Genomic DNA, 70,743 nt, shown 5'->3' with positions numbered 1-70,743 from the left:
CTCCAGCAACCACTGCCCTACCTTTCCTAGATGTGCTCACATCTGCCTCTGCAGCTCTGTGGCCTCTGAGGCTGGGTCATAAAAAGCAAAGTCGCTCTGCTTGGTTTTCCTGGCACATTGACTTCTGGAGCCCTGAGCGCTGTGCTGAGAGAAAGCTCAATCAGCCCGTAGAGAAAGACCCAACGGAGAGAACCTGAGAGTAGGAAGGGAGGGGAGAGAGGCCTGGCCAGCGCCCACTGTCCCAGATCCAGCCACTGACTACAACTGCAACTGCATGAAGACCCCAGGCCAGCCCACCCAGCTAAGCTCTTCCCAAATTCCTGACCCACAGGAACTATGAGAAATGATAACATGATTCTTGTTGCTCAAAGCTACTACATTTGGTGTTGCTTTGTTATACAGCAGGAGCAAATTAGGATCATATCTCATTGCAAATCCTGCTGGACAGATGTTTAACATAACCCAGAAGCCAAACGCTTCTGGTATCTCCTCCTGCCACCTGAATCCAGGCCACCATCATCTCCTGCCTGGATGGCTGCAATAGATTCCTGAATGGCCTCCCTGCCTCTGTCCTTGGCCCTGTAGTCTGTTCACCTACTCAGCAGCCAGATTGTGAGGCAGAGTGGATCCTGCTCTCCATCCAGATCAGGAGGTCATGGAGGCAGAGAGGCCTTCGCATGACCTGCCTCCATGACCTCCTGATCTCAGCTCCTCCACTCTCACCCACTGGCTCTGCTTCAGCCCCTGGGGCCTCTCAGCTGTGCCCCAAATTCACTAGCACACTCCTTCCTAAGAGCCATTGCCCTGAGGATGTCTTTTCCCCCAGGTGTCTGCCAGCTTTTTCCTTTGGCCTTCTGTTCTCAGCTCAAATGTCACCTGCCAGGCAGCACCCGTAGCTCAGTGGGTAGGGTGCTGGCCATATACACCGAGGCTGGCAGGTTTGAACCAGGCCTGGGCCAGCTAAAGCAATATGACAACTGCAACAACAACAAAACAATAGCCAGGCGCCTTTAGTCCCAGCTACTTGGGAGACTGAGGCAAGAAAATCACTTACGCCCAAGAGTTTGAGGGTGCTGTGAGCTGTGACGCCAAGGTCCTCTACCCAGGGTGACAGCTTGAGACTCTGTCTCAAAAAAAAAAAGTCACCTGCCAGTGGCCTCCCCACCCCTGCCTTATTTTCTCCATTGACTGTCCCATCTCCTCATGGGGCTGACTGTGGCTAGTCTGCCTTCTTCCAGTATTCCATGAGCTCTTTGCCAGCAGAGACTTTGTTTTTACTGCAGTAATCTCAGTGCCCAGAGCAGGGCTTGCCACACAGAGGGCTTCAAATGTCTGATGAATGAATGAATAAATGATTGAATAAGTGATGCCAGAACCTTTCCGCCTTCCTGAAGCCCTATGGCTTAGTGTGTTTTCTGTTGCCTATAACAGAATACCTGAAACTGAGTAATTTACAAAGAAAAGGAATTTATTTCTTACAGTTCTGAAGGCTGGGAAGCTCAAAGTCAAGGAGACACATCTGGTGGGGGCCTTCTTGCTGGCGGGGACTCTGTAGAGTCCCAAGTCAGCACAGGAATCACATGGCAAGTGGCTGAGCATGCTAACAGGCCAGCGCACATCTCTCTTCCTCTTCTCATAAAGCCACTAGTTCCCCTCCCGTGATAACCCATGAACCCGTCAATCCATGAGTGGATAAGCCCATTCTGAGGGCTCCTAGCTGTCAGCATGGCCACACTGGGGAGCCCTCTCAAGCTGCTTCAGTTGAGGAAATTGAGGCCTGGAAAAGGTAAACCACTTGCCAAAGGCCAACCAGTCACTCAGGCACTCACAAATATTGAGTAAAAGGTTCATAGCACTGAATCTTTTCTTAGTCTTTGAACACAGATCTCCTGGGTTCAAATTCCAGGGCTGCCACCTGCAAGCCAAGGAGACAAGTTACTTAACCTTTCTGCCTCAGTTTCCTCACATTTAACATGGGGATAATCCCCCACCCCAGAGGCAGGGAGAGCACCCCTGGCCCAAATGCCCCTTGCAAGGTGCCCAATCTATATCATCCTTTAAAGAAGATACCAAGATTGATTAAGCTTCAGGCCCTAGCCCCCTGCCCATGGGGTTGATTTCAGAGTTAAATGAGTTATTGCCCACAGAGTGGGGCCTGGCACATAGTGAGTGCTCAGTGCCATAGTGTTGAGGACCCACTGTGTGCCAGAGAGTCAGCCATGAACAAGACAGACCAAACTCATGTCCTGAAAGGGAGCAGACAATGAACAGGTCCACAAAAAGGCAGGTGGTGATGGGGGATGAAGAATAATGGGTGTGGTTGGGGCGATGCTCAGAGGGCCTGGAGGTGACGTCTGAGGAGGGACTGGTTAGAGAGCCATTCAGGCAGAGGGGCAGCGTGCACAAAGGCCCTGTGGTGGGATGCATTTGCCATGTTGGAGAAATGGCTGCAAGACCAGTGGGGACAGGAGCGAGGAGGCATAGCAGGAGATGTGGGCAGAAGAACCGGTGCTGGGTCCCCTGCCCCTGAAGGACTGGCTGGAGTACTGCCCGGCCACCCTCCCCCACCTTGTGACCTCAGTCCTGCTCAGTCCCAGCCCCCAGCACTCACTTCCTCTTGCAGCTGTGACCCAGGAAGGCAGGGACTACACCCCTTCCTTGATTGCATCTCCCCTCCCTCAGCTCCCCTCCCTGAAACCTCTGGAGGTAGCAGTGGACCCAGCAGCTGCCCCTCTCCCCTCACCCACCCATTGGCCCCGCAGTGTCAGACCTTCGAAACGTCCTCCTCTTTCTGTTCCCCAGCCTTCCCAGAAACCATGGGGGTTCCCCAAATGCATCAGACATTCCCCAGGCCTGGAACGCCTGTTCCATCCTCCTCCATCTGTCCAACTCCCAGCTGTCACCTCCTCCTAGAAGCCCCTGGGTTATGAGCAGAAAATGAGTTTTGTCCATCTCTACCCTAAGGCCTGGCCCAAGGTATGGCATCAAGAAGATCTTAGTGAATGGATGGATGGATGGACAGATAAAGAGCAAAGACTTTTGGTGAGCTCGAAAGACAGGGATGGCTGTGATAGATGAACCCATTCACCTTCACACACAAAGAGCCCATTCCCAAAATTCAGGAGTCTGGAGCAGGTCTGGTTCCATCCAATCTGCAGTGTGACCTTGGGAAGCTCTCAGCTTCTCCTCGCTTGTGAAAGCAGCAGCTAGAAGAGTTTAAGCGTCCTCAAAGCACAAGTCACAAATGTGAACTTGAGCCAGATGGCCTGAGGACAGTCCCATCATGGCGAACTGAGCTCCCAGAGATCCCTTGGGAAACACCTGCCCCACGCTCTTACAACATACACACTTCCTTAGAGAACGATGGCTGGAAATGGTATTGAGACTCCTGAGTCCCTAACTCAGGGCCTGAGGGAAATGGCCTCATTTAAACAGAGAAGAATCTTAGTAATCTCTGTGTCCAGAGCCTGTTGCATAGGTGAAGCTGAAATCCAGAAAGGATGAGTGACTTGGACAGGGTCACACAGCAATGTGAGAAGAGCCAGGCCCAGAACCCTGAAGAGTTTGTAGAAATCATCCCAGCTCTACTTTCCAAAATGAGCCAGGAACATATCTGTACCTACAGAGCCAAAAATACTCCCAGGGACTCCCTGGTAAGAGCATCTTTCTGGGGAGTCTGAAGGCAGAATTGCCCTTCCCAGGAACTGGGATAGAATTCCTTGTAATGATAAGGATACCTCGTAAGTCATCTTCTCATTCTGATCTTTCAATAGCCCTGTCAAATTGGTGACTACGGCTGGGCTCAGTGGCTCACATCTGTAATCCTAATAAATTGGGTTGGGAGGCCAAGGTGGGATGTTCATTTGAGGTCAGGAGTTCAAGACCAGCCTGAGCAACATAGCAAGACCCTTTCCCTGCAAAAAACAGAAAAATTAGCTGGGCATGGTGGGCACCTGTACTCCTAGGTACTTGGGAGGCTGAGGAAGGAGGACTGCTAGAATCCAGGAGATCAGGGCTGCAGTGAGCTTTATGAGCCAGCCACTGCACTCCAGCCTGGGTGACATTGTCTCAATAAAAGGAAAAACAAAACAAAACATATATATATATATGAGCAGGCCCCCATCTGACAAGATGGACCACTGAGGCACCCAAGGAAATGTGCGCAGAATCACAGAGGCAGCCCTTGTCTGGCACTTGGCTGCCATCTCCAAGCCCAGAACCTACCCTGACACCAGTTCCCCCTCCAAAATTCATGCACCTGGGCAGATCTAGTTACTGACCTCCACCCCAACCCTGAATTCCGGTTTTTCACTTTTAATGTCTTTTCCATAAAAGCAACAATACATGTTCACTTACGAAAATCCGAAAAATGGAGAAAAGTCAAAATAAGGAAGAAAAACTACCACCCACAGCCTCACCACCCAGAGACAATCATTGTTAAGGTTTGATGTATTTCCTTCCATAGTTTTTTGTTTGAGAACTTTTTTTAAAGTACAGCTGAGATCATACAGCATATTAAAAGCAAACAACAAAACGGTAGTATCCTGCCTTTCCTACTGGCCATTATATCACGGGCACTTTCCTGGTCTTTCTCTCTGTAACCTCGTTTCTTTTTCCTCTTCTCTGATCCTCATTTTTATTGGCTGCCTGACATTTTGTCAAGTGGAAGTTCCATGATTTATTTAGCCATTTCCTTATTGTTGGACATCTCAGTTATTTCCAGTTTTTCAAAGTTATAAATAATCTGTTTTGATCAATATCATTATACAGAAAGCTTTCCTTTTTCCATATATAGAGATTGCTCCTTGGCTGGAATGGAATTATTGGGTCAGTGAGCCCCTGTATGGTAGTCCGATCGCTTTCCAAGGGACCTGAGCAGATGAGCAAATAGAGGCCATGGAGGTGACGTTAACTGCCCATGGCCACTCAGCCAGTCAGCAGTGTCCATGATCCTTCTTCTGCACCTCATCTTCCATTATCATCTTCCCTCTCAGCATCATCCATTCATCCATTCCATTTAACAGAGAAGGTGTGCCAGGCACAGGTCTAGGCCCCAGAGGTACTACAGTGAACAGACAAGATCCCCTGCCCTTGAGGCATTGCTGCCAGCCTGAAGGCATGAAGGAAGGCACAGACAGGAGGAAAGGAAGGTGCATTCTCACCCACCTGGGCATTTGCTTATATGTAGTTTGTGGTGCTTATTTGCATATCGCCAGATCTGCATATCAACTGATTTGCATGTCACCTGGGCAGAAGTCAGCAGGCAGAGGGTGACATTTGGCATTTCTGAGGACAGGGTCTTGTTTTCCATGATCCAAAGCTTTTTTCCTAACATTTGGCCTTGCCTTAAAAATTGGGAGATTTTGGCTTGGCGCCCACAGCACAGTGGTTATGGTGCCAGCCACATATACCTAGGCTGGTTGGAAACCAGCTCAGGGCCAGCTAAGCAACAATGACAACTGCAACAAAAAATAGCCAGGCCTTGTGGAGGGCACCTGTAGTCCCAGCTACTTGGGAGGCTGAGGCAAGAGAATCACTTAAGCCCAAGAGTTGGAGGTTGCTGTGAGCTGTGATGCCACAGCACTCTCCCGAGGGTGACATATTGAGACTGTCTCAAAAAAAAAAAAAAAAAAAATTGGGGGGAGATTCACACGAGTCTGGAATTTTGTTTCTCCAGAACATTCTGCAGACTGCTACACTGGACCTGATTCCCAGAAGGCCCCTGAGGACTGGTGCTCAACCATGGCACCCCCTTTGCCCAGACCCCACCCGGCCACCTTGTCTGGCACACAGCACTCAGCCCCGTGGTCTTCCTTCCTGAGTCACTTATTCAGTCCATGGGCTTTTCACGACAGAGCTGGAGGGGCATTAGCGAGTGTATTTCTGAGACAAGTAACAAGTGAAGTCACTCCACTGAGGTGGCAAAGGCAGGACTGAACAGGGCAGCTGGGCTCCTGAGTCCAGGCTCTTATCGCACTGGCTGACAATCTAGCAGGAAAGCCGCTGGGACACAGAGGGCCTTTGGGTAGACAGACTGCTCTGCTCAGGCCAGGGGCATCTCGGAGGCCCAGGAAGCAGCACTGAGAACACGGGCCTGGGAACACTCAGAAGTCAGGTTGGAGATTTCCTATTTCTTTGATGGGTGCCCACCTCTGCCCAGAATGCCCCCCTCCCCGGCCTGGCCCTTCCTGTACCTGCCTAATGCTTACTCTTGCTCCACTGACAGCTGACGTGCCACAGCCTCCAGGGAGCCCTCGCTGACCAGGGGAGAGTTTGCAGATGGCTCCTGAGCCCTGGTCCAGCCCAGAGGCGATATGAGGCCTGGCTTGGTAGGAGAGACTGGAGTACCAGTGACATGCACATTCTTGAGTTCCCACAGCCCCCACGGGACACCTCAGCCACCTCCTGCTCCTCGTCTGTGAGGTGAGGAGGGGAAGGGAGAATGAGCAGTGACTGCAAGACGGGGGGACAGCCGGTGGCCCTACCAAGGGGACCCTTGGGAATTCCAATCCTGGGCACAGCCCCCAACATCACTCTCACCGCCATGTGGCCTCGGGTGCTCAGAAACGACTGTGCCTTGATTTCCTTACCTCATGAACAGACAGCAATGGAGTCCTTCCTTTCAGGTCACTGTGAGAGGGTGTTTTTCCTCTGCAGCCCCTTGGATCTCACTCCTGCCCCTGTCTCCATATTGGGGGATAGCCTGGGTCGACACCCCAGTCAGTGTTCACTCTGTTACTATGGACGAACAGGAGAGGACCACCCACAGGGTCACAGGCTCACAGCATGCCAGGGGCCTAGAGATCCCCAGCCCCACTCTCCCATTATACAGCTGAGAAAATTGAGTCCAGAGGAGGAGAACATGCCTTAAACAAGACCCGCCTACCCAGCTGCCATCCCCAGCTGTCCTTGAACCTGGGTTCACCCCCTCAAAAGGTGTCTGATAAGAAGGGACTAGTGATCCTTAGGTTCAGAACAGCCACCACCCAGCTCCTCACCCTTAAAGGGTCAGCATGTGCCTATCCTGGGACTAGCCAGGGCCTGCCGCCTGGGCGCTTGCCTCTCTGGAAGGGACCTTCCCCCAGAGACTGCCTCCCCTGGCCAACGAGGGAGGGGATGGTTTCCTGGCCTAAACAATGGGGTGGGAGGCCCCTCAGGCCCTGGCATGGGGAGGGACGTCTGATAGGGACACCATTCCCAATCAAGGAACCTGGGTAATGTGGAGACAGGGGCAGGAGGGAGGTCCAAGGGGCTGCAGAGGAAAAACACCCCGCAGGGCACGCTGAGTCCTGGTCTCTGGCCACAGCAGTGAGGTAGTGTCACTGGGAACACACCCTGATCTGTGACCCAGAGCCAGGGGCTCCACTTCACCGGGCCTCATTGCCTCACCTGTAAAATGGAGAATGGCAAGAACTTCTACCCTGTAGGATAGTCATAAAATCAAACCAAATCCTTCCCACAAAGGGCCTAACACTAAGCAGGTGGGGTCAGAATGCACACACAAGATGAAGCCAGGCAGTGGGGCGCAGTGGTTGCACACCCAAGACTCAGCTGCCACCTGCTTGGGTGATAATTCCATTCTGTTCGTATAGCCGTGTGGCCTTAGACAAGTTACTTTACCTCCCCGTGCTTTTGTTTCCTTGTCTGTAAAATAGAAATAATAATTATCCTAACCGGGGCGGCGCCTGTGGCTCAGTCGGTAAGGCGCCAGCCCCATATACCGAGGGTGACGGGTTCAAACCCGGCCCCGGCCAAACTGCAACCAAAAAATAGCCGGACGTTGTGGCGGGCGCCTGTAGTCCCAGCTACTCGGGAGGCTGAGGCAAGAGAATCGCTTAAGCCCAGGAGTTGGAGGTTGCTGTGAGCCGTGTGAGGCCACGGCACTCTACCGAGGGCCATAAAAGTGAGACCCTGTCTCTACAAAAAAAAAAAAAAAAAAATTATCCTAACCGATTTAATGTACAAGAAGTGCTTAAAGGCCGGATGCTCATACCTGTAATTCTAGCACTCTGGGAGGTCAAGGCGGGAGGATCCCTTGAGCTCAGAAGTTCGAGACCAGCCTGAGCAAGAGTGATACCTATCACTACTGAAAAATAGAAAAAATTATCCAGGCATCTGGCAAGTGCCTGTAATCCCACCTACTCGGGAGGCTGAGGCAGGAAGATCACTTGAACTCAGGAATTTGAGGTTGCTGTGAGCTATGAGGCCATAGCACTCTAGCCTGGGCAACAGAATGCGACCCTGTCTCAAAAAAAAAAAAAAGAAGAAGAAGAAGTGCTTAAAGGACACAGCTGAGCCCTTTCTAAGCACTCAAAGTATACATCACTGTGGCTGTCATCATTAGTGTCACCTTCATCCTTTTGGTGTCCGTTGCTTATTGCCACTGTAACAAATGAACATGAACTTGGTGGCTTAAGACAACACACATTTTTTTATCTTACAGTTTGGAGGTCCACGTGTCTGCAGGCTCTAGGGGACTACAGCTTCTAGAGGCCGCCAGGATTCCTTGACTTGTGGCCTCTTCCTTGTCTTCAAAGCTAACGCTAGCAGCACAGCTTCGTGAAATCTCGCTCACCTGACCTCTCCTCTCTGACTCTCTTCCCCTCCTTCTATTTTTTTTAACTTTTCATTTTGACACTTGATCTTAGACAAAAGGCTGAGAAGCGATTAATTTTTCACCTTGAAATCTTTTTTTTTTTTTGAGACAGAGTCTCACTTTGTTGCCCTCGGTAGAGTGCCGTGGCATCACAGCTCACAGCAACCTCCAGCTCTTGGGCTTAGGTGATTTAGGTGATTCTCTTGCCTCAGCCTCACGAGTAGCTGGGATTACAGGTGCCCACCTCAACACCCGGCTATTTTTGTTGTTGTTGTTGTTGTTGTTGTTGCAGTTCGGCTGGGGCCGGGTTTGAACCTGCCACCCTTGGTATATGGGGCTGGCGCCCTACTCACTGAGCCACAGGCACCACCCGAAATCGTTTTAAATGTATACAATAGTTGTGAAGACAGTTCAGAAGGTTCCTATCTACCTGTCACCCAACTTCCCCAAATGTTGACATCTTACATAACCGTGGTAGATTTTTCAAAATGAAGAAGTTAATGCTGATATAATCCTGTAAACTATAGACTTTATTCAGACATCACCAGCTTTTCCACGGTTGTCCTCTTCCTGTTCCAGGCTCAGTCAGGAATCCACATGGCATTTGGTCATCGAGTCTCCTTAGTCCCTTCTTGCGTGTGATGGCTCCTCAATCTTCCCTGATCTTGACACTTTCAAAGAGTGCAGGTTGGGTATTTCATTGAAGGTCCTTAAATTTGGATTTTTAAAAACAGGTTCATTAAGATACAACTCACATCATACAATTTACCTATATAATGTATATAATTTAATGGGTTTGGGTTTATTATATTATTAACTTTTTAAATTATGGTAAAATGTATATAATGTAACATTGGTCTTTTTAACCATTTTGAAGCATGCAGTTCCGTTTTCCCCTCTAATGACCCAGGGTAGCCTCCCCATCTCAAGATCTCTAACTTAATCATATCTGCAAAATCCCTTTACCATGTAAGATGACATATTCAGTTTCAGTGACATCTTTGGGGGGTCATTATTCTGTCTACCATGACTTCCTTCACACAACCAGCCCCCTCATGCCCATGATTACCTGCCCCTGGTGGACTTGGGCTCCCCAACTGCAGGGCGAGGCCAGTCTTGATCCCTGCTGTGTCCCCAGGGCCTAAACCAGGCCGGGACACCTGAAGACCAACATTCATTAGCACTTCCTTTAACCCGAGCACATAGCATGCTTGAAAAATGGTCAAATAGCAGCAGTTTCATCAGGTTCACTCTAATTTGCACTAAGCACAGTGGTGACAATTTACACAGAGGGCCTTGCTTCCTCTGCATAACAGTCTGTGAAGAATGAGCCACTCTCACACCCAAGGCCCAGGGAGGTGAATGAGGTTCCAATAGCCACACGGGTGGCACATTTGTAGGCAGGTGTCTACCCCCAGGTCCCCCACCATGGCAAGTTGGTGGGGAGTCACTGGGAAGTCATTTAAGAATTTGCTATTAAATTCCTGAAATACTGGGCGGCGCCTGTGGCTCAGTCAGTAAGGCACCGGCCCCATATACTGAGGGTGGCAGGTTCAAACCCAGCCCCGGCCAAACTGCAACCAAAAAAAAAAATAGCCGGGCGTTGTGGCGGGTGCCTGTAGTCCCAGCTACTCGGGAGGCTGAGGCAACAGAATCGCTTAAGCCCAGGAGTTGGAGGTTGCTGTGAGCTGTGTGAGCCCATGGCACTCTACCGAGGGCCATAAAGTGAGACTCTGTTTCTACAAAAAAAAAAAAAAATTCCTGAAATACACTCATACCAGTTGGTAACTAGTCTCAGCCCCAGGCTTCCACATGGCCCTCAGGCTGCTTGGACCACCAGAGCCCTTAGACTTCCTCATGAGCCAGTCCCAGCGGGGATGCCCGTCACCTGAGTAGACAGCACCCAGGCCCCTGGGTGGGGGTGAGAGAAGTCCTCCCCAATCTGGCCCCTAGCGATGCTCAGTGGGGTGAGTGAGTGAATGGTAGCTTAAAAACCCTGCAGCCCTAAGTCTCTGGCTCCTTCGTGCTCCCTTGCCGCTTCCAGCAAGCACTGGCACCTTGGTGCTATAGGCAGTGCCCCCCACTTCCCGGGCGCAGTGTGCAGAGGGACCAGAGGGCAGAACAAGAGGGCTTTGAGGCAGCCCTATCTCCGGAGGGAAGTGGGGGCGATAACGTAGCTTCTCACTTTCCCAGCCGGTCTCAGGGCAGAGATAACCCAGAGCAAATAGGGTACCAGAGTTCTGTGAGAGGAGGGCCACCCACCTGCCCCCCAGGTCTCCCACAATCCCTACTATCTCAGACTCCAGCCTGAAACCCGAGGAGCGGCTCGGAAGAGTGGCCCAAGACAGGCAATGATAAACCGGGCCAGAGCTGGTGGGACAGAGGCCGCCACTCCAGGGCACCCTGGAAAATGCCCCTCCCAAGTCTGGTTACCCTCCATACCTGCCCCAGGGGGCTCCCCCCTCACCCTGCGCTCCCAGTGCTACCCTAAGACACAGTCTCTGCCTCTCAGCCCCTTGCAGACCTGAAGGCCCTTCAAAAGCACTCAGTCCAAGGCCCGGGGCAGTAGCTCATGCCTGTAATCCTAGCACTCTGGGAGGCCGAGGCAAGTGGATTGCTTGAGCTCAGGAGTTCAAAACCAGCCTGAGCAAGAGCGAGACCCTCTCTACTAAAAATAGAAAAACTAGGCTTGGTGCCTATAGCTCAAGCAGCTAAGGTGCCAGTCACATACACCATAGTTGGCAGGTTCGAATCCAGACTGGACCTGCAAAACAACAATGACAACTACAACCAAAAAATAGCTGGGCACTGTGGCGGGCACCTGTAGGCCCAGTTACTTGGGAGGCTGAGGCAAGAGAATCTCTTGAGCTCAAGAGTTGGAGGTTGCGTGAGCTGTGACATCATGGCCCTCTATCTAGGGTGACAGAGTGAGACTCTGTCTCAAAAAAAAAAAAAAAAAAGGAAGCACTCAGTCTAGTCCTCTTGCTAACCAGTGAAGAGCTGAAATCAGAGAGGTCAGGGTCTTACCCAAGTCACACAGCAGGGTGAGGACTTGAACACAGATCCCCGGGCCGCTGCAAGTTCCTCTTTAGCACACCAGACTCATGTTCTCAAATACTGGTCAAATGTGGAAGGAGGCAGGCTAGGGGCTGGGGGCCCAGGTCTAAACTCTAAAGGGTGGACTGGAGAACAGAGGGAAGGAGGGCACACAGTGTGGGGGAGGACCCAAAGCTGGGGGCGGCTCTGCAGCTAACCCACTGTGATAACCCGGATCCAGGCCTGCTCCTCTCTGAGCCTTCCCAGGCTACTGAAGTGGGTAGTAATAGTTTTACCACAAGTGTTACACAGTGGACTAAATGACTTAATTTGTTAAGGGGCTCAGGACAGTGCCAGGCCCCTACAGACACTAGGCAGCTGCTACAGGTGCTGCTGTTGTCACACTGTCTCTCTTACATTGTGGGGGCAGGGCTGGGTGTGTTTGGCTCTCAGCCAGGTACCAGGCTCCTGGTGTCCACTCCTCCAGCAAGTTTCCTGAGGAGTGGCCGCACGGTGGTCAGTGCTTCCACCAGGAAAGCCTGGGGGCCATGGAAGCCCAGTGCTGGGAGCCAGATGTACAGCCAGTTAATGAATGAACGAGTGAGTGAATGAATGAATGAGCAAATGAGTTCATCTGCCCATCTTTCACTTGGAGGAAGGACGCTCGGCTCCCTTTTTAGCTCCATGCCCTGTCCCCACCCTGGCCCCAGGTGAAAGCAGCAGGTGGACACTGCGGAGGAGGCTCCCACCCAGGGACAACTGTGCTGCTTCCCACACACTGGCAGCCTGCTTGATGCCTACCACCAGCCCGAAAAAGGCCTTCTCTGTGGGCCTGGAGGCTCCCAATATTTGGGGCCCAAGAGTCTAAGCTGGCCCAAGGCCCCAAGCAGAGGCCCCTGCTCACAGCCAGCCCTGAAAGGCCAGTGGCTGGAGGATGGGTGACATCCAGAACCACCCAGGACCCAGTCCTGGCTTCATCACATTCACTTGCAGAATACAAGCAGTGGAATAAAGGCATTATTAGGTGGGGAAACTGAGGCCTAGCATAGGAAATGTCTTCCACAAGGTCACGGAGTGAGATAGTGGCGTACAGGAATAGGACTCAAGGCTCAGTTCTTCTAGCTCACAATGCTGGCGGTGGGGGCCCTTAAACCTTCTTGTCTCCCCATCATCCACACCCTCCACCCCCACGACTTTATAATGCCTGTAGACTCTCCTCCCCGGAGGTAGTGTCACAGTGTTGTAGTGTCCCCAGTCCTGGCTCTGCTGCCTCCCGTGAGCTCCTCTGGGCCTCAATTTCCTCACCATGGGTGTTGCTGATGACAGTTCTGATCTCATGGTGTGGGGGTAAGGATTAAATGAGAGGCCATCATTTGAACAGACATTTCTCCAAAAAGGATACGTGAATGGCTAATAGGCACTTGAAAAGATGGCTCAACATGATTGGCGGTGATTCAGGCGATGCAAATCGAAACCACGATGAGACGCCACCTCCCACCCGCTAGGGCAGCTATATCCAGAGCGACAGGAGCCAGCGTTGGTGAGGATGTGGAGAAATTAGAGTCCTCGTACGTTGCTGGCGGGAGCACGAAGTGATTCAGCCGCTTTGGGAAACAGTTTGGCAGTTCCTCAAAATGTGAAACATAGAGTTGCCATACGATCCAGCAATTCCCCTCCTAGATAGATATAAAGGAGAAATGAAAACATACGTCCTCACAGAGACTTGTACACGAATGCTCACAGCGTATTATTCTTAGTAGTCAAAAGATGGAAACATCCCCAAGCCGTCAGCTACGAGTGGACAAAGTGTGCTCTGTCCATTCAGTGGAATATTACTCAGCCATAAAAAGGAGTGAAGGGCTGGTATGTGTGACAACACCATGCTAACTGGAAGAAGCTGGTCACATAAGGCCACTTACCATATGATTCCATTTATATGAAATGTCCAGAACAAGCATGTCCCTAGAGACAGTAGATCAGGGCTTCGGGGGGCTGGAGGCGAGGGGAGTGGGAGTGACCACTGCTGCGTGCTGGGTTTCTTTTTGGGATGATGAAAATGTTCTAAAATGAGATTGTGGTGATGGTTATACGACTCTGTAAATATACTAAAAACCGTTGAATCATATACTTTAATGGGATGAACTTTCAACACAGTGCTGTAAAGAACAAGACAGTCCAAGTCAAGGCGTGTGCTTAGAAAGTAGGCGGCTGCCGAAGTGGGGGACGCGGTGGCTCTTCTTGCTATTTGCGTGATCATCTCCTTTGCGCCTCAAACCCACCCTGCAAGGCAGGCATTTGGCACATGAGGCAAGGTGAGGCTTAGAGAAGTGGGAATCTCCAACATCTCCCTGGGCTTCTGGACAGACAAGAGGGGGGGCTGAGTTGCCAGTGCAGCCCTCCCAGGGAGGTAGGCTGGGGCGCCTCAAGCAACATTTCTATATACCAGGCTTTGTAGGAGACTAGGGGGTGACTATAAGGGCTGTAAGGGTCTGACCCTCCTATTCTTCCCTACTCTAGGCCTCTGTTTTCCCATCCATCAAATGGACTCCATCGATGGTTTTCAAACTGTGCTCCAAGGCATCCGAGAGCTGAGAAGAGATTTCCGCTACCCTGGAGAGACAATGTCCCTAAAGTCCTCCTGGGACTCCATCCATGTCCCTGTCTCCCCTTCAGTCCTGGCCTACCCCTCCAAGGCAGGATGTGGCTGCCAAAGGTAGGTGGGGAAGAGGAAGGCGTGGGGGGTGTACACAGGAATCCACATCCCGGGGACCAGAAGATGGGAACTCCAGGTGCTTGTTGCCCAGCTTCCGGCTCCAGCCTAGGGAAGATGCCTCAGCTGCCACCTCCCGGGATGAAGCGCCTGGCTTGAAGCCCAGAGCCCTTCCCGGACATGGTACCGGCATTCAGCTTCCCTTCTGCTGGAGGAGACACTCTGGAGCCTCTTGCTCAGGGGCTGGATCGCCAGACCTGGGCGGTCCATGGCTCTGGCTACTGAGTCCCAGACACCCGAAGTACCCAGCAAGAGGGTAAAGCTGGGCTTGTGCTGAGTGCTGGGGCCCCTGTCCTTGGGGAGGTCACAGTGCCCCCACCATGTTTGCACGTGTCTAAGCCCAGTGTCAGAAACCTCCTGGGGAAAGACCTGGGAAGTGGGCAATAAGGAGTGGCAGGGCCTAAGGCCAGAGAGAGCATCTGGTCCCTTCCAAAGGGGAGCTGCCACTTGGCTCTAGCCAGCTGTTGAAGCCTGAAATCTGCATTTTAATGTGCAATCTCCAGATTTTGGAAAAGTTTTGTAAGCAAAACACATTCCTGTTTAGGTATAGCCCACAAGTTGCCAGTTGGCAACATAATTTCATGGATGGATAGGACATCCAACTTATACCCATCTTATGGATGAGAAAACTGAGCCACAGGAGGAAAAGCAGCATGAGCAAAGTCACCCAGGGGTAAGTAGCAGAGTCCAGACGCAAACCTAGGTCTCCCAATTCTAGACTCGAGCAAGGATGCTTCCAGGAAACTATTCCCTTGCTTAAAAAAGAACAAAAAAAAACAATAAAACAAAAACACCCTTCTGTCTACAGTCCAGCTGAATAACAGTGGATCCCCCACACCACAATACAAGGAAGCTCTCCACATGCTGATGCGCGCCATTCTCCAAGAAGAGAGTGCTGCAATTTACCGGCTATATTAATGGGGTGAAAGAATACAAACCTATTTTCACTCAGAGCAGGGGTGCAGGGCTACAATCCTAGTGCTCTGGGAGGCTGAGGCCAGAGGATCCCTTGAGCTCAGGAGTTCGACACCAGCCTGAACAAGAGTGAGACTCCCGCCTGTAGTAAAAACAGAAAAATTAGCCAGGCATAGTGCCAGGTGCCTGTATCCCAGCTACTCAGGCAGCTGAGACAGGAGGATCATTTGAACTAGGCTGACACCACTGTACTCTAGCCTAGACAACAGAGTGAGACTGTCTCAAAAAATAAAAAAAAGAAATGGGCTGGAGGATGGGGTGGGAAGGGAACTTGTCACTACATACCCTTTGATGTATTTTGATTGTTGAACGTCAACATATTAGTTCTCCAGCAAGTAAATGGTTGTTTGTTTATTTCAATTGTTCCCTTGTTTCATTCTCTGAGCCTGAGACATGAAGGGGCATTTGCAGGTGTCCCTGACGTCTGGGGCCAGCTCCCTGGGAGCTAGAGAGGATGGGGGAGGAGAGCTATTTCTGAATGAGGCTTAGTGGGCACCAACACCCCTTGAATTCCCACCCACCCATGTACATGATACATGTTCGGTCCTTACCACTATTCCGGAATGAGGCAGTTCCAAACCCATTGCACACATGAGAAAACTGAGTCACACAACCAGAGCTGTGGAAGCTGGCTCATACCGGGGACCAGGTCTTTGGTTCATCCCTGCTCTGTGCCAGGCCCTCCTGGGCCTCAGCTGAGCAGCGATAACCTGGGGTCTGTCACAGCCCAGCCCAGGCCCCAGTACACCGGCTCAGGCTCAGGTTCTTCCAGTCCCAGCCACACCCCCACACTCCTGCCTGGCCAGCTGGAAGGAGGGGGCAGCTGCATTCCTTCCGGAACGGCCCCATCCCAGGTTCAGTGACCATCTGGGCTCCAGGCAGAAGCACTTTCAGCCCTGGGCCTCCGGTCCAGCTGGGGCTGCAACAGTCCCCTGCAGAGCCTGAGCCTGGGAATCTCCCCATACATCCTGCCTGAGGTGGGATCTGCATGCACCTGGGAGCTCATGGTGTCCCCTTGAGCACTACCAGGAAGGAGCTAGCACTTCAATGACTCCACCGGTAAAGAGACCAGAGAGATTAGGCCATTAGCCTGAAGTCCCACAGCAAGCGGCTAGGAAGATCAGCACACTTGTGACCCAGAGTCACCTAGAGGAAATACACAAACATTCTCCCTGGGGAGGAGACACACCACATAGACAAAGCCCCTCCCTGTTTGCCCGAGGACTTGTCCCCTCCGGACATGTCACTGAATTGTGTGGGGAGTGACTACCTGCACCCCCCAGACTCCTCCTGAGGCAAGGGCAGTGTATATGTTCCCAGCTCCTTGAACTTGAAAATACGGAGATTATGCTGGATTATTTGGATGAGCCCAGTGTAATCACAAGGGTCCCTAGATGTGGAAGACAAGGGCAGAAGAGCAAGTGTCAGGGTCACAGAGACTCTGCCACTCTGCTGATTTTGAAGGGGAGGAAGGGGCTACAGGCTGAGGGACACAGAAGCTGAAGGAGCTGATAGGTGAGGAATTCCCCCTAGCACAGTGTTTTTCAACCCTTTTTATCTCACGGCACATTTGAACCTATAGTTAACTTCTGTGGCACACTTAAATTATGTTGCTAAAAAAAAAACAATAAAAAATGCTGACGCAGTGGCTCACAGCTGTAATCCTAGCACTATGGGAGACTGAGGCAGGTGGATTGCTGGAGCTCAGGAATTTGAGGCCAACCTGAGCAATAGTGAGACCCTGTCTCTAAACAAATAGCCAGGCATTGTGGCGGGTGCCTGTAGTCCAGATACTCAGTAGGCTGAAGCAAAAGGATCACTTGTGCCCAAGAGTTGGAGGTTGCTGTGAGCTATGATGCCAGAACACTCTACTGAGGGTGACAAATTGAGACTCTGTTTGAAAAAATATATATATAGGGGTGGCGCCTGTGGCTCAGTGAGTAGAGCACCGGCCCCATATGCCGAGGGTGGCGGGTTCAAACCCAGCCCCGGCCAAACTGCAACAACAACAAAAAATAGCCGGGTGTTGTGGCAGGCGCCTGTAGTCCCAGCTGCTCGGGAGGCTGAGGCAAAAGAATCGTGTAAGCCCAAGTGTTAGAGGTTGCTGTGAGCCGTGTGACCTCATGGCACTCTATCCGAGGGTGGTACAGTGAGACTCTGTCTCTACAAAAAAAAAAAAAAAAAAAGAAAGAAAAAAAAATAAATAAAATAAGAGTGAAAAAGGCCGGCATTGGGGCTCATGCCTGTAAAGCTAGCAACTCTGGGAGGCCAAGGCAGGTGAATCACCTGAGCTCAGGAGTTCCAGACCAGCCTGAGCAAGAGTGAGATCTTGTCTCTAAAAATAGCAGGGCATTTGTGGCGGCTGCCTGTAGTCTCAGCTACTTGGGAGGCTGAGACAAGAGGATCGGTCCAAGCTAGAAGTTTAAGGTTACTGTAAGTTAATGCCCACGGCAACAGAGTGAGACTTTATATCAAAACAAACAAACAACACTTAAAAAAAAAAAAAGAATATACTTACTATGTTTTGAACTTCTTTTGAAAATAATTTCATTAACGATCTTTAAAAATTTTTGCGGCACACCTAAAATCCTCTCATGGCACAGAAGTGTGCCAAGGCACATGGGTTGAAAATATTGCCCTAGAAGGAGGCAGCCCTGCCCACACCTTGACTTAGGCCCTGAGACTCATTTTAGACTTCTGACTTATAGAACCATAGATACATTTATATTGTTGTAAGCCACTAAGTTTGTGGTGGTGCATTATAGCAGCAATAGGGAACTAACATAGCTGTAGTGTGGACTTTTCAAGAATATTTTTCAGTCAGGCAAAGTGGCTCCTGCCTACAATCCTAGCACTCTGGGAGGCTGAGGCAAGTGGATTGCTTGAGCTCATGGGTTTGAGACCAGGCTGATCAAAAAGTGAGAACACCCTCTCTACTAAAAATAAAAAAAACTGAGGCAAGAGGATCGCTTGAGTCCAAGCGATCCCTTGCTGTGAACTGTGATGCCACAGCACTCTACCCAGGGCTACAGCTTGAAACTCTGTCTCAAAAAAATAAATAAATAAAAATAGCTGGACATTGTGGTGGGTGCCTGCTATTCGGGAAGCTGAGGCAAGAGGATCACTTGAGCCCAGGAGTATGAAGTTGCTGTGAGCTGTGACGCCACAGCACTCTACCAAGGGTGACATAGTGAGACTCTGTCTCAAAAAAAAAAAAGAATATTTTTCTCTGAATTTACATTATTTTTAAAGTTCCTAATAGCCAGGCATGGTGACTCACCAGTACCTTGGCAGGGCAAGGCAAGAGGATGGTCTGAGGCCAGGAGCTAAAGATCAGCCTGGGCAACATAGTTAGACCCCCATCGCCATAAAAATATATATATTTAAAAATATATGTTTTCCTCAAAAGTACTTATTACATGTGAACAGTATTCTAAACACTTTCCATATCCCAATTTCCTTAATCCTCACAACCAGTCTGTGAGGCTAAAACGATCTCTGCTTTGCAGATGAGGAACTGAGATACAGAGAGGTTTGGTCCTTACCCTAGGTCACCCAGCCAGTATGTGGCAAGGCTGGGACTCAAACCCAGAAGCTAGGCTCTTAACAACCCGCAAAGCTCACTCACTGCCTCTGTGTAGGTGAACATATGTGAAATACTCTGTGTCAAAGTGGGTTTTGTTTTGTTTTGTTTTGAGACAGTTTCACTCTGTTGCCTAGGCTTACAGTGCCATAGCCTCAGCCTAGCGCACAACAACCTCAAACTCCTGAGTGATCCTCCTGCCTCAGCCTCCCAAGTAGCTGGGACTATAGGTGCCTGCCACAATGCCCAGCTAGTTTTTCTATTTTTTTTTTTTTTTTTTTGTAGAGACAGAGTCTCACTGTACCGCCCTCAGGTAGAGTGCCGTGGCGTCACACGACTCACAGCAACCTCTTAACTCTTGGGCTTACGCGATTCTCTTGCCTCAGCTTCCCGAGTAGCTGGGACTACAGGCGCCCGCCACAACGCCCAGCTATTTTTTGGTTGCAGTTTGGCCAGGGCTGGGTTTGAACCCGCCACCCTCGGCATAGGGGGCTGGCGCCCTACTCACTGAGCCACAGGCGCTTTACTGGAGACATGTCTGTCTTGTTTAGGCAGGTGTCAAACTCCTCAGCCCAAGGGATCCTCCTGCCTGGGCCTCCCAGAGTGCTAGGTTTATAGTCGTGATCCACCATGCCCAGTTTGTTTGGGGGTGTTTTAAAGTAAGCTTCTTCCATTGGTGTGGGGTCCCTACCTGGCCAATGAAGATGGAAACTCCTCTTCCCCATCCCTCTGTGTGGAGGACGCCAACAGAGGACTGGCAGGCATCCAGGGCCATTTTTCCTCTTTCGCTATTACACACAGTGCCACGAGGGTGTCCACGAGCACACATGGGAGTGTTTCCTAAGATCTGCTTGGGCCATTCCTCACTGTGTGAACTTGGAGGCCCATCATGCCACCTCTCCGAGCCTCAATGTCTTCATCTGTTAAATGGAGCTACTGATGGTGGCGCCTGTGGCTCAGTGAGTAGGGTGTACCAGCCCCAGATACCGGAGGTGGAGTTTTCAAACCCGGCCCCGGCCAAAAACTGCAAAAAAAAAAATGGAGTTACTGATGATCCTCCTTCCTAATTTTCTTTTCTTTTCTTTCTTTTTTTTTTTTGTAGAGACAGAGTTTCACTTTATTGCCCTCAGTAGAGTGCCATATCATCACACAGCTCACAGCAACCTCCAACTCCTGGGCTTAGGCAATTCTCCTGCCTCAGCCTCCCGAGTAGCTGGGACCACAGGCGCCCACCACAACGCCCGGCTATTTTTTTGTTGCAGTTTGGCCGGGGCTGGGTTTGAACCCGCCACCCTCGGCATATGGGGCCGGCGCCCTGCTCACTGAGCCACAGGCGCCGCCCCTCCCTCCTAATTTTCTCCTGTGCCAAGCTGGTGCCCACTCCTCACCTCAGCAGTACCCTGGGCTCACAGTGCTGGCGCGAGACACAGCACGAGACCAGCCCTAATGCCCAGCTGTGACCAGCTTGTCCCAGTCTTGCCCGGCTTGCCCCATGGAGCTGAGCTCCAAGGAAGCTGCACACCTCCGGTTCACAGTCATGGTGCTTGACACAGGTCATCAGCGCCTCGGAGGTCAGGGCTCTGGGAGGGAGGGTCAGAGCAGCAGCATGGTGGGCCGAGCAGTGTACCTGGGATCAATCCCCAAATTGGCCACTTCATAGCTGGAGACTGTGAGTCAGTCACCATCCCATGCCTGGCCTTGACTTCCTCCCTGTAAAGGAGGACAACAATGACCCCTCCTGGGCCGTGATAGGACCCAGTGAGGGAGTACAATGTGAACAGAAATGGGAAAGACACACCTCCCGGCCCTTAGGAAACTCAGGTCTGGACACAAGTAAATAGGCCTTGACATTGCAGAGTGCGGGGCTCTGAGAGGCAGCTGGGGGGTCAGGGAGACTTCCTGAGGAAGGGGCACGTGGAACCCTTGGGGCGATTCAGCTAAACCAGGAAGTATCCTCCTGGGGCCAAGGTGATGACCAGAACAGGGCAGGAAGCCCGTAGGGACCTCCAGAGGGGCTTTCTGGGCGGAAGTGGAGGTGGGGCTGCTCAAGATGGAGAATGAGGTCAGGGCTTGGCTGACCTGGCAGGTGATTCCTCCTGGCTAGTTCCTGGCCTGCCTGTCGCCAGCCAGTGGTCAGGCCCCGGCTGCCTGATGCCCCCCGTGCTGACTCATGTCCGCCCGGCTGCCCTGGCTGGGGGGAGGGGGCGGACCCCACTCCACACTTGACCTTATCAGGCCTTGCTTGTGTCCAGCCGCCTGGACATGGGCAGGGCCTTGGGCCAGCAGGCAGCAGCTCCGTGCATCCCACTCCCTCCCTGCCCTGGTTGGGCAGGGCCTGCATGAGCTCATGGGAGCCTGAGGTGGCGAAGGGCGGGCAGGGTGGTGGCCCAAAAAAGGAGGAGGGAAATAGCCTGGCTGGGGTGCCCTGTGGGGCTTGCCCATCGGCCTTCTGCCACCGGGACAGGGCTGGACATGGGCTATTTCTGGCTCTTGAATGAGGAACGGTGGGCCCCAGATGTAGCAACTACTTCCCACACTCCCTCTGCAGCAGCCCGGCCTGGCACACAGGCATGCACTAGAACAAGGGCACACACATGTGGACACACTCACACACACACACACTCGTGCAATTGCATGAGCACACACTATGAACATGACTTTGCATGGAGGCATGCACACAAGCGTTTGCCCACACACGTACAGAGACACGCCCACTCTACCTACAGACCCTCCCTCAGACAGTCTAGCAGGTGTTGGTGTGTGTACAAACATGTGCACACACACTCTGCACAGGCAACCAACACACACAGAAGCCTGCACACAAGGGCCGCCCAGGTGCACACTTGGGGAGATCACTGGCTGGCTGAGGGTCACTCAGCTACGTAAGCACCCCAGGGTCCCCACTTTGTGCGTACACACACCGTGTCCTAGCTTTGGAGACTTCAACCATGTGCTGGCCCTGCTCTGATGCCCTCAAGGAGGTCCCAGTCTGGTGTCTGCGAAGAACACAGTGGGATCCTTGTTGGAGGGTGGCACAGAGGACACGCAGGGCTGGAGGTGCACAGACAGAGGATTGGCATCCAGCCCAGGGTGATCAGGGAAGGCTTCCTAGGGAAGGGAGTTCCCAAAGGAATGAACAAGGAAGGTTTTGCCTATTTCAATGAAGCCAGCCTGGAGTGGGTGACTTTCTGCTGCCTGGAAAAACAACAGGAATGGTACCGCCATTCACCATGCACTTATGTGGCACTGTCTTGTCCTCATAGCAACCTTATGAGGCAAATGCTATTACAGTCACCATCTGCAAAGGAAGAAGCTGAGGCAAAGACAGGTCTTGGCACATGCTGCTGAGTAGGACCCCAAAGCCCGAGTTCCTAATCCAGCCTTCATGCACCGGAGGTAACTTTATTGGTCATAGAGGGTGTTCCAGTTATCTCTTACCAGGTAGCAAATGATCCCAAAATGCAGTGGTTTAAAATAAGAGCAATCCAAGGGTCGGGCGCGGTGTCTTATGCCTGTAATCCCAGCATTCTGGGAGGAGGAGGCAGGTGGATTGCCTCAGCTCATAGGTTCAAGACCAGCCTGAGCAAGAGTGAGACACCGTCTCTAAAAATAGCTGGGTGTTGTGGCGGGCATTTGTAGTCCCAGCTACGTGGGAAGCTGACACAAGAGAATCACTTGAGCCCAAGAGTTTGAGGTTGTTGTGAGTTATGATGGTGTCATAGCACTCTACCCAAGGCAACAGAGCAAGACTTTGTCTCAAAAAAAAACAAAAAACTTTACCGAGAGCAACAAAGTGAGACTCTGTCTCAAAAATAAATAAATAAGAGCAATCCAATGATTTGTTTCACTCACAAATCTGCGAGTTCAGCAGGTTCAGCGGGGAAGACGCAATGTGTTCTGTGAGGCAGCAGGTGGGTCAACTTGAGTGGGGGCTGGATGATCCTTAGGTCTGCTAGGGCTGACAGGGCTACCTCTGGCTCCTCCCCACTGGAGCCTTTCCACAGGGCTGTTGAGCTTCCTCACAGCATGGTGACAGAGTTCCAAGAGCAAACATCCCAAGATGTGGAAGTGGAAGTCAAAGCTTCTTATGGCCTCAGCCCAGAACTTCTAACAGCATCACCACTGCATCTCATTGACCAAGTAGCCACAGAGCTCAGACTCAAGGGAAAGGAACATATATGCCCCACTGCTCGCTAAGGAGTGTCAAATAATTAGCAGGAGAGCACATTCTAAAACCTCCAGAATGAGGATGGAGGGGACCCCAAGGTAGGCAACCAATGTCTAGATCAGAAACTGCTGTCCTATTTCAGCCCCCAGAACTCCAGCCAGGCCAACAGGTCAGCCCCAGTGCAGGCAGCCCCCACCCCTGCTCTTTTGGTTCACATTTTCTTTTGCATCAAGTACAGAGGGGCCATTGTATGTGGCTAAGGGGACCAAATGGTCCGACACCTCAGCTGGAAAGGGATAGCCACAGTGAGCAAAGAAGCTAGGTGCCCAGGCAGGGGAGGCTTTCTGGGATGCTCCAGAGTTCCCGTCTCCTTGCCCACCCCAGAGGAATAGAGTCCCTGGCAGAGCTTGGAGATTGTTCTTCCTGGGTCCCACGTGAGACCCCAGGATAGATGTCTGTCCTCCTGAGGTCCCCTCTCTCAAAATTTCATGATTCCAGGCCAGGGATTGTGTCTCGTGCCTGCAACCCTAGTGCTTTGGGAGGCCAAAGCAAAAGGATTGCTTGAACCCAGGAGTTTAAGGCCACAGTGAGCTAGGTCATGCCTGGGTTACAGAGCAAGATTGTCTCTAAAAATAATAATAATAAAATAAAATTTCATGATTGTGGGGTTGGATCTCACACTGTAAGATCCAAATGTCTATGTCCATGCTTCTCTCCTTAAGATTTTAACTTTCCAAGATGTTTTGAGTCAATCTGGCAACACCAATAAAATTGCAGGTAGGCTTACTCTTTGAGCCACAATTCTCCTTTGAAGGAATCTTCTAGCTTCTAGAAATAATGAAGCATGTGCAAGCAAGATGATACAAAGATGTTTGCTGCAGCATTGAGTATAATCAAGGAAGCTGGGGACCCCTGCACACCTACCAACAAGGACCCCTTAAATGAGGGACGTGAGGCTCCCAGTGGACTGCTGTGGAGTCAGGACTAAGGACTCAGAGCCATCTTCCAGGTACACGTGAGGCAGAGGGGAGAGTCACGTACAGAACACATCAGCAATGTGACTATTAACATCTTAAAACCAAAAACCTCTGTACACAACACCCCAGAGAGAACGGGACACACAGCAGATTGAGAAGAGCTGTGGGGCTGGGAGGGTGGTGGCTTTCCGTGGCTGTTGTAACCCCTCTCACTAACCGGGTGACTTAAACAACAGACGTGTATTCTCAGAAATCTCAGCAGGACCCTGCCGCCTCTGAAAGATCTGGGGGAGATCTGTTTTGGCTTCTTCCAGCTTCTGGTGGCTCCTACTATCTGACTCTGACCTCGGCTGGCCTTCTCCTGTCCTGGGTCTCTGTTTCCAATCTCCCTCTTTTCTCTTATAAGGACACACTCCCTGGATTTGGGATCCACCCTAATCCAGTATGACCTCATTTTGAGATCCTTATTCTAATTACATCTGCAAAAACTCTTGTTCTAAATAAGTTCATGTTTGGAGATGCTGGACATAAATTTTGGGGATCCCTATTCAACCCACGTAAGATGGGCAGGTGAATGCACCTTCTCTGTTGTTCGATCTTGCTACAAGGAAAATGTGTCTGTGGATTTATGCATTATTTGTGTTATCAATTCATTTTAACTTAAAATAAATTCTAAAATCTAGAAGACAAGATGTCGTCAAAGCTCCTTTGTCTCTCGGGTTTTCTGGGAGGCCCAGAGTCCCCTCAGTGGGAGATTGCAATAGTCAACATGGCAGGACTGATGCTCACCTGGCCCTTGCCTGGCTGCCCAGGCTGGATGTTGTTTGGGGACCCTGGACGTCTAGGTAATGAGACTCGCACCTGCTCTGGGGTAAAAGCTGGGCACCCTGGGGCATGGCAGTGAGGGACAGAGAGGGGAAGAGGGTTCTACATGGCACCAACAACCCCCTCTCCCACTGTAGGATCCTCAGGGTCCTGGGCATTCACAGATTCCAAGCCCTCAATTTAGAAAACGGAAGCTGACAGAGAAGAAAGGGTTTGGCCCAGGTCACTTCCTGAATTAGGGGACATGTGGCCTGTCCTGCTGCTTCTCAGCAAGAGCCCCACCCCTACCCCATACCCACCAGAAGCAGCCCCACAGTTACACTCCAAGGAAATCAGACAGGGATGATCAGCCCTGTTTATAGAAGGGGGAAACCAAGGCTCAGGCTGGTGGGGCAGAGGGTGTCAGAGCCCAAGTTCGGTCTATCCTCCATCCAGGCAACAGACTGTCCTGCCAACACTGCTGGGTGCTGAGGACAGAGCCACACGGAGCTCCCAGTATGCTGTGCCCACACAGGCCCATCCAGCTGAGGCCAGGAGGAGCCCTCCTCACCCTGCCTGGCCCTGGGGGTCCTCCCTCCTGATAGCCTTGAGTCTGCTCCTTGCCCTGTCCCCTGCAGGCCCAGGGCCCAGGATGGAGCAGAGTTTGCTGATGATGATGACAATGACATCTCCGTGTCTGTGAGTCTGGTGGGCCTCGTCCATGTGCCTCCCTGCTCACACTGTGGGCTGGGAGACTGGAGTCCTGGGAAGAGGGTGTCCTGGTCACAGACACCTGATGCACTCAACCGAGCCTCATGGTTAATTAATTAATCATCAGCTGTTTGAAGATTAACGAAAGCAGACAGTGGGGAAAGGCTGAACTCACAATGGGGGCAGGAGAGGGGAGCTTACCCCTTCACCGGTGACCCCTAGACTCTGTGACACAGGGAGGGCATGTGAAGGAGGCTGTCTCTGTGTCCTCTTTCCCTCCCTGCCCTGGTTCCCCCAGCCCCTCCTGGTGTCTAAGGATGGGCTGAACTCACAGCAAGGGCTGTGGGGGTGGGGATGGTGCAAGATGGGGCAAGAAGAAAATTCCTCCAAGGAGAGTCCTGGGCTCAAGTGAGACCTCCCCCCAGGCACCACCTGGGCTGTGAGACTAACCCTGAACCTCAGTTGCCTCACCTGCATAGTGAGCTTGCACTGACAATGGGTGTTTTACGGAGGAGATAATGCCTGTCACATAGTAGGCGCTCAGGGCTTCCCCCTGGAGACCTGACAACTGAAGTTCTTGTATTGTGTGCTCCCCACATGGCAGAGCTGCTCTCTTCCGAGAATAACAGTCAAGTTCAAGTTTGATTCCAACCCCCGGGGGAAGGAAAGTGGCCTTTCTCTGGGCCAGGTGGGGAAGGTGAGTCAGCTTCTTCCCCTAGGCTGATTCACACCTGTGCAGGGTGTGAGCAAGCAGGAGGCAGACAGACAGACAGACGGACACGCTCCCTCCTTCACTCTGGAGCCGCCACAAGCTGGAATGGGGGGATTCTAATGAGCCAGCCCCCCAGAGGGGTGATGTGGTCCCAGAGAGGGGCAGGGATTGATGCTCTCACACAGCACATTGGGTGTGACACTGCCAGCCAAGCACCACGGCCCCAACCTCTTTCCCCAACTTTCCCAGCACTGTTAGGTGACAGAGCCCAGCCCTCCCTCCTGGCCAGCCCACCCAGCTGAGCCGGCTGCCTTCCCTTCCCCCAAGGGTGCCCACGGGGTCAGTGAGCATTGGGTGACTCAGGAGTGGGAAAGGCCCATGAAGTCATCCAGCTGCCCGGGCCGCTCAGGAGCAGTCTTGGCCCCTGGACTCACAGTCCAGGGAGTTCCCAGAAGGGGAGCCATTTGCTCCCCTGGCTGCTGGGTAGAAACTGCCCCCTGGCGTGGACAGACACTGATCTCAGGGGCTCCCAGACTTTGGTTTCCCCTGGCAACCCTAACTGCAGGAATCAGTGAACAGCCCCTGGCCCACCCCTCCCCATGGCCCCCTCCACAGAGGGTCAGAGGAGACTCCACAAACCAGGTGGTGGCACAGGGCCAGGGCTCGGCTGGACAGCATCAGGGAACATGACTGTGATTATTTTTATTCTCTGGGCATTCCACCTGAGCAGTCTAAGCTTTTATTACTGTGACCATCAGGAAAGCTACAGATAGTGTTGCCCAGGATCCAGGATTCCAGACACTGGAGCAACAGAGACAAGAGTTCAAATCCTGAAACTCCCCACCCATGAGGCTTGGAGCCCACCACAGCACCTCTCTGGGAGTCCTTGTTCTCATCTGTAGAATGGGCATATGAAAGCTGCCTGGTCTGGTGATTAAAGTTCAAAGCAAGTACACTTGTCAGTGTCATGGCAGGACATGGGAGGACTGAAAAAAGAAATCTTAGTGAGGGGATGAGGGGATGAGGGGACCACCCAAGCTGTAGCAACAGCAGGAGCTATTGGGCCCAGGAGGGCCCAGGACTCTGAAAGGCAGTGAGAGCTGGAGGCGGGAAGAAGACCAAGGAAGGAAAGATGTGCTGCAGCTGTGGGGGGCAGGTCGTGCCTCCTGCTAGCAACCCCACCACCCTCCCCCAGGAGGACCAGCAGGCAGGGTAGGGAGAATGGGGAAGGCACGTGAGGGCGGCCAGCCGAAAATAATCTAAATCCTGATGGAAACGCCTTCAGCATGGCCAGACTCTACTCTGCACCTGGGGACAGAGTGGTGGCCAAGATACCCCCAAGACCCCACTCCATGAGGAGAAAAAGAGGGAGAGTGAAGGAGGAGATTGAGCAGCAAGAGATGGTCTTTTTGTTTTGTGGGGGTTTTTTGAGACAGAGTCTTGCTCTGTTGCCCTGGGTAGAGTGCTATGACACCATCATAGCTCACAGCAACCTTAAACGCCTGGGCTCAAGTGATCCTCTTGCCTCAGCCTCCCAAGTAACTGGGACTACAAGTGCCCAGTTAATTTTTCTGTTTTTGGTACAGAAGGGGGTCTCACTTGCTCAGGCTGGTATTGAACTCCTGAGCTCAAGCAATCCACTTGCTTCAGCCTCCCAGAGGGCTAGGATTACAGGCTTGAGCCACCATGCCCCACGTGGCAAGAGACCCAGAACAAAGCAAGTCCTACAGGTGATCAGAGACGCAGATGGGGAAATCAAAGCCCCAGCAAGTCAGGGGCAAGGGCAAGCTCGATGCCCCAATCCCCATCTTTCTTCTAAGGCCTGGAGAGGTCACTCAGGCTCACAAGGGGGTGGGGACCCAGGAAGGCCAGGTCTGCCACTCCCTCCCTGGGCCATTCCAGGCTCTGAACGGCTGAGTGGCGGGGTGGGCAGGTTGCCAGTCTGGAGCACCGCAAGGCAGCTGAATGGGCACATTCCCAGACAGGCCGGGCACATTCCTGCCGGGGAGCCATTCTGCCACCCGCACCACCCCACCCTGCTGCCCCGCACACAGTGCCCATTGTCTGCACCAGACACTTTGAGCTGCCGCCCGCCTCTGGCGCTCCCCACACCTCCCATTTCCAGGTGGGGCTCCACAAGCCCAAGCTCCCGTTCCTGGTCCCTAGCCCTGAAGGGCAGATGCCATTATTCTTGGAACCAAGCAAGGATAGGTGGGGGGAAGTGACTTGCCCCAAGTCACACGAGCCAAATCTAAATCCCTGGAGCCTAGAACCTCAGTTAATTACTCTTCCCTGAAAACTCTTCCTGCACCCATGGGCCCTGGGCATCTTAGTGCAACAGCTCAGACCTAGACCCAGATGCTGCCCAGGGGTGAATAGCCCCAATATCACATATGGACCAGGAAGCTGACTCAGGGCAGCAAGGAGTGAGCCAAGGCCACCCAGCAAGGAAGCAACTGGGATGAGATCTAGCCGGCCCACGCTCTCCCCACCTCCTGCCAGGGAACAGCTCCAGAGAACATCAGGGGAGAAAGTGGTGTCCAAACAAAACCTCACAGTCAAGGGTGTCTGATATGCAAAGGTTTGGCTGGTCTGTTGAGGCTGGAACATGTGCTGTTTGTCCATTCATATCCATCAAGAGGCACTGGACCAGATGCTGGGAAACAGCGTGTCCCAGAGGCAGTGAAACCAGGGGACTGCCCCGCCTGAAATATCAACCCCATTCCCTTCCATTGCCCCTCCCCTGGTTTCTGTCTCTCCTTAGGCCTCACAGGTCCTGTTCTTTTTAATTTAGACAGTTTCACTCTGCTGCCCCAGGCTAGAGTGCCGTGTCTTCAGGCTAGCTCACAGCAATCTCAAACTCCTACAGTCTAGCAAGCCTCCTGTCTCAGCCTCCTGAGTATCTGAGACTATAGGCACCTACCATCACACCTGGCTATTTTTTCCATTTTTAGTAGAGACAGGGTCTTTCTCTTGCTAAGGCTGATCTCCAATTCCAGGCTTCAAGCAATCCTCCCACCTCAGCCTCCCTGAGTGCTGGGATTACAGGCATGAGCCACCATGCCCAGCCGTACATCACCCTGTTCTAACCCACCACCTCTACCATTCCTGAACATTCACTCTGCTGAGCCCCCTCCCTGAGCTTTTGCGCGCGCTCTTCCCTCTGGTGGCTGACACCCTTCCTCCAGAGAGCTTCATGGTCCTTCCCCCACTTCCTTTGGGACCCTGTTCCAACATCACCACCTGTTCAAACACGACCACCCTATAAAAATAGCAGCTCCATGTCCACCCAGCACCCACATCTCCCTAACCCTGTGCCCTTGTTCTTCCGAGCACCTCTCACTATCTGATTTATGATGCATTTACTTGTTCCTCTTGTTTGATGTCTGCCTAGCCCCACTAGAGTGAAAGGTGTATGAGAGCTGGGATTTTTATATTTTGCTGTATGAAGTAGAGGAGGGATGAGAAGACTCAAGACCAATGATAAGATATTTTTTTACTCAACATACCAGTAAAACCGGTCCAAGATCAAGACAGAGAACATTTCAGGCCCCCAAAGCTGCCCTCATTTTCCCTCTGGTCAGCAGCCCCATCCCCGAGAGTAACGGCTCCCTGGAGTACCCCCAGGGGCTTCGTCTGTCCTTCACCTCTGTGTCACTGGAGCCAAGGTGTGGCATGAGATGTGGCTGTGTTGCTGAAAGTAGCAACAATGACCAGTGGGTTTTTGTTGTTGTTGTTATTTTTGTTTTTTGAGACAGTCTTACTTTGTCGCCCTCAGTAGTGTGCCAAGGCATCACAGCCCAACCTCAAACACTTGGGCTCAAGTGATTCTCTTGCTTCAGCCTCCTGAGTAGCTGGGACTACAGGAGCCTGTCACGATGCCTGGCTATTTTTAGAGAACAGGGTCTCACTCTTGCTCAGGCAATCCATTCACCTCGGTCCCCCAGAGTGCTGGGATTACAGGCGTGAACCACCATGACTGGTGGGTCTTTAACTTAAGCAACAGGTACACAGTGCACAGTGGTGCTGGGGATGGGTAGGGGGATCCAGAGCTCACTGCACAGTGGTGTGGTAATGGCTAGGGGGATCCAGAGCTCAGTGCACAGTGGTGTGCGGATGGCTAGGGGGATCCAGAGCTCAGTGCATAGCAGTGCTGGGGATGGCTAGGGGGATCCAGAGTTCAGAGCACAGCAGTGCTGGGGATGGCTAGAGGGATCCAGAGATCAGAGCACAGCAGTGCTGGGGATGGCTAGGGGGATCCAGAGCTCAGAGCACAGCAGTGCTGGGGATGGCTAGAGGGATCCAGAGATCAGTGCACAGCAGTGCTGGGGATGGCTAGGGGGATCCAGAGCTCAGAGCACAGTGGTGTGGGGATGGCTAGGGGGATCCAGAGCTCAGTGCACAGTGGTGTGGGGATGGCTAGGGGGATCCAGAGCTCAGAGCACAGTGGTGTGGGGATGGCTAGGGGGATCCAGAGCTCAGAGCACAGTGGTGTGGGGATGGCTAGGGGGATCCAGAGCTCAGTGCACAGTGGTGTGGGGATGGCTAGGGGGATCCAGAGCTCAGTGCACAGTGGTGTGCGGATGGCTAGGGGGATCCAGAGCTCAGTGCATAGCAGTGCTGGGGATGGCTAGAGGGATCCAGAGATCAGCGCACAGTGGTGCTGGGGATGGCTATGGGGATCCAGAGCTCAGAGGCACCTGGGGACAGGACAGAGCCTGGAAATGAAAGGTGACATCAGCTCATCCACAGTATTGAAAGCCAGGAAAGCAGAGGAATGTTTGATAGGATCACTTCTTGTGGCTACAAGACTCAGGACCACCTGCTCTTGGTCAGGCCTCCTGCCCCTCTGCACTGTGAGGTGCTTGAAGGACCATTTTGGAAACAGGGCCTTATTGCAGAAGAGGAGTTGAGGCCCAGAAAGAGAGAGTGACTTGTTTAAGGTCACTCAGCAGGTTAAGGTTGGGCCAAAGACTCCTTACACTGCCCTGGAGACTCTGCCCCGCCCTCTGGATGCTCCAGGAGGACTTGGGGCTAGAGTGGGGGGAGGTGGCTCACACTCAGATCAGAACATTGCCTGCAGTGAGGGTCTAGGTTAGCTGGGAGGTGTTCAGAGTAGGAGAATAACCCATGAAGGTTCCTGGTAGGAAGCAGGCCTGGTGCTAAGCCAAAGGCACCTAGGGCAGGGTAACCCCCACCTTAGGTCACTGTCTCCCCAGCAATGACATCATTAGCAAGCCAGACTGCTCTTGCCAGTGTAGCTGGAGGACTAGGCAAGCTAAGGTGGGGGCCAGGTGGGTGGCTGGAAGGATATCACTATCCCTGGGGCCAACTCCCATCACCGGATAAAAGTCCCTGGAAGGTGACTTGTCCCATATGCCTTGGAAAGGCCATCAGAGGGGGAAGGTGGCCCAGCACCTCTGGACCAAGTGCCTCATTTTACAAACAGAGAAACTGAGGCCCAGAGAGGCTGTGAGGATCCCAAGGTTACATAGCAAGTGAGCAGTGGATACAGGACAGGCCCCAGCCCTCCTGTCTCCAAGAGTATATTCCCTGGGTTATCTCGCCCAGCTGGGGCCAGTCTGCCCCACACCTTGTGGGGTTGGGGTGATATTAGAGGCATAAAGGTGGGAGAAAGCAGGTGCTGCCTTGAAGTGGGGGACCCAAGGCTACAAGAGTGGCCCATTCCTGCAGGAACTCATTCTGGAGGAGGGGTAGAGAGCATGACTCGGAATCCTCCTTCCCTGCCTCTGCCATTGTTACATTTTCGAGAATTTTGCAAGCTAGCTTCTATTTATTTATTTATTTATTTTTAGTGACAGGGTCTCACTCTGTTACCCAGGCTGGAGTCTAGCAGTGTGATCATAGCTCAATGGAGTCTCAAACACCTGGGCTCAAGTGATCCTTCTGCCTCAGCCTCCCCAGTAGCTGGGACTACAGGTGTATCATCAAGTCTGGCTATTTCTTTTATTGTTTATAAAGATGGGGGGTCTCACTATGTTGCCCAGGAAGGCCTTAAAGTCCTAGGCTCAAAAAATGAAACAAAAGAAAAAAAAGAAAAAGAGAACACAATAACAAAAATAAACTTTTTTTTCCCAAAAAAACCTCTTGAGCTCAAGTAATCCTCTGGCCATGGCCTCCCAGAGTGCTGGGACCACAGGAATTAGCCCCACTACCACAAGCAGTTGCAAACCAGCTTTTAAACACAGCCATCATTAAATATCAAAGTACTTAAACTTACAATTAAATAAATACTCCAAACTTATCACTTCCTTATTATTTTACATTTTACTATTATCTAAACCCGTGAGGCTCTTTACCTCAGCTGCATCTGTGTAGGGGAAATGGTGCAGAATGACCCATGCCCATCTCCCCAGATCCCAAATCAGAGACTCCATGTTGGTAGCTTGAAATTGACCATCATAGGTATATTTACACCACGGAAATTGGCAAATGTGGCAAGTCAGGGATTCTGCTCCCACAGAGAGCCAGTTCTTTAACCTCAACCAGGGCCCTTTACCTGTGTCCTGTCCACCTGCAAACTCCCTCTAAAGCGTCTTCAGAACCTGCCCACTTGACCCTGTCTGGTCTCAGCCTCTATCCTTTGTCATCTGGACTATTGCAGGCTCTATTCTCCACCCAGTGGGCAGAAAGACCTTTCTGAACATAAGGGAGATGTAACATCATGGAGTAAAACAGAGACGCAGCCCCTGGCTTCAAGGTGCGTCCACAGCCACCCCCTCCCACTCCCATCTGCAGGGTCTCCCAGCTGATTCGTCCTCCAGGCCCTTTCAGCCCCTCCCCGTCTCCCTGGCCTCTCATCATGCCTCTGCCAAGGCGGCCCCACGAAGTGACCGTCCAGTTCTCAGTGCAGAAGCAGGCCCCAGCCGTGCACTTGCTACCCAGCACCATGGGATCTGGGTCTTTGCAAACACCTCTTACTCTGCTTGTCTCCCAGATTGTGTCTGTCCTCCCCCTGGAATGTAACCCCATGTGTTGTGGCCAGACCTTCTCTCTGTCCCACTCATGGCCATGTCCCCAGTGCCTTCAGCAGTGTCCAGCACATAGTAGGTCCTCACTAAGTACATGGTGACTCAGTGAGTAAACCCACAGGAAGGACTCCAAAACTGTCACAATCCGTGCCCATGTAAGGGCTCAAATGATGCCATTGAAGAGAAGGGCTGGGAGACACCGCCAGAGGCCACCCCCTTCCTCCCCCAGCCCACCCAAGGCTGCCCTGCCACCCCCTACACTCTGTCCAGACTTCCAGTGTGAGCTCTGGCCCTTCCCACGGCAACCCCTTCCCCCGGGGGTTGTGGGGAACAAGCGGGAGGAATTCCTGGCCCCAAGTCAGAGGAGGTGCCCCGGCAGGCGCGAGAGACGCGCACACACGCCAGGGACCGCTCACATTCCAGCTCCCACAGCTGGGAGGACGCCAACAGAGTCTGGGGAGGGGCAGGAGACCTCCTCACAGAAGCCATGGGCATAGGGCAGGGGGGTGAGAGGGAGGGCAAAGCAGGTCCCAGGGCAGGGTGGGAGGGGCTATTTGGCCAAACTGTCCCCCACCCCCAGCACCCTGATGGGAAGGCTGAGACCTTCATAACCAGGCTCTTTGCCTCTTCCCAGGCAAAGACCTGGGGTGCCAGGGGCATTGGGGGAACAATTACAGGAGGGGGTCAGTCTATGACCAGTGACCAACATCCACGGAAGAAGAGGGGTCTGGGGGCCTCACTGACACAAGAAACGTGGGAAAAGAGACTGGAGCTCACACTGGAGAGTCCTGGACTGTCTCTGCCTCAGTGGGACAAGAAATGCCCACATACCTGCTGTGTCTGAGACTCCCACTTGTTTCCTGCGAGGACTGGGGGACAGCCCAAGGTAGGACCAGCACACTCAGCCACTGTGAGGAGGCAGGTGGGAGGCACTGTAGGAGGCTCTCAGCCAGGCCATTTCTGGGTCCCCTCCTGTCCCTGTCCCCTCCCCTTCCTGGGTCACTGCCAGGTGCATGGGCTCAGGCAGCGGCCCCTGCCCAGCTGTCAGCACCGGAACTGCTGCCAGCGCCCACACCAGTGCACCTGGCCTGCCCCTGTGCCACCCACCGCCAGGCCACCACCCTTTCCCCAGCTCCACCCCTGCCTACCCTCCCCCCACCAGCCCTGCTCCAGAACTACAGACAACTACAGAACTACAGTCTGGATCCAGACTTCCAGAACCACAGTGCCTTTGAAGTAGAAAATAATAGAACCAAGCATTCTTACAACCAGAAAATTATATCAGAATATTTTCCATTGTAGTCCCTGGAATTCTTAGAACTGATTAATTTCAGGAATGCAGCATCTCACAATGAGGATCAGACCATGGAAACTGGGACTTAGGAAATTTTAGGAGCAGGAGCTCTAAGAACCAGAAAATTCCCAAATAACAATTCCATTGTCCCAGAGGGCAGGGACCCCATGTTCCTTCTACCATCCAGGCTGATGGACCTCCAGGAGCAGAGAAAGACAGGCCCTGGTTGAGGACATTCCCAAGGCCCCTGCCTTGGGGCGGTACTCTGAGCTTGCACCTAGAACTGGGAAGGGAGAGGAAAGAGGTGCTCAGAGCACACTGATGGGGAAGAGGGCTTGTCATCCAGGCCAAGAAAGGAGTAGAAGAGCAAGAACTGGTCCATGCCACAGGGTTTGGGTGGCGGGTGTGTGGTCACTAGAGGTGGCAGGATCTTTCTCTTTCCTGGCAGAAGCTTGGAATTTTCTCCTGGCAGGAAGGGCCCACCCTCCAAGGGATGAAAAACAATCCTTGGCATCTGGCCCCTGAGGCGGCACAGGGTCTTTGACAATCAAGCATTATTATCCTTCCTGCCTCACCTTCAGCCCAGTGCAGAGGGGAAACCCAGGCAGGCTCTCGGTCTAAATCAAGAATCTGAGTCTGTTCCTAGCAGATTCCAGTCATCTTGATCCCTGATTGTGGAAGATCAGAGCTTCGAGAGATACAGACCCAAGGCCAGGCCAGCCCCTGGCAGGGCAGATGGGACCTGAGACCAGAAAGGGTATTGGTTTGCCCAGCATAAGGCAAGGTCTCATTGTCTCCACTCAGGCTCACTTCCAGGGCCCCTCCTCCAGGAAGCCTTCATAGCTCACCCTCCCCTGGGCCCCTTTGCACCCTAAGCCTTTCCCACTCTGCTGAGCAAGCAGCATGTTCTAACTGCTCTGGCCTTGTTTTCTAAGTGTTTTGGGTAAAAAAATGTCTTATTTTCCAGCCTATGCTATGATGGTGTCTCCCTTTTGACCTGGAACCAGATGGGAACCATGGGCTAAGGCCACCAAGCCCCTGCTCAAGCACCTCCCATGGCTCCCCACTGCCTGAGGACAAAGTCCAGCACAGCCTGGCCTCAGGGGAGGTGGGCCTCTAGCTGTGCTCCGGCCTCATCACTTGGTCCCACTGAACCTGGGACTCCCTGAATTTCTCAAACTGAAACCACCCACCACCCCACCTCTCTCCCTGCAGGCTTTGCTCTCCCTGCCTCAGCCCTGCAGCCCCATTCCCTCCTCCCTCTTCACTAGCCCTACAGAGATCACCTTTCTCACCACTGCCCTCTGGCCCCCACTGTGCAATGCCCACCCATTGAGGCTGGCCTGGGTCTCACTCAGGCTGGCTCTCAGGCTGATACCGGTTGCAAATATTAGCCGAGGGCAGGCGGCTGGTCTCAGCCCCTCACATGCCTTCATTCAGCAAATCCTGGCAACAAGGATAGGAAGTGGCTTCTTGTGTTATCCTCATTTTTCAGACAGAGGCACGTCGTGGCTTAACTTCTACTCAAGATGGCACAATTAGTAAGTGGAGGACCTGGGAATTGGCTCCTAAAGGCTGGCTCCAGAGTTCACATGTCATCCTGTGGGCCACACTGCCCAGGGTAGAAGAGGACAGGAGCACCAAGCACTGGGGTCTCTTGGGTATCCAATCCCAGAACATGGATGCTGGGCCACTTAGCTTAAGCCCAAAGGCCCCAAGAGGTCTCTTGTTCCACAATCCACCTCTCCCCCAAACATACACACACACAACCACATGTATGTGTCACACAGAGAAATACACAGACACCCAGCCACATGCAGACACAGACGCGTGGCCTTGGCCCCTGGGACCGGCTGCAGGAAGCACTCAGCTGCCCAAGCCTTTTTCACTTCAGTTTTTCCTAAATTTGCTTTGAGGAAGTTGCCACCGCCTTGGAGTCCTCCCCTCTTTCTCATGTGTTCCAGACCACATCCCTGCCGCCCCCACTTCTCTGGAAGCCAGGAGAACAGTGACCAAAATAAAGGGCCCTGCCCTGGCAGGGGTGGGGAAGACACACACAAATATGATGAATAAGCGCACTCTGCCAGGGGCAGCAGGTGCCAGCACCTGGAGAAAAGCAAAAGGGAGCCGGGCGCCGTGGCTCATGCCTGTCATCCTAGCACTCTGAGAGGCCAAGGCAGGAGGATCGTCTGGGCTCAGGAGTTCGAGACCAGCCTGAGCAAGAGTGAGGCCCCATCTCTACTAAAAAATAGAAAAACTGAGGCAAGGGGATCACTTGAGCCCAAGAGTTTGAGTTTTCTGTGAGCTGTGATGCCACAGAACTCTACCAAGGGTGACACAGTGAGACTCTGTCTCAAAAAAAAAAAAAAAAAAAGCAAAGGGGAGCAGTGTGGAGGCAGGAGGGCCTGGGCAGCTGGCTGAAGCAGAGAAGGTGCCACCTTTGCACATTTCTAGAGCGGAGGATACCAGGGAGAGGGGAGCCAGGCTCCAGGGCAGGAGTCAACCTGCCACATTAGAGACACAGAGTAGAGGCCAGTGTGACCATGGCAGAGCACAGGGAAGTGAGGTCAGGAGGGGTGTGGCCTGGGGACCTGGGTTTTCACTCTGGGTCTAGTGGGAGCTGTGAAGGGCTTGGAGCAGAGGGGGGATGTAGTTGAATTAGGGTTTTAACAAGATCACCCTGGCTGCTGGGAGGATGATAGGTGTGGGGGTCCACATCAGAAGCAGGTGTCAACCAGAAGGTGAGAGGAGACAGGCACTGCCTTTCCACTAGGGCCACACTGCTCTGACCATCTGGGTGACCTTGGGCAAATCCCCTCATTCCCTCTTATTTAGGTTTGCTTATTTGTGCCCTCAGCCATTTGTCTGTCAACAAATGTTCATGGAGCACCTACTATGTGCTCAGCACTGTGCCAAGTGCCCAGGAACAGCAGGGCAGAGAGCCCAGGCTCAGGGAGGTCACCGTCTGGCTAGGAAGATGGACACAGAACTAAAAGCGGAAAAAAATGAGAAGAGAGCAAAAGAATAAATATCAGGCTCAGCGCCTGTAGCTCTGTGGTCAGGGCGTCAGCCACATACACCGAGGCAGGAGGGATTGAACCCAGGCTGGGCCTGTTAAACAACAGTGACAACTGCAACAACAACAACAACAAAATAGCTGGGCGTTGTGGTGGGAACCTTTAGTCCCAGCTACTTGGGAGGCTGAGGCAAGAGAGTCACTTGAGCCCGAGAATTTGAGGTTTCTGTGAGCTGTGATGTCACAGCACTCTACTGAGGGTGACTCTGTCTCAAAAAAAAAAAAAAAAAGAGTAAATATCAAGGGACCTTGTTGCAGTACGGGCCAGGGGAAGCCTCCAGGGGGAGGTGACATGCGAGCTAGCCCAGAAGGCAATCTGGGGTTACCCCTGCGGGAAAGGGGGAGAACGCCCCTGGCTCCCTTCCTCCTCCTCCCAGGTAAATGCCCCAGAGGAGACTGATGCTCAGTCCCCATTCCCTCTGCAAGATGGTGGTCCTCTCAGCGCCTGCCTCCCCCTGACGTGAGGAGTACATGGCCCCACGTGACAAGAGCAGGTGTGGGCCTGGCACACAGAGTAAGGGCAGGCCTTGAGACAGATGTCCCCATACCCACTCATCCCGCTGTGGCTAGGAGCAATGGGGGGTCTCGGGAGCCTGCCACAGCCCGCTTGCACGTCTCTCCCACTTGCTGCCTGGGGTGCCTGGAGCCTATTACAAACTCATTCCTTAGAATTGTGAATTTCCACCTTCTAGAATCATCCTTTCTTTTTATTTTTTATTTTTTTTTTAGAATCATCCTTTCTTATTCAGGTCAGCCCTGAACAGGTATTGCTCAGACTTCACATCTCAGCTTCAGTCTCCCTCTTTCAGGAAGCCTGCCCTGATTGCAGCAGCCCATGACACATCTCTCTTTCTCTCTCCACTCCATACTCAAATTTGGCCTTCAGTGTCTGAACCTTAAAACTGAAAGAGCCCTGAGAAATCATCCTACCCAGGTCTGCCTGAACACTCATGCTGCAGATGAGGAAACGGAGGCCCAGGCAGGCCTTACCATAAGTTCTCAGAGGATGGGATGGGGTGAGGCCACCAGGGCCCAGCCCAGCTACTGTCCACTCTGCCAGGCGGCCAATGCAGATCAGATTCACCATTGGCCTGTTTTACATGGATTCTAAAACATTTCACACATACCAAAGGAAATGTGACAGCATCCCACTGTGTCTTAGATGTTTCTCTGCCACTTGCCCTTTTTGCTCAGCACGGGGAGGCCCCTTGGTCTGCACTTCTAGACGGGGCTCCCAGGGCCAAAGAGGCCACATTTTTCTCTTACGGCCTCTTGGGTCAGTGGACCTTTGATTGGTTTCCAAGTTTCTGCTATTGATCAGGTTTGTTTGTTTTTGAGATAGTCTTACTATGTTCTCCTCTGTAGAGTGCTGTGATATCACAGCTCACAGCAACCTCAAACTCTTGGGCTTAAGGGATTCTCTTGCCTGGGACTGTAGGTGCCTGCCACAAAGCCTGGCTATTTTTTTTTTTTGTAGTTGACTTCATTGTTTAGCAGGCCTGGGCCTGTTCAAACTCACCAGTCTTGGTGTATGTGGCCGGGGCCCTAACCTCTGAGCTACAGGCACTGAGCCTATTGATCCTGTTTTTAAAGATCAAAACGAAGGCTGCCAACTCCTGGACTCAAAGCATCACATAAAACAAGCTCTCCCAGGAAGGGGGCTCATAGACTTGTCATTTCTCCCTCTTCCTCCTCCAAAACCTTTGGTGAGCCTCTGCATGTGCCAGGTCCAGCTGGAGCCACCAGAACAAGGTCACTCTGATACAGGCAGCTCTTGCTGCCCAGAGAAGCTGGAAATTTGAGTTCCGTGTGAAAGCTTTCAATTTTTAAATGTTGGCTCCCTTTTATTTTATTTCACAACTCTGAGGGGCAAATAAAATACAGCTGTGGGCAAGCTAAGCCCTTGGGCTACCACTCGCTGCCTCTGGTGTGGTGGATAAAGTCCATAAAGTCAAGGCTTTTGTGGTGCCAGGCTAAACAGAGCCACTCGCTAGCTGTGTGTCCCTGGGTGGGTCGGCTTCCCTCTCTGAGCCATCTGTGGAATGGAAGTTACCTAGAAAGTAACGTGACCTTCTCATAGGCCTGTCCAGACATGCAGCAAGTACTTACTGGTGGGGGCGTGTGGGCCAGATCCTGAGAGAAGGGGAAGGAGCAGGCGTGGAGTGAGAGAGCACATCGCACACGTGCTTCAGCACACCCCTGCCCTGAGAGGGGTGTCCCAGGGCTGGGAAGAGACTGAGGAGCCAGGAGCCAGCCCTGGCCGGCTCTTCCCTTGCACCACACCAGGATTGCAGGGAGGACACCCAGATGGTAGGATAACCCTGCTGGTCCCACATGGCTTGGGCATAGCAGCCTGGGATGAGTCGGTGGTAGGTGTGAAGAGCTCGGGTGCCTGATGCTTGTAAGTGGTGCGGACACCTAGTGCCGTCGACCTTGCAGATTCTCTTCCACCTCTGCCACCCCCGTGAGAAGGCCTGTGAGAAGGTCATGTTACTTTCTAGGTAACTTCCATTCCACAGATGGCAAAACCAGGGCTCAGAGAGGGAAGCTGACCCGCCCAGGGAAACACCAAGATCAACCCCTCCTCCTCAGCCTACCCAACACGAGGAAAAGGAGGGTGAAGACATTCAGGATGGTGGAGATGGCTTCACAGATGAGTGGGGGGTGCCACGGTGTCTCAAAGGACCTTCGTGTCACCATGCTAGTGTGTTTCTGGGCACTATGCTGGGGTGGAAATGGTGTGATATGCCAGTGTCAAGGTGCGTTCATGGGCACTGGTATGTAGAGGGGCTCTACATACGTTGATCCCCCCATCTATCAATTGGGGGTGACAAGAACGCTCCTGCCTGCTGTTGACGGTTACAACGCTTTTGTAAGGATCAGTAAAGTATCTCGCAGTGGCACACTGTGGGGCGTCTTCAGCTATGGCAGCCATTACATCATGCCCTGGGCTGAACAACCACCTGAGGACTAGCTGGGAGGCTACTTCAGGGCAGAGGTCTGCAGAGGGGCCCACGGGGATGAGGTGGGAGCCAGTGAGGATGGGGAAGTTGGCGAGGCGGCTATCTTTAGCATCTTCCTTCACAGCCTAGTGAAGCGGGGCGGGTAGTGGGGGGAGGGTGCGGAGGGCCCACTTCTCCACAGTCATATGAGCCCAGCGCCCTGCAGGCTGGCTAGCTGTCGTACCCATCTCCAATGCCTACCTGTCTGCTGCCACCTCAGAGAAGCATGCCCTGCCACCCCAGGGCCCACTGCAGGCCCCTATGAGGTGAGGGTGCCGTGGTGGCTGATTGGAAACGGTGTCCCTTCCAAACCTATTGCCTTCTCAGCCCTCCAGCAGTTACTGTCTGGAACCTGGACTTGAATCCCTTCTTCACCACTCCTGAGTCTGACCGGAGGGGCTACACTTACCTCTCTGGGCCTGTTTCCTCCTTGGGGAAACAGGTGCTAACAGTAGCCCTGACTCATGGGGCTGTTAGGGTCATTCTGTGAGATGGGAGAATCCAGTGTGTCTGGCCAAGAACATTCTAGGCACCTAAGAACCTTAGAGAAAACTCTGAGCCAATCTGGGTCTCATTTTCCCCATCAGTGAAATGGGAATGGTGGTTGTAAGGATTGGATAAGGTGTCTCTGAAAGAGTCTAGCAGGAGGGTTAACACAATGAGTGCCTCACTCCTCCTTGAGCAGAAATATGCTTACGTCCCCAGTAGCCTAGAGTCAGGGTGAAGAAACGCTTGAATCCCAGCCCCATCGGATATAACACTGTGGTGCTCCTGGGCAAGTTACTTATCTTCTCTCAGCCTCAGTTTCTTATCTGCAAAATGGGGGAAAAATAGAACCTGCCTCAAGGAGTGATCCTGAAGATTCTGAATTTATATAAAGTGTCAGTGCCTGACACGGACCGAGATATTGAGGCTTATCACCACCTACCAGCTCGGCACTGCCTCAAAGCAAATGTGTGCTGCTGGTCAATGTGGACAAGGTGCTGATGAGGTTGGACTCTGGAAGCTTCCTGGATGTTCCTTTCCTCCTCTGCTCTAACCCTTATCCACAGTTTTATTTTCTGTGATTTGAGTTACTTGCATTCAACCACACTCCAAAATTACTGCACAGAATATTTCAAGAATAAGCAATGCCTAAGTTTTAAATTGTGCGCCATTCTGAGTAGTATGATGAAATCTCGCACCAAATTGACTCATCCCTTGGTCCAGTGTCTCCATAATGTAGACACTGTCTCGTTAGTCACTTCATGGCCTTCTCAGTGATCAGATTGGGAAAACATAGTGTAATTAGGGTTGGGTACTATTTGCGGTTTCAGGCATTCACTGGGGGCCTTGGCAGGTATCCCTGCAGACGAGGGGACTATACAGTACAATTCCGCATCTCACAAGATTTGGGTCAGGCCTTGCTCCTCTCACCAGGCTAGCCTGGGCTCCTGAGCCTGCTCCTGAATAGAAAGAAGCTATCTGGGCTCCTGGGAGCTGGCCACGAGAGCCAGGCTGGGCTTAGGGAGTGCAGGCTGGGAACTGAGTGGAAGAGGGTGAGCTACCAGCAGCACGGGCTGGGCACTCAGGGCAAGGGACACCAGCCCAGGAGCATTGCTCCTGCGGGCACAACTATCAACAGGATCTGGGGCCAAGCATAGTTTGGGGTGATCTCACAGGGTGGCAGCCAGCCACACCTCTCCGCGCCCCCCTTAGCCATCCCCGGTGAGCCAAGTGAAGTCACCGGCTCTGTCCTGCCTTTTAAGGCAATGGCGGCTCCCACCACCACCTCCCTGTTCCCACTTGCTCAGAAATTCCCAGCAGGTATTTTCTTTTTTCTTTTTGTCAGGAGGAATGGAATGAGACTCCTTATTTTGTCACCGCAGGATTCTGGTGAGGCCTGTCTGTGTGCTGGTGAGGAAAGCGTGACAGGAAACACATGCCAACAGCCACCTGGAGACACACACTCAGTGACATGCACGGGCGCAGAGGCAGAAACCAGCCGCCCCGCCCACCACAGGCCCGAAGAAATTCTGGGGACCCCTGCAGGCCCCAACTCAGGGACAGCCAGCCACATATACAAGCACAGGTGAGACTCAAGAGGTACAAAGACTCATGATAAGCACTTACTGAGCACCAACTATGTGCTGGGCTTTGTGCTCCACTGGCTCAGGATCTAGCAGGTAGCAAAGCAAGCAAAGCTTGCAGGGGTCCTCATACTTTTTAAACAGGGGGCCAGTTCACTGTCCCTCAGACCGTTGGAGGGCTGGACTATAGCTTAAAAAAAAAACTATGAACAAATTCCTATGCACACTGCATATATCTTATTTTGAAGTAAAAAAACAAAACGGGAACAAATACAATCACACCCCCGCATGTGGCCCACGGCCGTAATTTGAGGACCCCTGCTAGAGCCTCGATCCTGCCCCAGGGCCACTGCACCTGCTGCTGCCCTGCTTGGCTGTTCACCCCAGGGCTTCCAGGGCTGAATTCTTGACGTACTCAGGTCTCAGAGAAACCTCCCTCAACACCCTCCCCATTAACCTATATCCCAGTGGCCTGTTTTGTCTTCACAGCAGCTAGCACTTCTGCACTGTTCCTCTTGTTCCCCTGCTGTGTTTGCTGTCTGCCTCCCCAGCTGAAGCACAGGCCCCCTGTAGAGAAGGGCCTTCCCAGCACCTGCACCTTGCTAGGGTGCCCAGAGCAGGTACTCAAGAGCTTCAAGCTGATCCTGTATCTGTGTGACCAACTTCCCACCAACTTCCCAAAGCCCTGACTGCCCATCATTAACAGCTACAGTTGTCCCATGCACCTGCCAGGAGCCACTTTTCCTCATTTTTCTTCCCAACCACTGCTTGAGGGAGTGAACTACCAGTCTATTTCCTTAAACAGGTATGTTCCTTCTGGGTCAGGGTCTGTCACCCAGGGTAGGCCTGAATATCAAGCCAAGATTTGATGAGGTTGAGGCTCAGAATTAAGTTGGGATGTGCCCAAGGTCACCCCAGAGGACAAGGGCAGGGCAGAGATGATGGGCTTTAAGAGTGGTCAACAGGAAGAGCTCAGCCCTCTCAAGCAAGCCTGCCCAATAAGGGCTTTCTGTGCACTGGAGACATACATGGACAGGTGTTGAGTATGGCATCTGCCTCCACTTATGGCCTTCAAAGTGTGACCCTGGGTGCCTGTGTACAGTCCACATGCCTTTGTTCTCTGGTGCCCACGTGCAGTCACCCTGGCCATACTTTCACCTGGACACAAAGTCTTGGACAGGCCCAAGGCCTCTCCTACCTGGGCTGGACAGTTAACAGGGGGCCAAGGCCAACCTTAGGGGCTGACAGCTGGAATAAGCTGGGTCCCAACCAAGTCTGTTTTGTTTTTTTTTTTGTAGAGACAGTCTCACTTTATGGCCCTCAGTAGAGTGCCATGGCCTCACACAGCTCACAGCAACCTCCAACTCCTGGGCTTAAGCGATTCTCTTGCCTCAGCCTCCTGAGTAGCTGGGACTACAGGCGCCCGTCCCAACCAAGTCTTGAACCAGGGAAATTGAAAAGGCTCCCAGGGGCAACACCCAGACCAAGTGACTAGGTATCATGCCTGACCCTGCCACTGACTTAGGTGCCATGGCCTTCCATCAGTAGGTCTTAGGTCTTGACCCACTCCAGCTGTGCTCTTGACTCTTCAGGACTGTGGGGCATCCAATATGCTGGCAAGGGGACTTGGGACCTCCAGTAGGGATGCCCAGCCAGGTGCTGCTCTCACCCTCTGGTGGCTCCAGCCTGAAGTGCAGCTACAGCAGTCCAGGTCCTGGGTACAGGAGCCAGGAAAGAGCAGCACAGTGAAGAAGGTTCTGTAGGGCCTGTTCCCCCATGCCAAGATCAGAAGGGACAAGAGTAATGCTGAGCAGACATTTAAGGGATATTCCCAGATGGGTTCCTACTGCTCGTTCATTTACCTCACCCTGCCTCTGAACACTCTTGGTGACCTTGGGACATTTTGGGATCTCACTTCACTCCCATCCCCTGCTCACATGCTATCTCCCAGTCAGTAACCTGGCCTGGCACTAAGCCTGCAGCTGTACCCTGCACGTGGATTCTGTCCTCAGCTGTCTCCAACCCATCCAGATGGACAAACTGAGATGCAGTGTTAGAACCCAAGCAGACACACCAGACACTGTATCAGCAAAGGGGTAGTCAGCTAGGTCAGCAGGATGGAACACAGCACAGCACACAGGTGGTGGCAGCCTGGACTGGGACTGGAGAGACACCTGCTAAGCTGTGCCTCTGGTTTTTCAGAGGCCCTTCCAGGTAGAGCCTAAACAGCTTTAGCAAGGGCCCAAGCGCAGGTTAGTGCAGGAATGTCAGGGACCTGTCTGGGTTCCAAAGGTCACCTGACTTCCAGGTAGGCCAGAGGCTTTGACCAGCCAGCCACTTGCCAACATAATGAATCCTAGGCAGTAAAGCAGGACCTGTCACACACTCCCACCCAGGGCCAGACATCCCCAGCCCAGAATGAACCCAGCCCTTTCAAGTCCATGGGCGACTACTAGGTTTCCAGGGGGCCAAGTTGTTTATAACCCGTGTGCCCACATTCACCTGTATGATGAAGCCAGGTGGACAAATTAAAACCATCAAAGCCTTTCTCAAAGACAACACTCTAGGTGCTGCACAGGACTTCTGCATGGCATCACTAATGTCCCAGACCTGGTTCCAAGTTACAAAGAACCTAAACAAGCCCTAACTGGAAGCCACCCCTACATGGATTATAGTAACTTTAAGAGTTAATGGGCACTCTTAAAGCCCTTTAACTTTTCTGTACATCCAGCAGACCCAGGTACTGCTATGCCATGTCAATCACCCCCACCAGTGGTGCCAGAGAACATCAGCTCCTCGTCTCCCCCTCCACAGCCTCGGCATCACCCAAGCTGTGCAAACAGAAATGACTTCTACAGCAGAGATCCAAGCTGCCTCACCCAGGTGACAAACATTTACACAAAGCCCCAGGTTGGCTTTCAACAGTCCGGGGCAGACCCAGGCTCAGCTTTTACCTCCCTCCAGGAAACTAAACGAGCAGACCAAGTACAGCTACTGCAAGAAGGGCAGCACAAGGCCCCTCAGCACCACCCTCCACCTGCCTCAGTGTCTTGGCTCCTTCCCTGAAGAAAGTCAGAGGCATAGATGTCATTAGAAAACAACTTTTATTGAGATCCCACCAGCTGTACAGTCTGTTCCTGACATTAAGCTCCTTCTTCTTTAGCAATTCGGTCTTTCTTAAGTGGTCCCTGTGGAAGAGATGCAGTGGGTAAGGTTAGAGGCAGGTGAAGATAGGCAGCTGGCACAGACATCCACACTCTAGATGGATGGGACCGAGATTCTGGGCCAGTAAGTCCTAAGGATTCTTTCTTAGGCCCAAGAGTCAACCTAGCTGCACTAACTCCAGGCAGAGGACAGACCACCCAAACCAGGCTGATGGGAGCCACCCCAACTATTGTCAGGGAGGGGAGAAGCAGGAGGTGCTCACCATGAATGCTTTCTTCTCCTCCATAGTCTGGAAGCGGCCATGGCCAAACTTGGAGGTGGTGTCGATGAACTTAAGGTCAATCTTCTCCAGAGCCCGCCGTTTCATCTGTACCAACAAGGACTGTGGACCAAGAGGGAAAGTTAGTTATGATAAACTGACTGGGAAGTCACAGATCAACCAACTCAGTCTGCTGAAGCCACTCCCAACCACTGCCATCTCCTGGCCCAAATTGGTCCCACCAGACAAGAGGACACATGTGAACAATGCAAACAGCCCCACAAGACCAAAATGGCAATTTCCTTGTCCCAGAACTTGAAAGCTTGTGTTAAAGCTGTACTCACACCCTCCCTTTTCTCTGAACTTTACCAAAGGGCCACTGAGTGCCCACGGCCTGGTCCTCCGGGCCACAGGATCCCAGAGGACCATCCTCAACCAACCAGGAAGAGCACTCTCACCTTGCGGAGGGTGAGCACTCGCTTCTTGGTTCCCACCACACAGCCTTTCAGCATGACAAAATCATTGGTCACTTCACCATAGTGGACAAAACCACCCTGGAACAAAGCATGGCCACAAGGTCAGCACAGATCAAGCAAGACAAATGGAATCATCTAACTGCAAAGACTTCCCCACGTTCAGGGCACCCCTGACCATAGGGCTGTTCTCAGAAGGAAGGCAACAAGGAATGGTTCCGCAGTCTGACTCGGGCGCTATGCTCAGCGCACATTCCAGGCTTCATCACCGAACAGTTCTCACTAGTCACCTAACCAGTGGGCTCAAATTATGCCATGCCAAACAAGGAACACAGCTGGTGGCCAAAAGCACCAGTTCCCCGCGCATCCCACAAGCCTGGGGTGTCTTTATGGGCCAGACTCTCTAGCACCCATTACTCACCAGAGGATTAATGCTCTTGTCGGACAGGTCATAATCAGTAGAGGCATTGTTCTTGATCAGTTTACCATCCTTGATAAGGTAGCCCTGGCCAATCTTATAAATCTGAAAAATTTTTTAGAGTACGTGGTAAGGTGAAAAAGAGGGCAGGGAGCTGGCCCAGACGGTAGGATGGAAGCAAGGTCAAAAATAACCCCTATATGGCAGTGGGCTGGCCTGCACAGCACTCGGGGAAAACAGCTATAAACTCAGCAGAAAGGTAGGAGGGCTTACAAAACAGCTTATGGGGCTCGGTGCCCATAGCACAGTGGTTATGATGCCAGCCACATACACTGAGGCTTGGTGGCTTTGAAACCAGCCTGGGCCAACTAAATGACAACTGCAACAACAAAAAAAAGCCAGGTGTTGGGCGGCGCCTGTGGCGCAGTGAGTAGGGCGTTGGCCCCATATGCCGAGGGTGGCGGGTTCAAACCCAGCCACGGCCAAACTGCAACAACAACAACAACAAAAATAGCCGGGCGCTGTGGCAGGCGCCTGTAGTCCCAGCTGCTCGGGAGGCTGAGGCAAGAGAATCGCATAAGCCCAAGACTTAGAGGTTGCTGTGAGCCGTGTGACGCCACGGCACTCTACCCGAAGGCGGTACAGTGAGACTGTCTCTACAAAGAAAACAAAAAAAGCCAGGTGTTGTGGCAGGCGCCTGTAGTCCCAGCTACTTGGGAACTGAGGCAAGAGAATCGCTTAAGCCCAAGAGTTTGAGGTTGCTGTGAGCTGTGATGCCACCCACCGTAGTCTACAGAGGGCAACATAGTGAGTCTCAAAAAAGAAAAAAAAAAAAAAAAAAAGCCTGTGCTTTGTAAGGTGGTCAAGCCCAAGCTTCAGGTTCTGGTGAACAAAGAAACCTTCCAACTTTTCCCTATAGGACCAAAAAATAAGACAAGACTCATAACAATGCCAATGGTCAGGCTCAGAGCTACCCTTAAAGATGGCTCTTTATACATCACTGATACCCAAACCAGAACAGACCCACAAGATATGAACTGAGGTCCATGTGATGCTCAGAAATTATACAACCATCAAGAACCCCACGTGTCCTATCCCCACCCAGGGATCCACCTTTAGAATCTCACTTTTTTATTGATTTCTGTGCGGTGATGGTAGCCTTTCTGCCCAGCCCGTGCCACGGAGAAAGCCACACGGGCAGGATGCCATGCCCCAATACAGGCAACCTTACGCAGTCCTCGGTGGGTCTTGCGTGGCAGCTTCTTGGTATGCCAACGACTGGTCACCCCTGAAACAGACACAGGCCATTACTGTACCTCCAAGGCCTGGCACTTAACCCACTAACCCTTTTACTGCTGTAACACCCACTTTTAATTCAATAAAAAATTACTACCCAGTGACTGGGTAATCTGAGTATCAGAAGATTTTTAACCATCACCTCAACCACATGTGACCACGAGGCTGTTCTCAGAAGGAAGGCAACAAGGAATGGTTCCGCAGTCTGACTCGGGCACTGTGCCCAGCGCATATTCCAGGCCTCATCACCGAACAGCTGGGCCTGAGACCACAGCAACTTGAGATGCTACAAAAGCTCACCTTTGTAACCTTTGCCCTTGGTCACACCGATGACGTCGATCATCTCATCCTGCCCAAACACTTGGTTCACAGGGACCTGCTGCTCCAGCCTCTCCCGGGCCCAGTCTAGCTTCTCGGCCACGGTGCCTCCATTCACCTGGATCTCCATCAGATGGGCTTTCTTTTGGCGTAGAGGAAGCAGGCGCATCTAGAAGAGTAGACACAGCTTAGCTCCCAGTTTCAAGTGCTCCGCCAGCGGCAGAAGTGCTGAAGCTGAGGCTGCTGGTCTGAGTCAAGGACACAACAAAAGTACCTCCATTTTTGCCAATGGCAGCAATTCAACTTTGGATTCTGGTACTTGAACCACTATTAGGACGAACCAGAGGTCCATACCAAGACAAGCCGACCAGATCCTGGCCATTAATTTCCTGTGGGAGTACTGCCATAATCTTCCCCTAGCCACCTATGCTCTATTAACAAGCGTGCTTTTGGGGGAGAACACCACGAAAGTTCAGAGCACAACAAGCCTAAAGAATTAAGTAAAGATATGTACTTAGGCACAAATCTTTCATTTAAGGTTAGCCCAGTAATGTTCTCTAAAACCTTCCTTCCATGAAAGAAATGTACCATTATCTTCACTAGTTAGTGACCCCTAGCCACAAGGTGCTATACTGAACAATGAAATCAGGGATGTGCCCACAGTTTAACATGCAGACACTCATCCTCATCAAGCCAACGGGGGGCTCAAATAACTCACAGCAAGTAAAGTTTGAAGGACAGCACGTAGTCCATGGTTCAACAGTACTTTCACTTTGGTGCTTCACAATCTTTTTATCGGGAGTCACCAATTGGGCAACTAGTTGATTATTTCCCAAAGGGGTATGATATGCCTTGCTAACAGCCAGGAAGCCCACAGTGCCCTCTGCTGGCAAGGATGAGGCAGACCTGTACCCCCAGTAAAGGCACAAGACCCCGGTATTCAAAGCCTCAGATGACAGATCAGTTCCAAAGAAACAGGTGAAGTTATTCTGGCAGTGGGGCTGGTGCTTACCTGGGTGTGGGCAATGATGCGGATGACTTGGCAGTACTTCTTCATGCTGCTGAAATCCTTCTCCAGCTGTTTCTTGCCATCCTCATCCTGCCATTTCTTGCAGTATTTGGTGAAGGCCTTCTTCTTAGATTTATGCCTTCAGGAGCAGAGCAGAGTTGGGGAGGGGCAAGGTGCAGGCCTTCATCATCCCTCCAAGGGGTGAGCGGAAGGCCCAAGGCACCATGTGGGGATGGGGCTCATTGCTGGCTTCTAAGGAACCTTTTCCACCAGCAAGCGGAGCCTGGATGGAGCTCATCGGGCAGAGCCGAGAGGAGCTGAGCAGAGGTCCATAAGGTTAATTTAAGTCATAAACATTAAAAAATGCACAAGTTCTCACTCTGGGGGTGCTAGAAAACCTTTTCTACCTTGGGGGAAATAGAGAAGGAAATGGGATTATCAAGCCAGAGCCCAAGGCCCTTGCCACTCCTTCTGAGGTTTAATTATCCTGCTCATCTTTCCTGGTTTCTAGTTAAAATCGACAATCAAGGTTATTACTGGGTTCTCAGCCAACATCCAGCCTGGATACAGAATGAAGATTATCAGTTCCCAGTTCTAAAAACCAGTGGCTGGTGGTTAAGATCTGTGGAGAACTGAACCTGCTAACACAATAGCTCCTCCCCTGCTATAGTCCTGAAGCCCTGCACAGGGTGCTCCTGCTCCCCAGCCCTATCCTAGTGACTGCTGCCTCCTCCTCCTCCCTTACCAGTTCTTATAGAAGCGCCTTTTGCACTCATCGCTGATATGCTCAGCAAAGATGGTCTTGAAAGTCCGGAGGCCTCGAGGAGTTTCCACATAGCCCACAATGCCTACAACCACCATGGGTGGTGTCTCCACAATGGTCACAGCCTCTACAACTTCCTTCTTATTCACCTCTGAAACAAAAAAAAAATTTTTTTTAAATGTAGTCAGATGTCAGTGGGTTAACGGATATACCCAATTGAGGAGTTGTGACATTCTTGTGTTCTTTAAGAAAATGTGAAGTACCTACTTAGGCCAGGAGGGCAACCTGCTTCACATGACAGAGAAATTTACAGAAGTGGGACCCACACCAGCAGTCTGGACCCCCATACTTGTCACTCTCTGTGCACTTACACCTTTTAACTTAATCCAAAAATACCATAGTCCTTGCTCTGTAATCAATGCTTATGAAAGAAAAATCAGGCTCCGTGCCTGTGGCTCAAGCAGCTAAGGTGCCAGCCACATATACCTGAGCTGGCACGTTTGAATCCAGCCCCGGCCTGCCAAACAATGACAGCTGCAACCAAAAAACAGCCTGGCATTGTTGCGGGCACCTGTAGTCCCAGCTATTTGGGAGGTGGAGGCAGGAGAATTGCTCAAGCCCAGGAGTTAGAGGTTGCTGTGAGCTGTGATGCCACAGCACTCTACCCAGGGCGACAGCTTGAGGCTCTGTCTCAAAAAAAGAAAGAAAAAAAGAAAAATCAAGGCTCAGCACCTGTTGCTCAGTAGTTAAGGCGTCAGCCATATACCAGAGCTGGTGGGTTTGAACCTGGCCCGGGCCTGCTAAATAACAGTGACAACTACAACAAAAAAATAGCCAGGCATTGTGGCAGGTGCCTGCAGTCCGAGCTACTTGGAAGGCCAAAGCAAGAGAATTGCTTAAGCCCAAGAGTTTGAGGTTGCTGTGAGCTGTGACACATGGCACTCTACCAAGGGAGACATAGTGAGACTCCGACTCAAAAGTCGAGCCAACCGGTCAGCCAAATACCAAGCTGGCTTCAATTCTCTTCCCTCTACCAGAAATCTCTGGAGGCAAATGTCATTTGCCTCGACAATACAGAATTCAACATATAATACAGTATAATAATAAACTCTGAACTCAGCCTGGACTAAATAATGCTACCTATTTTAATTATCTACCAAGGCTTACTAATCAGTGCTGTTTTCTTTCCTTTTTTCTTGAGACACTCTCACTTTGTCACCATCACAGCTCACAGCAACCTCAAACACCTTGGCTCAAATGCTTCTCTTGCCTCAGCCTCTGAAGTACCTGGAATTACAGGCACCCTCCACAATACTCAGCTACTTTTCTTTTTAGAGATGGGATCTCACTCTGACTCAGGCTGGTCTCAAACCTGTGAGCTCAGACAATCTACCCGCCTCAACCTCCCAGAGTGCTAGGATTACAGTAGTGAGCCACCGCACCCAGCCTCACTAGTGTTGTTTTAGTGATTCTACTTTTAACTGCACTAAAGTGCATGTAAATGGGTCACGTATGATTCAAGTTTTAAGTGAGACTCACGTGAATAAGGCACTTCTACCCCAGCCTCAGTGGTTCCATTCACACAAGCTACCATAATTCCCTATGTTGTGCCCCTGACTTCAATACACCACCCCCACCAAGCAGTACCATCCATCTGTGGTCTATAGTCTTGGAATATCAATGAGTCCTAAATATTAATGTTCTCATTAGGAGGGCTCTGATAACCTATGTTTCCCATGATAAAAGCACACCCTCTTCTAATAGCTTGGGCTTCAGCTCTCCAGACTTTCTCCACCCTCAAACTCCCATCTCAACTTGGAGGAGCAGCCTGTACATACTAGATCCCGGCCTATCGACTTCCCGCACAATGTGGGTCATGCCAGCCTTGTATCCCAGGAAGGCTGTGAGGTGGACAGGCTTAGATGGATCATCCTTAGGGAAGCTCTTGACCTTCCCACGATGCCTGCTGCTGCGCTTCCGAGGCAAGAAGCCCAGAGATCCATGTCTGGGAGCTGAGAACTTCCTGTGAGACTAGGAAAAACATACCAACATTAACACCCAAAACAAAATGACCTTCAGTTTAGTTCCCATCTGCTTAGGTTCTAAGCATTCTCAGCAGTACTGACTTTTGACTGGGCTGAAAACCAGGTTAATATGATTAAACGCTAAGTTCACCTTTTCCCAGGAATCCCCAAATCCAGAACATACTAAAATTCAACAAAATGTGAGTTTTTACTCCAACTTGTCTCAATTTTTAGGAACATTATCTACTTTTTTCTGACAGCAGACAAAAAACACACCGAATACTACTGAAATAACATAAAAGGTAGATTTATAGTCTGACCACCAACGACTATTGGCAGTAGGTAATGGGTACAGACTGATACACGCAGGCCACTGGAACTCCGCAGAGCCAAATCAGAACATGACGATCAGCACAGCGTCTCTGTCCGCCCGTCAGTGAGTTCATCACCTGTGGTTTCCGCGAATTCCAGTAAGTTGCACCAACCACCCCAAATATGTCAGAACAGGGCCTCAACAATCCTAACCCAATCCTCCCTCCCGCAAACTTCCTCAGTTCACAGTTTAGCGCCTAAAGTCCTCCTGACCCCGCATGTTGCTCACGGGAGCTCATCCCGATTAGAGTTAAAACTGGTGAGACTGTGGCTCAGAAAAGATCCATGATTTTAAGTGGCAGGCCTACAGGCCAGGGCCCAACCGGCAGGCCCAAGCCAAATCCCACACAAGCATAGTGAGTTTACAGAAAAGAGGCCTGACTGGGACGCCAGCTGTGTCTCCCGTGTTCCTAGAGCAGGCACCCGGCACGGAGCAAGCCGAGATGGCGGCGATGCCGGGCGGATTCAGCCACGCAAGCCACAGAATGAAAAGAAAGCCGCCATAAGGACACCCACCATCGCGTCCTCAAATCCCGCCGGTAGAGGTCGGCTGGTGTGCCGCGCACGCTATATAAAGCCAAGTATGACTCCACCCCTTCCGGCGTGCGAGCGCGCGCCCGCGGCGGGCGTCGGGTCGAGGGTCGCGTCCCGACTACTATTGCCAAGCACGCCCTCTCACGCCCAGCGAGCCTTCCGAGCTGGGCGTCGCCTTCCGAGACACAAATTAGAAGCTGTACGGTGTGTGCTTGGGTTCAAACTTAGTGAAGAGCCGCGGAGATGCTGGCTAAGGGTTTGGAGTGCAACAAATCTACGGCATTCGGCAGCAGCCAATATTAATACTGATAAGAAAAATGGCCGCGGTATTTCATCTCGTGTGAAAGGCAGTCACCTCTGGCATTGGAAAAACTGAAACTCCAGTTTCCTGGCTCCAGACCTGGGTTTTTGGGCACCGCTCCCTGGAACCGTTTCTTGGCCATTCCCTTCAGTATCCAATTGCAGTGGCCTGCTCTAGATTCAGAGGTTCTTTGAAGCGCCGAGGGGCGTCCCAAGACTGCAAAACGGTCTCACGACCTTCGGTCATGGGTCCAGCTGCACAGACTCATGCAACCTGGGTTGTGGACGTCCATGCCTCCCAGACCTCTGCGTGCGAGGGCCCATAGTGATCTCTGTCTGGGGTCCCGGGTGACTCAGAGGGTCCTGACTGCTTCCCTGTCTCCAGGCTGATCCCTTCCAAATCTTTCTGAGGATTGAACTTCCCCAGTGCACCCCTGCCCCCGTCGCGTTGTTTCCTCAGGCCTGAGTCTTAATTTCTAACGCTGCCATAGGGGTGGTGCCTGTGGCTCAAGGAGTAGGGCGCCGGTCCCATATGCCAGAGGTGGCGGGTTCAAACCCAGCCCCGGCCAAACTGCAACAAAAAAATAGCCGGGCGTTGTGGCACGCACCTGTAGTCCCAGCTGCTCGGGAGGCTGAGGCAAGAGAATCGCGTAAGCCCAAGAGTTAGAGGTTGCTGTGAGCCATGTGACGCCACGGCACCCTACCCGAGGGCAGTACAGTGAGACTCTGTCTCTACAAAAAAAAAAAAGAAAAAAATCTAACGCTGCCATCTAAGATTCTGCTCACACATACATCCCCTGTGCTTCCTTCATCCCATCCGCTTATCTCCTTTGCTTATGGGCTTGGCTTTTGTTCCCATCGTTTTGTTGTTTGTTTGTTTTTGCTTTTTTGTTTTATGAGACAGAAGTCTCACTTTGTCGTCCTGTATAGAATGCTGTGGGTCATAGCTCACAGCAACCTCAAACTCTTGGGCTCAAGTGATCCTTTTGACTCAGCCTCGGAGTAGCTGGGACTACAGGACCCACTACAAAGCCCTGCTAATCACCCACCTCTGCCTTCTAGCATGCTGGGATTGCAGGTGTGACTACCCTGCCAGGTCCCCATTACTGTTTTTGTTTGTTTGAGACAGAGTCTCATTCTGTCGCCCTCAGTAGAGTGCCATGGCGTCATAGCTCACAGTAACCTCCAGAGGTCCTCAAACTTTTTAAACAAGGGCCAGTTTGGGCGGTGCCTGTGGCTCAAGGAGTAGGGCGCCGGTCCCATATGCCAGAGGTGGTGGGTTCAAACCCAGCCCCGGCCAAAAAACCAAAAAAATAAATAAATAAATAAATAAAAATAAACAAGGGCCAGTTCACTGTCCCTCAGACCATTGGAGGGCCAGACTATAGTTTAAAAAAAAAAAAAAACTATGAACAAATTCCTATGCACACTGCCCATATCTTATTTTGAAGTAAAAAAACAAAATGGGGACAAATACAATCACACCGCCTCATGTGGCCCACAGGCCGTAGTTTGAGGACCCCTGGACAATTCTCTTGGCTCAGCCTCCCAAGTAGCCAGGCTATTTTTGTTGTTGTTGATGCAGTTGTTGTTGTTTAGCTGGCCCAGGCCAGGTTCGAACCCACCAGCCTCGGTGTATGTGGCTGGCACCCTAACCACTGAGCTATGGGCGCCGCCTCATCACTGTTGTTTGAAAAACATTCTCTCATTTAATCTTCACACCATCCCTGAGGGACATCACTGGTAGGACTTAATCCTATTATTGGAAATCTTTGGGAAAGTACAGCATTTGTACAGTGCAGGTCTGTGGAGCACACTTTAAGTAGTAAGGCCCTAAGTCCATTTTCTTGGAGACAGGGTCTCACACTGTCACACGGGCTGTAGAGCAGGGCCACAATCACAGCTCACTGCAACCTCAAACTTCTGATCCCAAGAGATCTTATGGCTTCAGCCTCTCAAAGTGCTGGGGGTTGCAGGTATAAGCCACTGCATCCAGTCCCTACATATGTATTGTTAATCACCTTCATGGCTCACTTTACCTGACATTAAGACATCTAACAATGTTGTTCATTCACTATATATACACTATTTTCCTGTTGTGTGCCAGGCACTGTTTTAGGCACTCAGGATAGATCAATGAGTAAAGCAATGTTCTCTGCTCTCTGGGAGCTTCCATTCTAGCCTTAGTGATAAAAACAGCACAGAGGGCAGCACTTGTGGCTCAAAGGAGTAGGGCCCCGGCCCCATATGCTGGAGGTGGCGGGTTCAAAGCCAGCCCCGGCCAAAAACTGCAAAAAATAAAAATAAATAATAAAAATAAATAAATAAATAAAAAGAAAATTCTTAAAAAAAAGAACAGCACAGAACTGGAGCATGTTCAGACAAATAGAGCAGGAAAAGTAAAGAGAGAGGCTCGGTGCCTGTGGCTCAAGCAGCTAAAGCGCCAGCCACACATACCTGAGCTGGTGGGTTCGAATCCAGCCCAGGCCCACCAAACAACAATGATGGCTACAACCAAAAAATAGCTGGGCATTGTGGCAGGTGCCTGTAGTCCCAGCTACTCGGGAGGCAGAGGCAGGACAATCCATTGAGCCCAGGAGTTGGAGGTTGCTGTGAGCTGTGTGATGCCATGGCACTCTACCCAGGGCAACAGCTTGAGGCTCTGTCTAAAAAAAAGAGAGAGAGAACTGAAGCAGATCTCTGTGACCACAGGAACCTGATCCATGATCAGAGAACAATGAGGCCATGAGGCAAAGGTGGATTGAAGAATGATGTATATGGTACAAGGAGAACCAACTCAGTCCACAGGGAAAAAGAAACATAACTGCATCTTCTACACAGGCCATATACACAGGTAGATTCTAGGTAGATTAAAGAAATAGAAAACTACAACACAAAAAATATGAAAGAAAAGCTTTGTGATCTATGGGTGCTGAAAGACTTTTTTAATTATTATTTTTTTTTGAGACACAGTATCACTCTGTCACCCTGGGTAGAGTGCTGTGGTGTCATGGCTCAAAGCAACCTCGAACTCGTGGGCTCAAGCCATCTCTTGTCTCAGCCTCCTGAGTAGCTAGGACTATGGGCACCTGCCACAAAACCTGGCTAGTTTTTCTATTTTTAGTAGAGATGGGTTCTCACTTTTACTCAGGCAATCTGCCTGCCTCGGCCTCTCAGAGAGCTAGGATTATAGGCATGAGCCACCATGTCCAGGCAAGACTTCTTCTTCTTTTTTTTTTGTAGAGACAAGAGTCTCACTTTATCGCCCTCGGTAGAGTGCCGTGGCATCACATAGCTCACAGCAACCTCGAACTCCTGGGCTTAGGCGATTCTCTTGCCTCAGCCTCCCGAGTAGCTGGGACTAAGGCACCTGCCACAATGCCCAGCTATTTTTTTTGTTGCAGTTTGGCCAGGGTCGGGTTTGAACCCGCCACCCTGGGTATATGGGTCTGGTGCCCTACCGCTGAGCCACAGGCGCCACCCCAAGCAAGACTTTTTAAATGAGAATCCTGAAGCACAAATCTATAAACTAAAATTAAAATCCTAAGCCCCCCAATAACTGAGTGGACTCTCTCTTGGCCAAGGGGACTGCAGCAAAATCTTAAAACTTAGTTCCCATCACAAAGGGAAAGGAAGTAGGGAATGTTTCCATATGCTCCCTCCTTTTAGAGTTTAGATGCAAATACTGACCAGTATTAATGTTAAAATAGAGATCAGAAGGCTGATGGAACAGCTAGGTGTGGTGGCTTGCGCCTGTAATTCTAGCACTTTGGGAGGCTGAGTCTAGAGGATCACTTGAGGCCAGGAGTCTGAGATAAGTCTGAGCAACATAGTGAGACCCCATCTCTATAAAAAACTTTAAAATAGCCAGGCATGGTGGCATGGGTTGGTAGTCCTAGCTACTCTGGATTCTAAGGCAGAAGGATCAAGGCTGCTGTGAGCTATTATTGCACCACTACATAATTTCCCTGGGCAACAGAATGAAGCCCTGCCTCAAAAAAGAAAAAGACTGACAGAACAGACTCTGAGGAAATAAGATACTAAATTACACATATAAACAGGACCGAAGGCCATATAAGGCAAAGAGTCAGTCCTATCTGTAATTTGATATATATATATTTTTTTAATTTTTTTTGTAGAGACAGAGTCTCACTTTATGGCCCTCGGTAGAGTGCCGTGGCCTCACACAGCTCACAGCAACCTCCAACTCCTGGGCCTAAGCGATTCTCCTGCCTCAGCCTCCTGAGTAGCTGGGACTACAGGCGCCCGCCACAACGCCCGGCTATTTTTTGGTTGCAGTTTGGCCGGGGCGGGGTTTGAACCCACCACCCTTGGTATTTGGGGCTGGCGCCCTACTGACTGAGCCACAGGCGCCGCCCCTAATTTGATATATTGTAACTTGTTCTATGATTAGCGGATTTCGGTAAGGTAGGTATTCCTTCCTTCTGACTCCAAATATTTAGACAAAGTTTTTTTTTTTGGTAGAGACAGAGTCTCACTTTACCACCCTCAGTAGAGTGCCATGATGTTACAGGACTTACAACAACCTCCAGCTCTTGGGCTTTCGCGATTCTCCTGCCTCAGCCAAGTTTAATGCTCTCTACCAATTGCCAACCAAAGGATCTCAAAATCCTTCTATTAGTAGTAAGCCTGCACTTTGAGATGTCTTTTCTTTTTTGGCCAAATTAATATATATCTTCCATATATTGCTTTATGATTTACCTGCAATTCCTATCTTCCTGAAACGTATAACACCAAGCTATAATCCAACCACCTTGGGACCACTTACTTAAGCCTTCTTGGATTTATGTATCCCTGGGCTAAGGTCACTTATATTGGCTCAGAATGAGCCTCTTTAAATTATTACTATTATTATTTTTTTTTTTTTTGCAGTTTTGGCCGGGGCCAGGTTTGAACCCGCCACCCCCGGTATGTGGGGCTGGCGCCCCCCCCCCAACCTTTACATTATTTTACAGAGCTGTTTTTCCTTTTAACAATTGATGACACTCAGAGAAGACTCAGGATCCACCAGAGGAGAAGCCCCAAATCAGTGCTAGTTATTAGCACAGGTCACCTTACATCACCCTGACTCAAAGCTTCTCAGTAGAACTGTTAAGTCCTCCTGAGCCTCGGACCTCCCATGCTTAGTTGATGGTCCTTGGTTTATTCTGAGCTATCTGTTCTTTTCGTAGGAACTTATTTGGGATCCTAATTTTGATTTGGAGGTACATTCTAAAGAGTCTTCCCCCTTGCCTTTTCCTCCCCCAAATTAATCTCATTGGCTTGTCTGTACATTTGTGTAAGAAACTAAGCTGTCAGGCTCGGCACCCGTACCACAGTGGTTACGGCACCAGCCACATACACCGAGGCTGGTGGATTCGAACCCAGCCCGGAACAGCTAAACAACAATGACAAATGCAACAAAAAATAGCTGGGTGTTGTGGTGGGCGCCTGCAGTCCCAGCTACTTGGGAGGCCGAAGCAAGAGAATCGCTTAAGCCCAGGAGTTTGAGCTGTTGCACCACGCCACATAGTGAGACTCTGTCTCAAAAAAAAGAAAGAAACTAAGCTGTCCTTTTCATTGACAAATGAGAGAGACTTCTTCTCACCAAATCCTAGACTACAGTTCAGTTCCTCCTTTAAAAAGAGAAAGAAAAGGCTGGGCATGGTAGCTCAGGCCTGTAATCCCAGCACTTTGGGAAGCTGAGGTGGGCGATCGACCTCCAGAGTTCAAGACCAGCTTGAGGGTGGTGCCTGTGGCTCACCGCCCCATATACTGGGGGTGGGCGGGTTCAAGCCCAGCCCTGGCCAAAACTGCAAAAAAAAAAAAAAAAGAAAGAAAAGAAAAGACCAACTTAAGCAAGAGCAAGACACCATCTCTACTAAAAATTTAAAAACTAGCCAGCCATTGTGGCTCAGGAGGTTGAGGCTAGAGGATCTCTTGAGCCCAAGAGTTTGAGGCTGCTGTGAGCTAAGATGATGCCATAGCACTCTACCCAGGGTGACAGAGTAAGACTGTCTCTAAATAAATAAATAAATAAAAGAGGGGAAAGGTAGGAAACAATCTCCCTAAAAATGAGGAAAGACATGGAGAATGACATTTACAAGTCCTCCAGTTGTTTTTATGGCACCTCTACTTGAAAGTATTTATAAAATGGAGGCAGGGTGCTGTGGCTCACATCTGTAATCCTAGCACTCTGGGAGGTCTAGGTGGTGGATTGCTTGATCTCACAAGTTCAAGACCAGCCTGAGCAAAATTGAGACCCCAGCTCTGCTAAAAATAGAAAAACTAAAGCAAGAAGATTGCTTAAGCCTCAGTTGGAGGTTGCTGTGAGCTATGACGCCACAGCATCCTATCCAGGGTGACAGCTTAAGACTCTTATCTCAAAAAAAAAAAAAAAAAGAAAGTGTTTGTAAAATGGAAAGGTCCAAAGGCATGCCATATTATGGTCCATTCTTGTGCATATATATATTTTTTTCTTTTTGTAGAGACAGAGTCTCACTTTATGGCCCTTGGTAGAGTGCCGTGGCCTCACACAGCTCACAGCAACCTCCAACTCCTGGGCTTAAGCGATTCTCTTGCCTCAGCCTCCCAAGCAGCTGGAACTACAGGCGCCCGCCACAACGCCCAGCTATTTTTTGGTTGCAGTTTGGCCAGGGCTGGGTTTGAACCCATCACCCTCGGTATATTGGGCCGGCGCCTTACCGACTGAGCCACAGGCGCCACCCTCTTGTGCATATTTTTAAACTGATGGGAAAATTTCATGAAGAAAAATTTAGAGGGCGTGGCACCTGTAGCACAGTGGTTAAGGTGCCAGCCACATGCACCTTGGCTGGTAAGTTTGAACTTGGCGTAGGCCAGCTAAACAACAATGACAACTGTAACAACAAAAAATATAGCTGGGCGTTGTGGCAGGTGCCATAGTCCCACCTACTTGGGAGGCTGAGGTAGGAGAATCACTTAAGCCCAAGAGTTTTTGGTTGCTGTGAGCTGTGACACTATGGCACTCTAAGGGTGACATAGAGAGACTCTCTCAAAAAAAAAAAAGGAAAATTTAGAGCTCAAATGATCAACCCATAATTATATAGTTAAAATGTAGAATTGTCAAAGAAAAACTAAAATGTAGAATTGTCTAAGCTCTATTTTTCTTTTCTGCCTACTTTGAATATACTGACTTTTTCTATTAGTTTTGAGATAAAACTCATTGTTTATGGCATTGCTCATTCAAAACTATCATTAGAGCTTGTGTTTTTGTTTTTAACCCGCCAGCTTCAGTGTATGTACTCACTGAGCTACGGGAGCCGAGCCAAGGAGATCTTGTTTTTCTTAGACAGTTCAGCTAGTCCTAGCTAAAATGTAAGCCCTGAAAGCTCATTTGAAACTGAAGGGGAAAAAGGGTTAAAGAGGTTTTTTAAAAATCAAACTGGATTTAAAATCAGTCTGGAAACTGCTTTACCCAAAATTTTGGTCTATAGTCTTATCAAAAATTATTAAAGTCACTTGAACTTAAAAAGTATTTGGGCTCATTTACTTAATTTATGAGTAATGTATGTAATAATATATAATGAGGGTAAATAGCCTTCTTATATTACCTATTGGAACAAGGTTGTGAACAGGTTCCAATCTTGTCAGAAATATAATTTCAATTCAACTGTCTGTCATAAACCAGTTTGTACTGATAGCTCATGAGAAGAGTTCTAAGGTAAAAACTATGCGATCTTTATTTTTGTGTGTAGAAGTATTATGTGGGTTTTGTTTGTTTTCTGTTTTCAAGACAGTCTCACTTGGTTACCCTGGGTTGAATGTCATGCTGTCATCATCGCTCATAGCAAACCCAAACTCTTGGGCTCAAATGGTCCTCCTGTCTCAGCCTCCTGTGTCACTGGGACTACAGGCATGCGCCACAGTACCCAGATAATTTTTTCTATTTTTAGTAGATACAGGGTCTCGCTCTGGCTCATGCTGGTCTCGAACTCCTGAGCTCAAGCAATCCACTGGCCATGGCCTCCCAGAGTGCTAGGTGTGAGCCACGGCACCAGGTCTAGATGTATTATGTCTATATGGTCCCATTATGTCTATATGGTCCCAAATTGGCTTATAAATAAAGGAGCACTCATAAATTAAGTACATAAGCCCAAATGCTTTTCAAGTTCAAGTGACTTTAGTAATTTTTGATAAATAAGACTAATTTGATATTGTTGGTTTGATGAAAACAACTGAATCTTGAGTTGTACAGAAGTGCATGCTGTTGGGACTCAGAAACTAATCCCCCCAAATATTGCTTGTTGCCATGCTGAGCTAAAGAAACTTAAAGGCCTCTTTGATATCACTCACCTCTACTAACGCTCCCAAAGCCAGGATGAAGTTGTTCTCTGAAGTTCCTTCATCTGCCTAAAGTCCAGACCCACCAAAGCAACAATTGTTTTCTTTCTCTCCGGGTTAGATGAAGAATGTAACCACCCCTGAGCAAATTCTTTCACAAGATAATGTCTGTCCCTCAGGTTTATTCAAATTCTCCAGAGAACTATCTAGTTAATCTCTGTTCCAAGATCCTCTTCTTCTCCCAGTAATCCTTCCTTGTCCCTCAACGGAATTCCTTTTCTCCCTCTTCCATAACCTGTTCTGCCAGTATAAGCTTTTGAATGCACTGGCGGGCTGGAGGGGAAGTAATCATTGTGGTTCTAATATAATTTGTATGCCTTTTCTCTGATTAAAGTGTCTTTGGCCAGTTAATTTTTCAGGGAGACTTCAGAAGGCTAAGGGGAAGCTTCTTGGCTCTTACTGTACATAACTCACAAAGGCATGTGCACATTTAAAGACCTGTAAAGTATATGAGTTTAACAGGTATCACAATCACCTGGGGGACAAAGTAAAAACACAGAGGCCCAGACCCTGTCTTTCAACAACCATGGGCATCTGTGTTCTCTCTTAGCTCTCCCTGGGAGGCTGATACACGCCAACATTTAAGAACCACTGTTTTCAGGGGACAGGGCGGGGCTGAAAAAAAAAAAAAGAACCACTGCCTTTTTTTTTTTTTTTTTTTTTGTGGTTTTTGGCCGGGGCTGGGTTTGAACCCGCCACCTCTGGCATATGGGACCAGGGCCCTACTCCTTGAGCCACAGGCGCCGCCCATTTGAGGAAGGTTTTTTTTTTTTTTTTTCCCACAGCTTTTGAGACTATTGTGGGGAGAGGTCTGGTAGTGAGGGACAGGGGAGAAGGAAAGAAGGAAAAAGAAACAGGAGAGTACAGGCAGTTCCCAACTTACAGACATGCAACTCACATTTATGAATGGAGACGATTACAGGTAATAGGTAAATTACTTATACTTCCAACTTACATACAAATTCAAATTGTAAAGTGTGAACTGAGGACACCAGTTAATTCAGTTAGCACTTGAAGTGCAAGAAAAAAATAGAAAACAAAAAATAAACAAAAATAGAAAAATAATAAGTATTCTTATTACCATGATGATATTTCTGTAGGAGGGAATAGTTTGGAGGTGTTAGCCAGAATTAGGTAGATCTATAAATGACATGAAAAGATTTAAAAACACATATTAAGTAAAAAACCAAATCATAGAATTATGATGTTTATTTAAAAATTAGAGACTTGTCTGTTTGGAAGGGAGAGAGTGTTTCCTTCTCTACATGAAACTAAAAGAAAAAACTACTCCACCCAGACTCCTGACCACTTCACTTCTTAAGCCAGATGTGTATACTGGTGTGTGTGTGGGAGGGGGTTCTTCCTACACCAGGCAATTCCTCAGTACTCTGCAGACACCAACTGAATTTATGCTCTAATTCAACTCAATTCTGAGCCTACCTACCTGGTGGTAGTGAAACTGTACTTACAGAGTGATGAAGGGGTGCGAGGTGAGAACTTGAGTAAGGACCCAAAAACCTTGCGAAGGAATAGTCTTAGCTAAAAATAATGATAATAATCATCCCTTGTCCCCTTGTTCGCTTCTTTGTGATTGTGGTTCTGGAGTCCCACAGCTGTTAGTTATAAAGATTCTTAACTTTGGCTCAGCAGCTAAAGGCACCAGCCACATATACTAGAGCTGGAGGGTTTGAATCCAGCTGGGGCCTGCCAAACAACAATGATAACTACAACTAAAGAAAAAAAAAAAAAAGAAGGAAAAGCTGGGCGTTGTGGTGGGTGCCTGTAGTCCCAGCCGTGCCTGTGACGCCACGCCACTCTACCAAGGGTGACATAGTGAGACTCTGTCTCAAAAAAAAAAAAAAAGATTCTTAACTTTTCTCCATAGGTAACATCACTATTTGGAACTCTAAAGGTAACTTCTTATCTTTCTTTCTTTCTTTTTTTTTTTTTTTTTGAGACAGTCTCACTGTCTGCCTGGGTAGAGGGCCATGAGTTCATAGCTCACAGCAACCTCAAAGTCTTGGGCTTAAGCGATTCTCTTTCCTCAGCCTCCCAAGTAGCTGGAACTATAGGCACCCGCCACAATGCCTGGCTAGTTTTTCTAATTTTAGTACAGATGGGGTTTTGCTTTTGCTCAGGCTCATCTCAAACTCCTGAGCTCAAGCAATCCTCCCAGAGTGCTGGGATTACAGGCATGAGACACTGTGCCCGGCTTAGGCAGCTTCTAAGATAACTTGCAGGCCCCACCAGCCAGTGGATTGGCTGACCTGCCCAGACCAACAGCCCAAATCAAGAAAAGCAACTTGAAAGGAAACCAACTTGACTAGAATCATGGCCTCAGGAACTGAAGCAAAACAAGAAGATGATTTCCAGACCCTCATCATTACGTCAATACCCCTATAATTTTGCCCCCAGACTTGGCCAATTAATAAACTTGATCACCTATTCCCTGTCCATCAAACTTAAACCCTTAAAAATCCTGTCTCAGGTTGTGCCTATGGCTCGAGGAGTAGGGCGCCGGCCCCATATACTGGAGGTGGTGGGTTCAAACCCAGCCCTGGCCAAAAACTGCAAAAAACAAAAAAACAACAAAAAAAACCCTGGATCCTCAATTCTCAAAGAAGTGGATTTGAGAGACTTCTATCTCTCTGCTTAGTGTTCTGCCAAGTAAGCTGCCATCTGGGCAGTAACATTAGCACAGACATCACAGGTGAGGGCTCAGTCCCACAAAACCGTCCCCTACTTCAGATGCCAGTGACAAGGCAAAGTTGTCACTTTTGCTCTAATAAATTGCATATAAGTAGCAGTTCCTACAACTCCTCCTTTGGTTCAATCACTTACTGGAATGGCTCACAAAACTCAGAGAAACACTTACACTTACTGGTTTATAAAAGATACCACAAAGGACACAGCTAAATAGCCAGAAGAAGAGGTACAGAGGGCGAGGTCTGGAAGAGTGGTGAGTGCAGGGCTCGGCGCCTGTGGCTCAAGTGGCTAAGGCGTCAGCCACATACACCTGAGCTGGCGGGTTCGAATCCAGCTGGGCCCGCCAAACAACAATGATGGCTGCAACCAAAAAATAGCCAGGCGTTGTGGCAAGCACCTGTAGTCCCAGCTACTTGGGAGGCGGAGGAAGGAGAATGTCTTAAGCCCAGAGTTGGAGGTTGCTGTGAGCTGTGACACGACAGCACTCTACTGAGGGCAACATAGTGAGACTCTGTCTCAAAAAAAAAAGAATGGACTAACTCGATCTCACCTGATGTGCACATTGTGAGGGTATATAACATGCCCTCTGGGTGAGGGACTCTTCTACAAATGGAACTTTACCCTGAAGTGAGAACAATGTAACCTAAATATTGTCCCCTCATATTAATTTGAATAAAGTTTTTAAAAAATGGATTAACTGCACTTAGAAATGGGCCTACTTTCCAAAAAAAGGAGATTCACAGCAACCGATGGAAAGGGACCCAGTTAACCTGATAAAATAAGTCCACTTACTTACACTTACTGGTGTAAGTAAGCATGACAAAATAAGTCCCTTCTGGTTTACCCTTCTTAGGACCAAGGCTGCCATGTGGCACCCCTTTACAGGCTATGTAGATTTTTCAAAGTCTTTCTGAATCAGTTTTATAAGTTATATTTCTCTATATATATAGAAAATTGTCCATTCTTGTTTATTTTTATATGAGGTCCAAATCAATTCCCCACCTTGATGGAACACGCTTCCTCTTCTATCCTGCTGTTTTCCTTCAAAAGTGTTAAAATTTCAGGGCACAGGGTCAGGCACAGTGGCTCACACTTGTCCTATCTCTCTGGGAGGCCGAGGTGGGTAGATTGCTTGAGCTCAGGAGTTCCAGACCAACCTGAGCAAGAGCAAGATCTGGTCTCTAAAAAATAGCCAGGTGTCATGGTGAGCACCTATAGTCCCAACTACGTGGGAGGCTGAGAAGAGGATTGCTCCAGTGATCCTCTTGAGGTTGCTTTGAGCTATAGTGCCATGATGGTGAAAAAGTGAGACACCACTTTGACAAAAAAATTCAGGGCACCAGAGAGCAACAGTTGCTGTCATGGAAGCTCTGACTTCAAGGCTTACATTTTTCCTTTTTATCCTTTTTCTTGTCCATTCATTGTTTCCCCAAGCATTTAAAGTTTCTGACTGTAATTTCCATATGGATAGTCTTGTCTTGTTTTTTTTTTTCCTTAATAAAGATTATTCTTTGAAAATTCCGAACACAGTCTTGATCTTTCTATAAAATTCATCTCATCTGCAGTGACTTCAGTTTCTGATTGTTGTGATGGGTCGATTTGTTGCCTCTCGATTACAATGAGGCTTTTGGAATTTTGGACTGCAGCTTCACCTGGAATGTGAGAGTTTCATTTTTCTTTTACCCCTCCTTTCTCCTCCTGTGTGCTTACCCTCCCTGTCCAACAGCAATGCTGTTGCGTCTGTCAGGCTCCCAAAAGCAGATCTTACAACAATGTCTAAGACTCCTTCCATGGACACACCGGGAACACTCACTGCAGCCTCAGTTGCAGACCCAGAGGGAGGCTTGCTTCCGCAGGCTAAGTCTTTGTCTTTCTCTCCCTGAACCAGCCACTTTGGTGAAGTCAGAGTCCTAGGCAGCCCTTCCCTGCCCAACCCACAGTTTTATTTTTTTGCCTCCTTTCCTAATAGTGGAGCACCACTCCTGTTGCTGGCTTCAAGTAGGAGGTTGACTTGGGTTCCATCTCATGTGGAGCATTTTGGTCTCTATCATGCTACAAAAGCTGAAGCTTTGGTGGCTATTTGAACCCAGAGTCCATGTGCCTGTGGCTTAAGCCATTCCCTGCTTTCAACTCCACAGAGTTAGTTATTTTTGTGTGTTGCCGGGTGTGTTTATTTTTCCCTCCTACGTTTTATCCATCATTATCTGTGGATGGTACAGAAGTTTGTTATGTATTACTGCATAAAAAATTACTTCAACACTTAGTGGCTCAAAACAATAACCATTTTATTACATGTCATGATGTATTTCAGGAATTTGGATAGGGCTCACCTGGGTGATTCTTCTTTCTTACTAATCTGGAGGGCTCGAGACATGGGTGGTGATAACTAGAAGGCTGGGCTTCTCCAGAACTCTTGACTAGCATATTTACATGCAGTCTCAGTGGTCTCAAGAGTTCTTTCATGAGAGCTCAGGAGCTCAGAGCATTCCAAGATGGAAACTGAAAGCTGATATTTTCTTAAGGCAGAGCCAGGAAAATGGCCCAATGTTATTCTATTGATCAGTCAATCACAAGCCTGCCCATATTCAAGTGGGAGTAATTTTGAGGAATTGTGGCCTTATTTCACCTGCCATTCTTACTTTTTGTTCTAGATTATGAGATCCTTTAGGGCAGAGACCATGTGGTATGTTACTGTTGGTCCGGGGGTCTTCCATAACCTGGCATTCAGTGGTGTTACATATACCTTGAGCAAATGACTAGATAAACGTGTGAAACATAGGGTTGTAGCTAACTAGACCTATGTACACCTCCTTCACCCCTTCTTTGAGAAAAGAATGGGACTGCTAGGTCAATGGCACATTCTTCAGTCAACTAAAATACGTTACCAGATGGTTTTCCAGATAGGCATCTGTGGTAAATATTTAAGATTCTAATTATGCTGTGGTTCCTCCTTTCAAATACAGAGACTGCATCTCCCATCTGCCCAGGCAACTCTAATTCCACAAACTTACAGAAATCAGAGCTTTCTAGCACCTTCCATACCAGACTGGCCTCAAGGGGGCAGGAGAGGAAGAGCAACAGCCACTTGCAGCTCAGCCTGGGGCAGGAACTTGAAATGCAGGGCAGAATAGGGCATGATCCCGGAAGCTCTGGGTTTGTAAAACCCTGTACTACAAAGATCATCCTGACCTCCTTTGGCCTTATGAACATGGAACACACAAATCCAGAAAGTAGGGGAGGATCTTTCTAAAACTTGTAATGATAGGTATGAAGTTCTGTCTAAGTTTGTCTAAGAAAATGCCTATCTACCTTGGCGTACTGTTTAAGAAAAGATTATTCAGGGTGGTGCCTGTGGCTCAGTGAGTAGGGCCCTGGCCCCATATACCAAGGGTGGTGGGTTCAAACCCAGCCCCGGCCAAACTGCAGCAAAAAAATAGCAGGGCATTGTGGCAGGCGCCTGTAGTCCCAGCTACTTGGGAGGCTGAGGCAAGAGAATCACCTAAACCCAGGAGTTGGAGATTGCTGTGGGCTGTGACGCTACAGCACTCTACAGAGGGTGATAAAGTGAGACTTTGTCTCTAAAAAAAAAAAAAAAGAAAGAAAAGAAAAAATTATTCAGTGAAATTTGTTAAAGCAAAGTAAGAAAGACTTTATTCAGGACCACTGAGATAGGTATGAGAACCACTGCCAAACAGGTGGAGAGACTGATTGGGCTTAACTCCAAAGATAGCAAGTGGAATCTTACAGCCAAGGAGCAGAGACGGGGGAGGGTCAGCAAATAGAAAATTGCTAGGAGAATCTGGCTAAACAAACCTAACAGGATTCTTGCTAAAGACAGGCTAGAATGATAAGACATTACCTGGCCAGTGGCAGAGGATGAGGAAATCTGATCAGATATTGAGGGTGATCAGATATGGTGGATAAGAGTTCCTACTAAATTGACGTAGGAGGGTCATTGCTAAAACTGGATTTTACAGGCCAGAGGCAGTGGCTCATGCCTGTTAACCTAGCACTATGGGGAGCCAAGGAAGGTGGACTGTTTGAGCTCAGGAGTTCGAGACCAGTCTGAACAAGAGCAAGACCCAGTCTCTATTAAAAATAAAAAAACGTTATGGTGAGTGCCTATAGTCCCAGCTACTTGGGAGGCTGAGGCAACAGGATTGCTCACGCCCAAGAGTTTGAGGTTGCTGTGAGCTATGATGCCACAGCTCTCTAACCAGGCAACAAAGTGAGAATGTCTCAAAACTGGATTGTACAAGGAAGTGCACGGGTGGGTTTAGCACAAGATCCAGAAACCTGGCCAAAGTTTGGCCAAAAAAATCTTTGTCAATACATACCTACCTTGAAAACCAACCATAGTGGTTAGGCTAATAAACATTTACAGAGCCCATTCTTTGTAACCATTCTAGGAGCATTTTTGTGTATTCTCTCATTTAATTCTGACACTCTTCAGCGATAGGTATTATGCTTATTTCCATTTTTCAGATAAGGAAGCAGAAAGGGAAGACATTTGCCCAAAGTCACACACTTTGCCAAAGTGAGTGTGTGAGGGAGCCAGGATTCTCATCCATCCACTCAAAATATCTGAATCTGAAACTAAGGATCCCAGACACCATTCTTTCTGTTATCTATCTATCTATCTATCTATTTATTTTTTAGAGACAGGGTCTCACTCTGTCAGTGAGTCTGGAGTGCAGTGGCCTAATCACAGCCCCTTGCAGCCTCAAACTGCTGGCCTCAAGTGATCTTCCCACCTCAATCTCCAGGGCTATAGCTGGGCCTACCATGTCCAGCTAATTTTTAAAATTTTTTGTACAGACTGGGTCTCACTATATTGTTCAGGCTGCTTTCTGATATTTAATTCATTAATATAATCAAATCTTAGTGGCAGGGGTTAGGGACAGTCTAAACTCTTCAGCTCTATTCTTTTATAACTGGCACAAAGCCTAAATAAGGCAGGGTGGGCTTAAATAAATATGTGGTAAGTGAATAAATGAATGACTATTACTGACCTGCAGCCTATCACACTTGCACATTTTTTTCCTCATTAAAAAAAAAAGGGCTGGGCAAGGTGGCTCACACCTATAATCCTAGCACTCTAGGAGGCCAAAGTGGGTGGATCCCTTGACCTCAGGAATTCTACACCAGCCTGAGCAAAAGTGAGACCCCCCATCTCTGTTAAAAATAGAAAAGTTAGCCAGGTATTGTGGTAGACACCTGTAATCCCAGCTACTCAGGAGGCTGAGGCAGGAGGATTGCTTAAGCCCAGGAGTTTGAGATTGCTGTGAGCTAGGCTGATGCCATGGCACTCTAGCCTGGGCAACCAAGTAAGATTTTGTCCCCATAAAAAAAAAAAAAATTAGGGGCCAGCTGCAGTGGCTCATGCCTGTGATCCTAGCACTATGAGAGGCTGAGGCAGAAGGATTGTTTGAGGCCAGGAGTTCAAGACCAACCTGGGCAATAGTGAGACCCTATTGCCATAAAAAATAAAAAAATTAGGTGAGTATAGTGTGTATACCTGTGGTCCCAGTTACTCAGAAGGCTGAGGCAGGTGAATCACTTGAGCCTAGGAGTTTGTGGTTGCAGTAAGCCATTGCACTCTAGCCTGGGCAACAGGGGGAGACACTGTCTCAAAAAAAAATTGGGGGGCCGGGCACAGTGGCTCATGCCTGTAATCCTAGCTTTCTCTGGGAGGCCAAGGTGGGTGGATTGCCTGAGCTCACAGGTTCAAGACCAGCCTGAGCCAGAGTAAGACCTTGTCTCTAAAAATAGCCAGGTGTTGTGGCTAGCACCTGTAGTCCCAGCTACTCAGGAGGCTGAGGCAAGAGAATCACTTAAGCATAAGAGTTTGAGGTTACTGTGAGCTGTGAGCCCACAGCATTCTACTGAGGACGACATAGGGAGACTCTGTCTCAAACAAAACAAAACAAAAACAAAAAAACAAATAAAAAATAGAAAA

At 50.2% G+C, this 70,743-nt stretch overlaps 1 protein-coding gene and 4 non-coding genes across 5 annotated transcripts; all 5 read right to left on the bottom strand.

The window, feature by feature from the left end:
- Positions 1 to 45,852: 45,852 nt before the first annotated feature.
- Positions 45,853 to 53,471, bottom strand: RPL3 (ribosomal protein L3). The gene is made up of 10 exons (XM_053585996.1): positions 53,379 to 53,471; positions 52,305 to 52,497; positions 50,449 to 50,617; positions 49,707 to 49,842; positions 48,677 to 48,863; positions 48,208 to 48,368; positions 47,084 to 47,185; positions 46,648 to 46,743; positions 46,193 to 46,312; positions 45,853 to 45,953 (listed from the first exon to the last, which is right to left on the bottom strand). The coding sequence occupies exons 1-10, from the start codon at positions 53,379 to 53,381 to the stop codon at positions 45,909 to 45,911; spliced, it is 1,212 nt and encodes a 403-aa protein (XP_053441971.1). The 5' UTR covers positions 53,382 to 53,471; the 3' UTR covers positions 45,853 to 45,908.
- On the bottom strand, positions 46,847 to 46,939 carry LOC128582921 (small nucleolar RNA U83B). The gene has a single exon (XR_008379334.1). It is a non-coding gene; the product is annotated as a small nucleolar RNA U83B (small nucleolar RNA).
- LOC128582919 (small nucleolar RNA U83B) lies at positions 48,541 to 48,633 on the bottom strand. The gene has a single exon (XR_008379332.1). It is a non-coding gene; the product is annotated as a small nucleolar RNA U83B (small nucleolar RNA).
- Positions 49,843 to 49,896, bottom strand: LOC128582940 (small nucleolar RNA U82P). Its single transcript, XR_008379348.1, has one exon. It is a non-coding gene; the product is annotated as a small nucleolar RNA U82P (small nucleolar RNA).
- Positions 52,881 to 52,944, bottom strand: LOC128582849 (small nucleolar RNA SNORD43). Its single transcript, XR_008379274.1, has one exon. It is a non-coding gene; the product is annotated as a small nucleolar RNA SNORD43 (small nucleolar RNA).
- Positions 53,472 to 70,743: the final 17,272 nt, after the last annotated feature.

The sequence above is a fragment of the Nycticebus coucang genome, chromosome 3 (genome assembly GCF_027406575.1).
Source record: "Nycticebus coucang isolate mNycCou1 chromosome 3, mNycCou1.pri, whole genome shotgun sequence".
Lineage (NCBI taxonomy): Eukaryota > Metazoa > Chordata > Mammalia > Primates > Lorisidae > Nycticebus > Nycticebus coucang.
Note: the sequence above shows the minus strand (reverse complement) of the source record. Positions and strands in the feature narration are given on the sequence as shown.

Coding starts and splice junctions, on each gene's coding strand:
- RPL3 (XM_053585996.1), bottom strand. Junction 49,843..50,448: donor AGGCGCTTCTATAAGAACTG/GTAAGGGAGGAG, acceptor CTGCTCCTGAAG/GCATAAATCTAAGAAGAAGG. Junction 47,186..48,207: donor GCACAGAAATCAATAAAAAA/GTGAGATTCTAA, acceptor AAAATTTTTCAG/ATTTATAAGATTGGCCAGGG.